This window comes from Alexandromys fortis, unplaced genomic scaffold (genome assembly GCF_014885135.2).
Source record: "Alexandromys fortis isolate MF-2015 unplaced genomic scaffold, M_Fortis_MF-2015_v1.1 scaffold_3, whole genome shotgun sequence".
NCBI lineage: Eukaryota > Metazoa > Chordata > Mammalia > Rodentia > Cricetidae > Alexandromys > Alexandromys fortis.
Window position 1 is genome coordinate 26,315,423 of NW_026067909.1, and position 72,089 is coordinate 26,387,511.

General features: G+C 42.5%; 1 protein-coding gene across 1 annotated transcript; it reads left to right on the top strand.

The window, feature by feature from the left end:
* The first annotated feature begins 10,477 nt into the window (after nucleotides 1-10,477).
* Nucleotides 10,478-52,603, top strand: LOC126498163 (tripartite motif-containing protein 59-like). The gene is made up of 3 exons (XM_050136506.1): nucleotides 10,478-10,631; nucleotides 15,835-15,906; nucleotides 45,370-52,603. Exons 1-3 carry the CDS (start codon nucleotides 10,478-10,480, stop codon nucleotides 46,605-46,607), a joined length of 1,464 nt encoding a protein of 487 aa, XP_049992463.1. The 3' UTR covers nucleotides 46,608-52,603.
* The last annotated feature ends 19,486 nt before the right edge of the window (nucleotides 52,604-72,089 follow it).

A 72,089-nucleotide genomic window follows, 5' to 3' on the forward strand; every position in this document is an offset into this window, starting at 1 on the left:
ATTTTATTCCCATAACAGAGCTAATCCTTCTCAGTTAAAATATGCATTACAGTCGTGGGTCTCAAAAGACACTGTGGAAAGCTCCCATGTTGGACTATATATAGGGTATTCATCAGACCTTGCCTACATTAGCTGGGAAAGAAAAAAAAATCAGGGATTTCAAATCCACTTTGGTATTTTTCCTTTGAATTATGAAAAAAAATTATCAGAAAGAAGTATCTTATTACATGACTTTGAACATAATTTAGGTCAGAGAAGTGGGAAAAGAAGCTAATACATAAGGGTTGCTTTCTAAATCCAAGCACAATCTAATTTAATCCTCTCCTTGGCTCCCTTGGTCTCTGAAGAACCATTAACCTCACTTTGCTGATGAAGGGACAGTCTGAGAGAAGGCATCCAGCAGGGCTGCGTCTGGCTGCCAACAACACCACAATTAGAGCCAGCAGCCTTTCCCATGCTGCACCCCATCCTACTTCTCAGAAAAAAGAAACAAGCAAAAGTTCTGTGTTAGTCTCTTCCCTTCCAGTCTACAGACAGCTTGTTGCCCTTCACAGTGTAACAACTTTGTCACCAACACGATAAAGACCACTTTGTGAATGTCACAGGAAGTCTGAACGTGGAAGACAGAAACATAATGGTTTCATAGACTAACACTGGACTCTGGCATAATAAGATTGCATTCAATAGATTGATGTGGGAATAGTTTCTTATTAATAAAGAAACTGCCTTGGCCCATTTTATTGGATAGAAAATTAGGTAGGCGGAGTATACAGAAGAGAATTCTGGGAGAAAGAAGGTTAGAGGAGGAGTCGCCATGATTCTCCGGCTCCAGACAGACGCAGGTTAAGATCCTCTCTGGTAAGCCAACTCATGGGCTACACAGAATATTAGAAATGGGTTAGAACAATATGTAAGAGCTAGCCAATAAGAAACTGGACCTAGCCGGGCCAGGCAGTGTTTGAAAGAATACGGTTTCCGTGTAATTATTTCTGGGTATAAACTAGCCATGCGGGCGGCCAGGTGCCGGGGACGCAGCCCTGCCGCTCCTATTTCAACAATAGATGTATACAGGATGTTTAAGAAAAAATGCAACATTCCAAGATGAGAAATGACAACATAGTTAGAGAAGATAGAATACCCAGTTTGTCAGACAACATGAAACCGATGTGTATGATGATGTTTTAATTATGTCCATCTTGATATTTCTTGGCATGCTCCCCTAACATGTCCTCCTCTATCCACCCATAGATTCCTGTCTACATCAGATAGAGACATCTGAGAGTCACACAGGAGCCACCTTCATCTGCTTCTCCACTTCAATAAAATATTATCCTTTTTCCCTGTGTTAGTTTATTTTTAAACCATATGTTTATTTTTTTTTGATTTTGAATACCATGTTCACTACAGTTGAAGGTTCAGCAACTGAGCAGTCTGTCTTTGTGGACCTGGAGAAAAACATTTGCAGACTGTACTGACCACGTATACAGGCCTTTGTTCCCAGAACCCAGGCATCCTTCTTCCCCTGGTCTAGAGCACTCTAGTCAGGTCAGCCACACAGAACAATCTCAGCTGCCCTTCAAGGGCCGTGCAATGCAGGACCAAGCAAAGCTTATTCCCCATTGAACCACCACACCAGCATCAGGGGAAACAAGAAACTGTTGAATAATGCTTGAAGGCGCAGACAGGAAACCCACACACTTAAGTGTCTCACATTAAGTCAGTCAGAGAGCCAATGGTCCATTTACATTTTATGGTCAAAGCAGTGACCATGAAGGTTACTGAAAACTATTCCTAAGAAACCAAGCTATAAGAACACGTGCACAGCTCATGCCACAGTCAAATTTCATGTATCCTGTGTCTAAAACCAAAAACAAATCCTACTTTGAATGATTGTTTCGTCACCAGAATAATGTCAATCCTGTGCTGAGGAGGAACTCCATCTTTCAGACACCATGTATGTGAGTGTGTGTGTATGTGTGTGTGATATGCTCTACACATATAAAATTAGATGATTGATAGATAGATAGATAGATAGATAGATACAGAAATATGGATAGACAGATGGAAACAGATAGATGATTGATAGACAGATGAGTGGATAAATAGCCAGCTGGCAGGCTTGAGACATGATCTCACTCTGTAGTCCAGACTGACTTAAAACTCACTACAAAGCCCAGTCTGATCTTGAACTCCTGGAAACCCTCTTGTTTCAGTCTCAAACTGATTACACACATGTGCCACCAAATAAGTAGTATATTTCAAAAGCTATTTCATGAAAGCCATCATTTTGACCAATCAAAAGTGAGCTAAATTGCCACGTTCAGGGATTAAGGGATGATTGTTTAATCCTCAGTTGTTTTGGCAGCTGAAGGCTTTGTGGTCTAAATACAACCTGCGGCCACATGACACTCACCAGAACGTACACGCTCCCCCTTCATGAAGCTCCTGTTCCATTCCATTCTCTCCCCTAACTGCAGTCAGCATCTGATGACAGGGTCTTCCTCACTGATATCAACTTGGGTCTTGACTCTTGCATGTCTGTGAGTGAAGGTGTTCGTAAAGACGGGAATTCCTATGTGCCTGTGCCTAACCAGATGGCCACACAGAGCAGGTTTCAAGAAAAAAAAAATCAAAGACGGAATTTATGAGCAAGGCCTGAAAATATGTGTCAACAAGAATCCCGAGTAATGGAATTCAGACTCAGAAAGAGAAATATTGAGAGTTCTCTCTCATCTGAGGCTTCTAACCCCGGATAATCTTCAGGGATGAGTATATGACCTGGAGTAAGTAGCTACAGAAATCAGGAAAGTAAATCGGGACGCGGTGGGGTGGCTGAAGAATGAGATAATGGACAGAGGTGATAGGAAGAGAAAATGAAAACATCTTTAATTAAAGAGGGAAGATGGTGGTCAGTAGAGAGGAGATGTAGAGATGAGGGAAAAATAACCCTAGGGGTCGTGATAAAGCCTCAAAGCACCATAATATTTTATAGTTACCCAAATTCTATAGAATGCATACAACTGTGTATACGCATACATATACAGGTTGAATCAAGTTATGCCACTTGGGCTGGCAATGCTCCCCACAGCAGCACGAAATAACTAACAAGTCCCCAGTACCAGACATGAGAAACCTCTTTTCCAGTTAGTGGTCAAGGTAGTCCAAGTGACTCCCACAACAATATAGGCATTGTTATTGCCCATAGTTACCTCTTAGAAGTTGAAAGTAAGCCCCTGTTGCTTAAGACTTTGCATATTTCAGACACAGGACTCAGAAGATTCATGTTCCATCTAACCTGGAAGCCTTTCCTGCAGTCTGGCTTTCAAAGTACCAGAAAGTTCTATGCAAGCTGCCAACGGAGGAGAGCAAGCAATATGAAGATATCTCTAAATGTACGAAAGCAGCACTCATACTCTTAGTGGTGACCAACAGTCATCTAATTGGATTAGAAATCATGTCTGGTTCCAGAAACCGAGCCAACTACCGGGAGCAGGTGAAGACATGGATCTTAGAAGAGAACCTACCTCTGCTTCCTTACTGTATCCCATAATTCCTAGCTGCATTCTCAAATATATTCTTGTACTTACAGATATGCCTAGCTCTCACCCCACATCCAAGAAGCTAAGTTTTGCAGCAGAGACCATTATAGGAAATAGCAACTGGTTTTAATGCAGAGATCAACTGATTATAGGGCATGTAGTCTAAAGGATAAATCCATGTGATAGCCTAGCACATAAAGCTCAGAATATCACGGGAGGGGCACAGAAAGATAGTTCAAGCCAGAGGACTAGGAAGTCCTGTGATATTGTGCCTCCTAGAAATGACAGGCATGCTACATCCTTGATACCTTAACAATATGACTGTCTAAATAAGACTTGAACAAGGTCAAAACCGAGAGATCTGCTAATGCAAAAAGTGGGAACCTCAGAAGGGACCCACCTCTAGACAGACAACTGTAGGCAGCTACAGACTGCTGAGGGAGGGAGAATTACTTTTCTCCCAGGAATAAGCCCTCTAGTTGGTTACCCAATGTAAAACAGACAGCTCCAAAATCAGAGACACACTCAGCACTGAACAGATTTAATAGATTGCATTTATAGACTTACACATGTATATGCAACAATAATAAGCAAAGAAAAAGAGGCCATCAATTTGAGGAGTGAGAAGGGGAGGGGAGAGATTAGAAGGGTGAAAGGAGAGGGAATGGGGGTGTGATGTAATTACACTTCAATAAAAGTTATAAAAAATGCTTTTATTTACTTCCCTGAATTTACTTAGAGCTCCAAGCCCCCCTGATGACAGCTGTCATAGTCCAGTGGTATAGAAATTACTGACTAAAGACACAAAATGTAGTAAATATGAAACATTACCAATGAAGCTCATAGACTCCCCTTAGAAAAAACGCTGCACCCAGGCCCAGGCTAGGGCCATGTACCCACTGCTGTCTTTAGTCTGTGACAGACCTCATCTCACTATGGAACCTATGAGGTAATGCAGGGACATAGCATGATCAGGCTGCCATCAGCCAAAATAACACCTCCCCCTGTCTTACCCCGAAAACTCTGGGGCCTCTCCTTGACAATGTCACAGTAATTATGGCTTCATTTTCAAATGTTCACCGAGTGACATTTTAAAAAATTACTTCAGATGGCATCTGAAACCCCCTCTACTGTTTATTGCTTGACGAGAATAGATTTATTTGTCTCCCTAATCACAGAGCAGAGCTGTGTCTCGGACTGATGCAATTATCAGATGGTATAACAGGCAGAATTCTCTTCTGGATTCCTTTCATCTTAAAATGAAGTCTTATTGCACAACAGTGGGAAAATCAAGACTCCTGCTTAAATGATGAAGACAGATTAATGATAACTTCAATGGTCCATTTTCATTGCATGAAAAAATGAGTAAATGGAATTTAACTGACCTCTATTCTAAGCTATTATTTTAAATACTAATTGAGATAGGAATAGGATGATTATCTATTTAATTAATAAGATAACATGGATGACACTTTGAGAGCAGGCTTGAGGACAGAGAAGGGGCCTGAAGATTGTGCACAGAGCATGTGTTTGGGTAGCACGTAAGCTTTACATCTGACTATATTTTATGAGAGATGCCATCACTTTTATTCAACACAAAATAAATGTAATTCTATCAGTGAAAGCATAATTAATCCTACATTTTAATTCTTAAATGCTATCGTTTCTGTAATAAAGAAAGATGTTTCTCTTGGTCATAGTCATTCTGTAAAACCCCACAACAAGCCATGTGTACTTTGGCTCAGTTCCCTGAGCTAGGTTTCATAAGAACGCATGGATAAAGAAGGGACTCTGAGTGTGGCATCTTTACTTCTGGGCCGAGCAAAGGAGCCTGGCATTGTGTTCTCCTCCCCACCACTGCCATTCTCGTCCAGCCCACATTCAGAATTGCAAATGTTAAATCTGTTTTCCTATTTCCTGTCTAGGAATACACTCTTTCCACTGGCTAATCGTTTCTTCAGCTGGTGCGAATGTGGAAATGTAGCAAGCCATGATCAAGGCAGACCAACGAACAGGTGTGGAGAGCTGATACCAATGAGCTGAGACCATTTGTCTCTGTCCATAGGTTTGAGCGAATTTTGCCTAAATGGAGTGGCTTGTTAAAAGACAGTGTGCAAGCCTCATGCTCACAGCTCATAAACTATCAATCCTTTCCATAAACTATGAATCTCCTTATGTCTCATTGAGTCATTTAAACAAAGGGAAGATGTCGTTCCGTTTAAAAGCAGAGACTCGACACTCCGACATACTATCTGAACAACAGAAACCTTTCGCCCTTGTGAGTGAAAATCATCTTCCACAGCAGTCACTGGCCTGGTTTGCTGATCCCTGGTTCGCACAGAGCTCTTCTCCATGATGCATGTTGTTACAAATCAGTTGTGAAACCCTCTACATATTTCTCAGTTCCCTGCAGATCATTAAAGAGAGTCCTCGGGTAAGGCGTTTCAAAGTAGCATGCCTATTCTGCTGTGTTCGTTTGCAGGACGACTCTATGGGATGAAGAACATGGGGACCCAATAACGTTCAGCCCTGTCACCTTAGTGTCTAAGGTAGCAGCTTGACTCGGGTATCACTGCAGTCACCGAAGTAGGCAGGACAGATGCCCCTGCTGCTATTATAAAAATGGTATCATTAGAGTAGAGGGCTGAGCAGAGCAGCCAGGACCTGAGGCACAGAATCTCTGAACAGGCAACTCCCTAAACAGCATAGAGATCATCTATGTAGAAAACAGAGGTTATGAAAATGTCCCTTAAAAATGTAAATGTAACCTCAAGCCATTACCATAATTTGCTGCAAAATGCAGTGGCCTTTCTGTCTTCTTGACTTATCAGATTGTGTCTGCAGTATATATTAAGAGATATATAAATTAATAAAAACTACATTGGCATCCACCCCAGTGAACTTTCCAGTTCTTCTGTGTGTGTGTTCATGTTTGTGTGCCATGGGGCATGTGCTGTTGCACATGTGCACGTCTGCACGTAGAGGCCAAATGTCAACACCAGGCAATCTTCCTCCAGCGTGTTCTACTTTCAATGCTTTTAGCAGGGCCTCTCCCTGGCCTAGAGCTAGCTGGATAGTCTAGACGAGCTGGTCTACAAGTCCTAGGGATCTGGCTGTCTACCTCCTCAGCCCTGGGGTTACACACACAAAACACCACACTCAGCCTTTTAATGCAGGGATCTGTGAATCAAATGCAGGTCCTTATGTTCGTGAGGCAGGCACTTTACTGACCAAGCCATCCTGCCAGGCTCCACGCCCAACCAGAGTCATCCTGTTTCCATACACTGCTCTGCTTCAAGTTTGTAAACAAGGATTTCTGTTCTGCGATACCTTAGCTCTCCTCCTGGTCCTACGCCATGGGCTAAATGGCTGAGAGAAAAGTTCAGGCCATGCCTACCGCAGCTTCGTTTACACAATTCAACAAGCAGGAAAACTTACTTTGCATTCAAGGTGGGCTAGTCGCCATGCACTAATGCACTATTGACCCTGCTCCCTTGACTGATGACCAGAGCACAGGACATAGGGAACTGGGGAGGCGTCTGTATTAGGAAGAGAGTGGGAATGTTGAAGGAGAACACCGTGATTCTGCATGGATCAGCTACAAGGAATTCAGTAGCTGAATTCAGCCAGTGAAGGTCATTACGCAATGACACAGGAAACAAATTGGGAGCAATTCAATAATCTGTAGGTAGAATTTCAGTAATAACAAAATCTATTTTTCTGTGAATGCTAAGTAGGCACCCTCTATAGACTTACTTGGAAACCAAATATGGAAACACAAAAGTAATAAGCCGAGGGACTTAAAACGAGATTTGTTCCACAATATTCCATATTTACCGCACTACGTAAAATCAACAGATGATTTGAAATATCCTCCTCACCGCCATGATCTGAATAATTCATGCATTTAAAGTTTTATGTTAGTTTCTGTGGATATCAGGACTCATATTTCAAACCATTTTATCTCTCAATGAAAATAAAAAACACTGCTTGGAATTCTCCACTGCTCACACTGCTGTGAACACACTGGCTGCTCTTCTTCCCTCTGACCCCATACTGCCTCCTCCCCTGGACCGCTCCTGTCCTACAACCCAAGGATCTGTTCTAGACCCACCCGTTGGCCACTGAGATGCAGCTCTCCATAAGTCAGGAATCATACTAATTATGCAGTATGATAAATCGATGTGCCAAAGCGTAGATGGGCTGGTGAGATGCTTAGAAAGTTATTTATATCCTCCCCTTCCATCACAATTCAAAGGCTTTTCTTTCTCAGCTCTATAAAGATCTCTGAGAGGGAGGAGCACAGCTGTTCCTACTGTAGAGCAGGCATTTGGTGGAAACATGGCGGATCACCTTCTTCAGGGACATGTGGTAGGATGCAGGGCTCGAATCAGAGTCACACGTTTCCTTCAAACCATAAAAACTTAGCACAATAAAAATCACATCCCTCTATGCTATGGCATGAAAATGTGCTGTCACGTGCCACTCTGCTGAGAGCTTGAGATCTGAGGATGCCAGGAGCAGCCATTCTTGGCCCTGACTTGGTTTCACCTTTTCTGAAGCTACTCACAGCTTCAGGTCACTTTTACTACAGATATATGTCTCCTCCACTTAAAATACATTTTCGTGTGTGTGTGTGTGTGTGTGTGTGCATATATGTGTGCATACAAGAGTTCATGTTATCCCTATGTAATAATAACCCATGTTTTGAGGGGTTTCAATGAAATGTCCTCCACAGGATCAGATATTTGGAGACTTGGTTCCCCATTAGTGGTGTTATTTGGAGAGGTTGCACAAATGTGGACTTGCTGGAGAAAGGACGTCACTGTGCGTGGGTTTTGAGTGTTTGCGGTCTCACTTCACTTCCCATGCACTCTCTCATGCTCTGTGCTGTGCTTTCTGTCGAAGAGGCAAGCCCTCTGCTTTCTGCTCCGGCCACCATGCCTGCCACTTGCTGCCTTGCTTCCTGCCATGATGGAATCTTACTTCTCTGGAACCATAAGTCCAAATAGATACTTTTATAAGTTGTTTTAGCCATGGTGTTTTATTACAGTAACAAAAAAACAACTAATACAATGTTCTTGGTCATTTATTTAGATCTGTTGGACTCCGAACCATAGTTTCATGTTTAAACATCTTCTATGCTGGTGTCATTCAAATTGTAAAATTTGAAAAGTTTACTTAATCACTTCTTGGCCCTTTTAGGTAAGATCAAGTGAGAGTATCACATTCATTTGTATTACAAATATAAACAGACCACCCAGAAGGGATCAGAAACCTGTGTTATGATTTTACATATATTACCTGATTAATAGGAGCATAATACTAGTGCACACTGTCCCAGAAATGAATCTGGTAGGATTGCCTTGCCATTAGCCCACCAATTCCACAGCTTGAGAGAAAATGAAGGTGCTAGGGGGAAGCAGATAATTCAGAATGCCCTTTCCATTCAACTGATGTTCTTTTGAGAATCCTCCTGCCAACCTGGACCACCACAGAGCATTTTATCTTCCAATGGTCAAAGTGTAAGAGTGCTTGAGGACCAATTTTAGGGATATGGCATGACTTCACAGTCCAAGATGTAATAATGTCCTTCCATGCTCCAAAGTAAGAGAAGCAGCCATGAAGTAGTGCAGGGGCTGAATAAAGGCAGCATCTGTGGAAATTTACCTTGCATTCTTTGTCAAGAGCAAATGTTGATCCATAAATGCTTTACTGAAACATGGTGCCAATGTTACTTACAAATATGCTAGGACGTTTGCAGCTTCAGTTTGGCTCTCTGAATCTTTGTTTTCTGTTAAACAATGCTACCGTGTCACAGTTGTCCCTCTCACTCACCAAGGTTGCTGGTGAGCACACAAGCAAGGTGATAAATGTAAAGGAATCCTTACCCAGCTGCAGAAAATGTCCCAAATACTAGAAAAAACAGTTTATGGAGCCATTAAGCAAGCCACTTGAACTAGATCATAGTGTAAGGTTAGGTTTTAATCCATGGCTGTTCTTTATCATATTAATTTTTTCTTTACAATTTGACATTAGTTTTTCAGAACATAATAAAGTATTTTATCTTATTATTGTTATTGTTCACCAGAGAGTATTTTATAGATGCTTCAAAAATCAGTTTTTATGTCCAAGGTCTATTTTATGACTATCTAGGTTTAACGTGGATTAATTTAAAAGTCATGAAGTGAGATTAAGGTGAAAGCTGTAATTCATTGAGTCACATATTTCTCTTTGGTTCTTTTATATTTTGAAAGGATTTATTCACCTCAATAAATATACAATGAAGTTGTGCTGTGCAAAACTGTCCTTTAGATCAAGATGGACTCGTGATGAATTCAGGAGAGGAAGGTGTAGCTCTAATGTAAGGTTGAAGATGTTCAGGTCTCATAATTGTAAGGCTGTTTGTTCACCCCTTCAGCCCTGGGGAGACAAACAAGAACTGTCTAAGCTATTCTTGCAAACATAAAACTTACCAGAACTGATAGCCCAAAGAAGGGTTAGAAACTCAGAATCCTTGAGAGGATGGGGAAACTTGGGGCGGGGATGGAAAACTCTGGAGAAGATGGAGAATAGTGTGGAGGAAAAGATGAAGATGCTTGTGAAGATAGAATGCATTGGGGAGGGTAGAGTCCTGGAGGGGATGGAGAGCCTTAGAGAAGATGAAGAGCTTTGGGGAGCATGGGGAGCCTTGGGAAAGATGAAGATCCCTGTGGAGGATAGAGAGCATTGGGGAGGATAAAGAGCCCTGGAGAGGATGGAGAGCCTTGGGGAGGATGGTGAACCTTGGGAAAGATGAAGATACTTGTGAGGATAGAGAACATTGGGGAGGATGGAAAATCTTAAGGCAGATGAAGAGCCTAGGGAAGGCTGGAGCCAGGCATTGTGAGATCAGCATTTGTACCTGCTTTTCACTGGACTCTGAGCTAGTTCCCGAAATGGAAAATGCAAAGGCTGACACTAGTGCATCAGAGATCCAGGGATTCTGTGATCCAGGCCAGGGTAGAGGTGAGCTCTACTCTCCTGAGATTAGACACAGCATCGCTGCCCTTCTGGAATTCATGTGGGCAGGCAAAGAATTCACATTTACAGGTAATGAAGCCCACCACTGGTACATCTCACCTTTTGAAGCTGGACTAGTTAGAGGTCAGACAGCAAGTACTTCCAGAGCCAATCAGAAGGAGGACAAACACGATGACCTTTTAAAGATGCGAACATGTTCATCTTAAACAATTTTAGACTGATCATGCCACACAAACACTAAAAATCATGAGACATGGATATGGAAAGGGATACGAAACAAGATCTAGAAAAAAGCCTGGAGGACAGGAAGCAGTTTGTGTAATTCCATCAGTGTTACAATCAAATACCAAGAAAGATGCAGTGCCCACTATGTGCACTAAGTTCAAAGAGAAAATAAAAATCCACACACACACATCAGACTTTAAAAGGAGAGATAAAGTTAATTAATGAACATAAGTAAGCTTAAATAAAATAAATCACTCTGGTAGAAGATAGTCTTGTTTTACTTGATTTTAACAGTGCACACATAAATAGACAAAAATTTTCATCTAGATGAAAAAAAATCTTGATGTTTCCTCCAAGAGAAAGGTTGGCTATAAAATAATATAAAATATTTAATTTGAAAACATAAAGCATATTAAATCAGACAGTTGCATAACACAGATGTTAGAAGAGATGACCTCATTTAGAATGAATTTAAGTGTACGGAAAAGATTTGGATTTATGAACAAAAAAAGTAAATTTTTAAATTTAGATATAGGCTATTTCTCCCAAGGGCAGGGTTTATAACTCCTCAGTGGATACAGACTATTTCATCCCAAGGCAAGTTTATAACTTCTTTTTAAATTATTTATTTATTTTTATTTTCTGGACATTGGTGTTTTGCCTATATTTATGCCTGTATGGGGATATCAAATCACTTGGCACTGGGTTACAGACAGTTGTGAGCTGCCATGTTGGTGCTAGGAATTGAAGCTGTGTCCTTTGGAAGAGCCCCCAGTGCTCCCAGCAGCTGCGTCATCTTTCCAGGCCCATTTTGTAAAGTCTTAATGGAAATGGTGAGCCTCAGTTCTGAAGACCCAAGGGCAGACAGGCACAAAACACAGCCCCAAAGAACCCTGATATCTCCAGAGTCACATTAAATCAAAGTCTTCCCTGGTGGCACATAGTCAAGCGAGGGTGTGGTCTTACCTCTAGAGTGTGTGGCTAGCTAGGTTTCAGGTGCAGACTGTCAACCCAGCTATAAAAGGCTAGGGAAGGAAGATCTTAAGCCCAGGTTCTATTGAAGACACAGAGAAGATTAAGGCTATTGTGGGCAAACTAAATGAGACTATTTTAAAAAACATATTTTTAAAGGAAAAGATGGACAGATCTCTGTGGGAGAGCACTTGTCCAGCATGCTCAACATTCTGGGTTCTAGCTCTAGCACTATCAGATGAAACACAAAATCAGTAACAAATGGGTAATCATGCCTGCAGCTATAGATGTGACCATCCCACCAATGCCAGCAATGATGTCATCCAGGCTAGAGTCTGAAAGAAGAATCAAGGTGCAGAAGTGACTCAGAACCATGCATACCATGCATTTGGTTGAGAGACATAAAACATGGTAAGTAGGCTGCTTCACGTGTAGCAGCAGCGACCCAGTCACTGAAAAGTTATGTGTTGGGCACATTGTGCCAATATCTATACCCGTCTCTGAGAGCACAGTAAAAAAGTAATAATTCATGGGTGCGCCATTATATATCACCTAGTCTAGCTGCAGAAATAAATATGGAAATGAACAAGCCATTCATTCCGGTTGGATACATGTCATGCAACATTCATAACTTCCATGGATACCCAGACAACAGAGACCCTTTCTGTAGACACCTGTCCTTCAGGGCAAAGCCTGGGTTTTTGGCTATATGAATAAAGAGAGTATCTTAGGAGAAGCTCAAAGGGATGGAAATTAATTTCAGAATAGGAAGACCTTCCCAGGCGAAGCTGCAGCGGAGTCACCTCCATATGTTGCCTTCATGCTCGGCCAGGTCAGCGGAGCTCACACCACCATCAACCCATATCCTTCCTGTCCCCTTAGGCGGTGTAGGCTGAGATCAGCTTGTACTTCTCTCCTAAGTTTGCGCAGATCCACCAGTAACATGGAAAGGTTTCTTCTGCTTCTTTGCGAGATTTCTAATTTTTTCTTTTCATTTATTTATCTTTCTTTAAAACAACCTATGCCTTAAGATTTCCCGTTCTTTTAGTTGTTGGTAGGATTGACATCCCAGGTAGTGGGAGTACAAACATCCATAGTAGCGAACAATGCAAGACTAGGGTCCCCGTGGACGTCATTTCCCTGGGAGGGAGTCATCCCTGTGCTCTAAGGATCCGTCTCTGAACCAATACTTTTGCATTCGTGAACAATTTCTTTGAGTCACCTATATGAGCATTCACGTAACAGTTATATTTCAGATTTCACCACCATTAATAATGCTTATTTCTTAGAAAAATAGTGCATTTGTATTTTATTTTGTTGAGATTCCTGACTTTGTCTTTGCTGCTGAGTTCAGACTCCAGCGGCAAGAAGGGGTTCTGAGACATGAATTTTAATGCCTTCTGTCTTCGCCTTCTCCATGTGATTGTGATCCTTCATACTCTGACCTCAGCTGTCAGAAATACTGAGTCTTCAAAAAGCAAATATCTTCAAGTCACTTTTAAATCTTTGGGACACAATAAATTTATTATTGAGATGCAGCATTTGAGCTGAAACATGATCAAGCCATGTAACTTGATAGTTCCTTCAATGACTCGGTGACATATTCAATACAAAAACTAAATAACTCATTTTAGTGACTGAATGGCAGCCACCCCCAACACATAACAGTTTCAAAATTCTGGCACCTATGACTGTGGCCAGACTTGAAACTGGAATTTTTATAGATCCGCATTCCTTGTGAGTCCCTTAAATTACATTTTATGATGTATATTCAAGGTACATAGCATAATACACAATGCACAAGAATAATAAAAATACTTAGTCTAGTGAAGCAAGTTAACATATCCTTCATTTCATTTTATGTATTTTTTAAAATTTTGTGGGAAGCACAGTTAGACTCTATGAACTTGTTAATAACACCAAATATGGCAGCATTTTGGTAACTATGGCCCTCCTGTTGTACATACCCTGTCTATCTCATCCATCCTACACGAATGTCATGTTCCACTAACTGAGCCACGCTTCAATTGCTCTTCCCAGTACACCCTGGAGACCACTGCTTCTTTCTGCACCTCTATGTATCTGACTTTATTTCATGTATGTTCAATTCCACCCAGAGGCAGGATAGTCATTCGGGATGTGACCTTCCATTCCTTTCTAGTCTCAAGCAGCAAAATGTTCTTAAGGCTGGACCATCCGGCTATAAAAGACAGAAGCTTCTCTTTAGAAGGCTGACTGGTGTTCAATTTCAGTTACGTTATCATGTTTTCTCCATTCATTCATTCATTCATCATTCATTCTTTCACTTGTTACTCGCTTCCCCGGCTTTACTGTTGTAAATAGTAGCGCATTAAACATAAGACTGAAATATCTGTTAGAGATCGGAGATTTCATTTTCTGCAGAAAAGCTATGTCCCATGGTGATTCTGTTTCTAATTCATTTAGAAATGTAGATGCTGTTTCCATAAGGACGACACAAAATTATACTATCTCCAAGAGCACACGGGGCTCTTCTGTGAATGTTTGGCCCCTCTCCCCCCACTATGCTTCATTTTTGCTGTGGACTCCCTCTTGGCTGACGTGAGGGTATCTACGGTGACTCTGAGGTGTATATCTATCTGCCGGCTGTTTGTGTTGTTCAGGAAACATGTATTGTGATGGTTCACCTAACTGTCAACTTGATGACATATAGACTCACCAGGGGTGGGGTGGGGCCATCCTCTGAGCACACCTGTGAGAGATTGCCTTCATTAGGTTACCTGAGATCTGAAAGTGCACTCAATGTGGGCAGTGCCATTCTCCAGGCTAGGATCTTAGGCTGTGTAAAGAGAGCTAAGGTGAGCACAAGTGTGTATTGCTCTCCTTGACCTCCCCTGCTCCCATCCCACTCCCAGGATGGACTGGACCTTGAGACTATTGACCAGAACTCCCGTTATGGAATTGCATGCATTCGTGGTCAGTTATGGACATTAACCCCTGGTTGTTCAGCCTAAGCCAACAATGTTTTTTGGAGACATCATCTACTCTCCCTGTGTTCCCAGTCCAAGCTGCTGTATAGCCAGCCATCCCTTCTGGCTCTGTGCACCCCAGAAGCTGTAACTAAGGACTAAACAGAGACACTAAGACACCACTGCCACTGACTGCTCAGAGTCCATGGCATATTTTTCAGCAAAATAATGTCATATACTTATAATTTCGCTAAATTTGGCTTCTTGGACCTATCTCCTTCCACTTCACAAATAGGTCACATGTATCATGCTTACGACTGAGTCATGGTTCCAAAAATATCCCAGCCCAAACAGTGACACACCAGCCAGACAAGGAAGGACCGTGACAGATGAGCCCAGGCCTCATTATACAAGGTCTGGTTGTCAGCTTAGGGTGAAAGTGAGAACTCTAAAGATGGCTTCATGTACGATATTTGAATATTGCTCTAGTTACTTCTGTCATCTCTTGTGACTGCTCATTTTATTTAGGCTAAGCGGCTTCCTCATATGAGTAAAGGCATAGCAAACCTCTCCGTGCCAAGCAGAAGAGACGGCTCAGTGAGGCACAGAATCCACAACACCCACATACAAAGTCAGGCAGGGCTGTGACTGTGCATGCTTGCAGTCCCAGCATTGGAGGTGAAGACAGGTGACTCTCCAGAGCTTTCTGCTCAACCAACGTATAAATATCTCAGCCCAGAAGTTTCTTGCTGAACTTCTACTTGAGGAATGAGAGAAAAATCTGAGCTACTATTGTGAGAAGCTGCATGAAGGTGTCACTATATTATTGTTACAGAAAAGAGAGGAGAGGTGACTGAAAGGAGAGGGGAGGGGAAGAGAGGAGAGGAAGAGAAAGAGGAGGAGAGAGGGGGAAGGGATGGGAGGGGAGGGGAGGAGAGGAGAGGGGAAGGGAAAAGAGGGGAGAGAATGTTGTAGTCAGTTGCCTCTGTTTACTTCCTTGCACCTAGAACAGCCTTACACATCACTTTTTCTCATAAAAAGTTTAAATTGTTGAAGACTGAAAAGAATTCTTGTTGTAGCTGATCTCCGGGGTTTAAATATTGATTTTTACTCTTTATTGGTTTCAGCAATGTTCATTAAAAATTCAAAGACAACCTCTAATGAACAGCTTTCAAAACACAGAGACTACGATGAAGCAGGTATGGGTACCATGATGTTATACACGTGAGCAAAGAGCCAGAACTAAAGAAGACAGTGAGGGCTGCCCCCCTTGCTTAGTGTTTGCAAATCTAACTAGTCTCAAGGTCACCACACCACAGTCAGCTTAGTGAATGTCAGGCAAATCTCCGTCTCACTGATGACTATGATGTGGGATTCAGAGATGCAGCAGGAGTGACGGGTGACTTTCTTCTGCATCCACCATCTTCCTTTTGCTGCCTGAGTAGGTGTGACATCCCTGTAACATCCCTGTATGGGGTAACCGGAATCATCCTCCCCTGCCTTGCCAGGTGTCTACAGAAAGAAGTCTCCTGCTGCCTACAGATAATAGCCAAATGCATTAAAACTTCTGTGAAGTCATTCTAAGATCTGAAGACCCAGCTTTGTGGTACAGAGCTTAACTTCCAACCTCAGCTAGCATAACAAAAGCTATTGAGTCAGGATAAAAAGGTATTCCAGTTCCCATGGATGTCTGACTACTTCTGGGACCCGATGTTCCCTGTCATTGTTACTGCCCATGTTCTCTCCAGGAGACCTCACAAAAACCAGTTCCTTATACACCAAAGGCCTGAGGAGGACCCTTCCAGAAAAGGCTGTTAAAGACACCTTTGGCCCTACCAAGAAGGGTGTAAACCTCAAGTATAACCATTTCTGCAGTGGAAGAAGGGCTGACGTCATTTTCTCGGAAGACTCTGCTCCTCACGACAGAACACCCCAGCACCCCACTGTTTCAGTACTAAGTTACCAGTGTTCAACGAATAGAGAGCATCCCTCACTGAACAAGTCTCTCCTTCCTGACTCCCTCATCTCAGGCATAACCATCTCCTGCTATCTCTTTAGTTTACCATAAATATTAGAAACAATAGATTCAGTGTATTACTATAAATAAATTGAGGGGGACATAAACTATGTAATCAAATGGCATAACATACACAGTACTGAGTGAATTCCTAAACCTTGAGAAATGAGTAGGCGCCTGCCCTTGGCTTCCATTCCAGGCTTCTTCTTGGGGTCCAGGACCATGGAAGTTTCTGGCATTAGTTCAGGAAGTGATGTGTTTGTCAGAATGACAGCAAGAAAGAAGCTCCAGTGACTGATGTTTAATAAAGGAATGTTTCATTAAGAAATCTGTGGGGTTGAAAGATGTCCTTGCGGTTAAGAGCACTACTCTTATGGAGGACCTGTGCTAGGTTCAGAGGACCCACCTCTGGCCTGTAACTCCAGTTTCAGGGGATTTAATGCTCTCTTGTGGCCTCTGCAGACATCAGGCACACAGGACAACAGGCACACACGTGGTGCACCTACATAAATGTAGGCAATCACACATCCAAATAAATTTTTTTTTAATTCTTAAAGAAATGTTACCTAAGATCTTGTGAAACACCAATGAATATATTATGTATGTATTCATGTATATGTATGCATTTTCTATATACATGTATGTGTGTATATATGTATGTGCAAGTATGTGTGTGTATATATATATATAATCAAAGTCTGATTACTTACAAAATTTACTGTCAACTTATTTACAGTAACATTTAAGTCAACATGTCAGCAACACAGAAAAGCATGAACACATTTACAAGTAAATACTTCCCGTGAGGAAAAAAGAAACAGAAAAAGGTAGAACTGGGTCTCAACAACACCAAATTAGATAAAGCTTATTTCCAAATATGGAGCATCTGTGTCTCTGAATTGTGGACACTTGAGTTGACTTAGAATTTGGGTCCTACTTGGAGCTAATAGTCACTATTGACCCTTGAATTTGTTTTGGGTCTAGAGTACTTTTCTCAGACCGGAGCCTCACAGTACTGGTACACCCCAGGACTTCCTACCACTCAAGAGGTCTCGAGCCTGTAGAGACCTGGCACAGGTGTTGTAGATGTCCTTTCTATCTTCTTTCCTTGGTCTTATTTTAAAAATGCTGGCATAATAGTTAATATTGGCTGTCAACTTGAATGGGTGGAGAACAACCTAGAACATTTAACTACTACAGTATACTGACTAGTGTAGCTAGGAGGGGGTCTCCAGACAGCATTACCTCATAGAACAGACCCTAAATGTGGCCACCATCATCCCATAGGCTGGGTCCTTCAATGGGACAAAAGGATCAACAGGATAGACTAAAACTGTCCGGTGCTGGACACAGAGATGAAAGACAGCAACACAATTATCAACTCTCATTCACTTCGTATTACACAATGTACCATTTTGTGTCTTGTGTAGTCTCGGCCATCCCTCACCACCTGGTTTGTGCGGCTAATACTCCTTCTGTGCCTCTAATCTGCATTGCAAAACATGGCATCTTTTCTCTTGCTACTGTCTGTCCATTCAATGGCTGAGCAAGCCAAGTCTCCATGGAAACTACCCAGAAAGGAATCCACAGCCTGGTTCCAAGCTGGATCTGAGGGTTCGACTTCCTGATTGTGCCCTAGGGAGCACACAGTGTCAACCTCCAGAGGTCAGTGAGAGACACAGGATTCTGAGTGTGGCTTAAGTTTAGGTACCAAATAGCCCATGTAGCCCACAGTGCTTAGAATCAAAACTTCTGAATTTTTCTGAGTTGTCAATCAGGTCCCAGTAAACCTTTGTCCCACATGACATTCCAAACAGGAACAGGCTGCCTGCATCCTTCAGAAGCTGTCCTTTTAATCCTTCAACAAGAATTCAATATACAGTCCTAATACTTGAAGGAATTGTGTGGATCCTTGCAGCATTTTAAAGACCCGGGTAGAAAACTCCGCTTTGACTGATGACTGCCTAGTTTGTTTATTCTCCTTGAGTTTTAGAGAAAGAATAGCTTTCCTTGTATCATTTTAATATTTCTTTATTACCTCTTGGTCTCTTTCTTATCATTCTCATCATTATAAGATGTTTATATAAAACTTTTCCTCAGAGAAACTCAAATCATATCACAAACTGAAATTGCCAAATAGACATTAATCTTCGCAGTGCCTGTGTGAGAGAAGCCGAAGCCCCAGTAATTAAAATATTGAATAGGTGTCTGCGGAGAGCCACACTGGGAAAACAAGACACAAAAGGAGCCGGCAGTTCATTATTTCAATTGTAAAAAGAAATTATGAGATTACAACCAATTCTCTGAGATAAGGACCTCAAAACGGTCATGAAGTGAGCCCAGATGCTTGCAAGATCTATTACTGTGGGCGGAAACTATTTCCAAAGAGAGAGCACACACTACAGTGGCCGTATTTGTGGAGGACTTAGGGCTTTTATCTAGGTGATTACAATCCTCTTTGATATTTCTGCGGCATTATGGAACTTGCAGCCAAGGCCTATCATCCTAGTTTAGTGATGGGACTGCAGATGGCAGGGTGTCACAGCAAGAGACCGGCTTCTTGCTTGCATGTTGTCTTCCACTACCACACAACAAGCCAGAGGATGTCAGGGAAGCCTCTGCTACAGCTAACTTCTATTTTTTGTCAGGGTATTTAATGTGATTTTATACATGTGATAAATATTATATATATAATTTAATATACATATATAACTTAAATGACAGTCCAACAAAATTCAGTGTTTTCCCATTTTGATATTGCAAAATTGAACCTTTGTAATAATCTAACAAAGTCCCCCATTTCCCTCTCTTGCTACTTTGGTACCATCATATCTGTGTCTCCTTTTTGTGTCTATAAATCTGACCTCTCCAGAGACTTCATGTAAGTGACAAGACTTACTGTCTGTCTTGTTGAGACTGGAATGTTTCTCTTAGCAATATGCCCCAAAAGGATCGCTTAGCAGCAGAATAGGACACGGCCCCCTTTAAGGATTAATTAGCAATGTTTCCCGTGAATGCTCAATCATGTTTGTTCCCACAGTCGTTCATTGATACACACTAGTTTTCTACCAAGTTGTATGTGAACAGTTCCATTCTGAACACGACATGCACATATTTCTTTGAGGTCCAGCTTTCAGATATTGTCGGTTATATATCCAATAGCAGGATGGCTGGACCACATGGTAATTTAATTTTTAAACTTTCGAATCTTCATACAATAGCTCTACCAGTTTTCATTCTCATCACTAGTGCAGGAACAACTCTGTGATGGGACTTACCCTGCCAAAGGAAAAAGTAATTCTACAAGAAATAAAACACCAAGGGGAGAGAAACATAGACTAAAACACCATTGACATGGGGAGTTACATACAGCAGAACCTCTGGAAGACCATCAGTGCTCTTAATCACTGAAACATCTCTCCAGCCCATGCCTGAACTTTTTAAAACCAAAATCAAATTAAAACCACAGTATTTCTTACTAAATTTATAGTATTTTACTACCTTAATACAGTGGCATTTCAATTATATTTTAGTAAATAAAGCTTGCCTGAAGATATGAGAATTAGACAGCCTCACTGGTCAGCCTTACAGACCAGGCAATGGTAACACACACCTTTAATCCCAGTAGCCACACTAGTTTGCCCTAGAAACTAGGTGGTGCATGCCTTTAATCCCAATGGTGCACATCTTTAATATCAGTCCTAGAGAATATTATAAAATGGAAGGAAACAGCTCTCGAACACAGACTCATTCTGAGATTCCTGAAGGCAATATTGTCATTTTTGTACTGAGGTTGAGGTCAGAGTCAGTGGCTGGCTGCTTTGCTTTTCAGATCTTCAGGTTGAACCCCAATTTCATTCTCTGAGTTTTTTTTTTTATGAATCATGCTTTATTTGGATCTTCGGGAAAGCTTAATTTATTAAAATACAATTTAAATGCCACTACATTTACACTTTTTTGTCTAAAATTAAAAAGATTAGCTTAATGGTGGTGAATTTTGCAAAAAAAAAAAAAAAAACCCAGCATTGTTTTGAGCTTCTAATGTTTTCAGATAAAATTTGCTAGCCATGTGTTTTAAATTTGGTCATCACAATAGAAGTTTTCCTTTTATAGGGGGCAGAAGAGATTGAAGACATAAAAGAAAGAACTGGAAGAGGTAGATGGCAGGGTGGCCGAGGGAGAAAGGTAACTGGCCCTGTGGTTTCTAGGCGCCGTGTTTGTGCACATGAGCTGAGCTCTGAAAGGATCTCCAGGGGAATTTCAGCAGACTGTATTTCTCTATGTCAGGATGGTAAATACTTCTTCATGTCCAGATTGCCCCTCTGTGTCTCCTAAATGCTCTACAATAAGAAAATCAAAGAATAAATTAATTTGTTGATTCAACTAAGACCATTCTTGCAGGTTTTCTTTAAAGGTATCTTTAACCGAGGTTTCTGATGGTAACACTGGCAGTCGAAGGACCGAGAGGACAGCAGGTGCTGGGGGACATGAGAAGAGCTTCCCGTGCCTGAGTCTACACCCACCCGTTTCCCTGGCTGACAGGAGACATGAACTCAGTGCCTTCCGTGATGCTGCTTTGTGAAGCTCAGCAAGCATTCAGCTTCCACGCTAAGGCAGAGACCTGTAAATGCCCCCCAACACCTCATGCATCCTTTAAAGTAGCCAGTCCTTCATGCTAATCTTCAGAAGCAGCAGGAACTGTTTCTCACCACATCCAAGAGATCACAAAAACTGCACTACCCAGCCCACACAATCCCTTCGCCCGTATCCACCCTGACTGAGCAATGCAAGGAGACTGTGTGGCAAGGCTCTTGCCAGGTCAGTAATATGTATTCTTTTCTCTGTCTCTTACACATTTGGGTGTGTCACTGTCTCATATGCTCCCAGGTCCTGATGGCTTTGTATGTCTTCTGGGTGACATCACTTGTTTATAGTGAAAGAACACACAATCAAGGAGCAATTTGGGGGGGAGATTATATATTTATGCCTATATCTAGAAAACAAAGCTCAGAGTCTGTCAACTCTGCTGCAGGGGCTGGGAGGGAAGGGCCAGGCTTGCACAGGGTTGTTTGAACAAGTTGGATTCATGGTGATTAGCTGGTACATTGTCGGGGAGATAAACCACGCTTAGGTTAACATCTTATGCTTTCTTTGTGACACTGTCGAAAACTACTGTCTCTAGAGAACTAATTACAGGAAATTGTGACTATAACTCCATGGGCACAAAAAAAAAAAAAGAAACTAGATCCAGGATGGAAGGAAAAACAGCCCGGGGCATGTTTATGAAAATAGAAGCAGCGTATTGAAGTTCAGTGCACTTTCCCCAGCCCACTGAGCTGGCTGGGGCTTGCCCAGCATTGGTACACAGAAGCACAGTCATTCATGAACTTGTTGTGCCTTCGTTAGTAAGTAAGTTCATCAATTCATGTGCTCGTCTTTCTTAACTCAATTCTCAAGAAACACTGCTTGATGCATTTATCTAGTAAATATGTACTAAGGATTCCTTTCTGTCACATAGCTCCTAAGTCAGCCAAATTGTTCCATATTTTCTTGTTACAAAGTTATTCATTTACAAAGAGTCAGTAGCAAACATTCCACAATAGATTGTGCTCTGAGGGATAAATATGCACAGCCCAGTCTCTGTTACAAAGCCAGATTAGAGAAATAGTGTTACAAATAATGTTACATTCAGATTAGAGGAATAGTGACTATCAAAATCATGGTGAATATGATAAAAATGTGTTGCATTCATGTATGAGGTTGTTGTCGGCTTTTTTTTTTTTCACTTAAACCAGGGTCTTGAGACACATGACTGCAGAGATTCTCATATGAGAATGGAATCATTAAATTCCACGGTAGAAAGAGCTTTCTTTTCCCACAAAGAGCTGGAGTCATTGGCTGGTTACCTGTATGAGATTCTGGCTGGGAATCCTGTCACAGATGCTCCACTGGAGGTCAAACGTTGAGGACATTCAGGTGTGTGTGGAGTTGTGAGATCTTCAGAAGGGACAGAGAATGTGGAGGATAAAAAGTGGCCCAAAGCCAGGCAGAGGTGCTCACTATCCCTGGCCTGTGGGAGCAGTCTTGCAAACAGCAAGACTCCTAGACATATCACAGACCATTTAGATACTCCACTGCTCTTGATTGAAGCTGACAGGACCCACCAACCTCCCTATCTCTAAATGCCCATCTCAGCATCCTCTCCAGAGGATTCATTCACATGGGCAGGTCCTTTCAACTTCCAGCCACATGGTAGACGCTCTGCTTTACACAAGGTACCATGGGATTTCATTGACCCTGGTGTAACCACAACCCCTCAAGTTCCCACCCCCAACTCCATCCGCATCTCCCAGTCTCTCTCTGCCCCTCCCTGGTGTCTCTCAATCCATTATCACATGACTGGATCAGCGTCATCTTTGAGATGCCATCAAAACCACAATATTGTCAGAAATTGTTATTGGTTTCTATTCCACCCTCCCCTGATTCACAGTCATTGTTATAATTGTCCCTTTGGGAGACTCAAACTGCTGTGAATACCTTCACTGCACACTAATTCCTTGCCATCTTTCTTGTAACTGTCTCACTTGGATGAGAAAACTTCATTTTCCCCCAGTGGGAAAGTTAAAAAAAAAAGAAAAAAAGGAAAAGGAAAAGTTGTTCTCTCAGTCTCTTTGGTAAATTCATTTCCCTTGTGAGTGGATAGCCCCCCAGAGAGGCAATGGGCCTATCTCTTACACTGTCATAATTCTGGGGTAACCGCTTTTGCATCTCAGAATCCAGTTACCAATTAGAAGGTGGAAGACTGAATTTCTCAGAAGATTCTTTCATGGTGAGCGAGCAGCGAAGGAAGCATTGGGGTCAGTGTGGGAGGAGACACCACCACGATTGGGAAGTTAGCTGTGACTTTTAAGAAAGTAGATGAAGAAAAGTGAAGCGATGGCTCAGCAGGTTAAGAGCACTGCTTGCTCTTCCACAGGTCCTAAGTTCAATTCCCAGCAACCACATAATGTCTCACAACCATCTGTAATGAGATCTGGCACCCTCTTGAGGAAGAGACCTGGTCAGTCGTCCTCATCAACTTAGACCGTGGACGCCAAAATGGACAAGTTCATCAGAAGTGTCATATATGGGCGGCCCACGCATGTTTCAGCATTGCCAGGGCTTTAAAAAAGAAAAGATGAAGAACCATGTCTTATGAACAAAGTTTGTGGTCAGCACCAGAGGGACCTCAAGAAGCATCCACTGTATTTTTGGTAGCAAAGGGAGATTTGACAGTGCACAGATCTGCAATGAAGGCTACAATTCTCTGTACAGAGACCTCACTCCCTGATGAAGCCACTGTCCTACCAGGCAGGAGGAAATTTCTGAAGTTTCTGCAGAGTGAGCTCACTGGGGGGAACAGCAGACAAGAGAGAAAGGAAAATGTAATTGACACACAAGAGTAACAAGACAAGTCAGGGTCTTTCGTTCTTCTGAGGGGTGTGGAGTAAACTTAGTGATAACTAACTTGATTTTCTCCTTAGGAATGCCATACAAGTGAAAGCTCCCTGAAAACACTAGGCTTTAGAGGGAAAGACCTTCTAGAAGCCCGGGACTTATAAGACATTCGTCTTTCCTAGGATTCGTGGGAGAGAAGTTAAACACAGCTATGGTGCATTGTCTCATACAGACACCCAAATGAAAACCGGAAGTACTGCGTGTCCGTGTGTTCACCTCCCCAGGGAACTTGTAGAAAGAGTACAATTCATCTTTTACTTATCTTTCTCCTTTACATGGATATAGGAAATGAGTTTTGCAAGTTTTTCAGGTCCAAATCTAATAAGCAAATCTCGGTTGTAAGAAAAGGAAAGAAGAGCGGTTGAGATCTGCTGCATTTTCGAGTTCTTAACAAGAATTAAGGGAAGGTTGCTGTTGCTCTCACTGTAGTGCAGAAGGAAGTCATTCCTTCTGTTGGGGGCACAGTGCACACTGGTGCTGTCCATAAATATCTGTGAGCAGGCAGGGCAGCCTGTCCATTCTCAGTGTGTTTCCACTGGCCATTCTTTCTATTTTTTTTTATTTCAAAGCAAATTATTCCTATACAATACAATACCACATAAAACAGAAGCATTAACAACAGGAGTGAGGGCCACAACTTTCATTACAAATAACATAAAAATATGCATGCCATAGTTACTAACCTCAGGAATAGAACATGAGGGTAAGGCCCGTCCAGAACTTTCCCAACTCCCCTTTCTAAGGTTTGATTCTTTGATAAAATTATCTAAAAAATACCAGTATCTCCTTTCTCTCTATAATAAATATCACTGAAAAAGAAAAGCATTTTCTTGGAAAAATATTTCAATTTAAAAGAGCAAATGGGAGTGCATGAAAAGAAATGCCCATGTTACATTAATGTACTTGTTGTCCAGCATAAGGTGCAGGAGAAGAGCGAAGAGAACGAGAGAAAGGATGCTTTATTCAGTCTTGATGATGCTGGGACCCAAGGCTGGGACCCAGGACATGCTCCAAACTCAGCTGAAAGAGTGCTGCCAAGGTCACGTGTGCCAGGACCAAATGGCACAGACCCCCTTTCCTGACAGTTCCCCCATCATGTGCATGTGGGCCCAACCTGGAGGAGTGGCTACTGCCACAAGGAACCGAAACTGAGTTGCTATGGTCCAAGTGTTTGGGAAATATGAGTTCCAGATTCTAAGTGATAATCCTCAAAAGCAGGGTCTTTGAAAAGTAGTTAGATCAGATGGGGTAGTAGGGTTAGTCCCACAATGGCATTCCCAGCTTTCTAAGGAGGACAAGGAACATCATGCCAGTTCACTCTCTGCCATATCCTGATGTGGCCATAAGTCCCTGCCAGCTAAATGCACCAAGCTCTTAGAATTCTCAAACTCTAAAACAAACACATTTGCTTTCATTGCAAATTACCCAGCCTGGGGTCAGTAAGATGACTCCTACCATAAGCCCAGTAACCTGAGTTTGATCCCTAGGATCCATGTGGGGAGAGGAGGGAACTGACTGCTCCCAGTTGTCCTCTGACTTCCACATGGGAGTTATGGCATGATGGTCACACAGGTGTCCTGTACACACACACAGTGGAGGGGCATGCACACAAAATAAATCAAATGTAATTATTAAAGAATTAAGTTAGTCAGTCTTAGGCATTCTCTTACCACAGAAAACAGTCCTAGATGTTCTCCTGATGTTTCTACCAGAGTCTACCATAGCCAAACCTTGAGAACATAGTGAATAGCAAAGCCTAGTCCCTGGAGTGAAAGTTTACCTCTGATCAAAATTTCCTTCCCTGACTCTCCACTTGCTGTGTCATTTTGCATAACAGAGGAATAGGGATGGCCACAATCTTGTCACAAAGTCAAGCACTTCTGATTGGCTGAGAGGGTCTTGAAGAAGCCAGGATGTGTCTTCTGGGTGGCCCTTCTACTCTTTCCTCATGCAGAACTGTATTGAGAGATGGAGTTGCCACCTTGGCAGGTAACAGAATTCATGCATTCACTGTAGGCCTGAGAAACCTAACAGTGATGAACATGTTTTCAAAAAAAAACAATTAGAATTCTGATAAATACCAAAATAAAACTGTTGCAAACCAATCTTCTATAAGAGAGGTAGTGGACAGAAGTGACCTGAAGTTTTGTTTGGTCACTAACAAAAAAGCTGGATGACTTTCAATGTGGAGAACTCAAGGTGTAGTGGTTTGAAAGAAAATGGCTGTCATAGCCAATGGCACTATTAGGAGGTATGACCTTGTTGGAGGAAGTGTGTCACTATGGGTGTGGTCTTTGAGGTTTCCTATGCTCAAACTATACCCAAGTGACACAGGCCCCTTGCTGCTGTCGGTGGGTCGAGATCTAAGACTCTTAGCTCCTTCTCTAGCACCGTGACTGCCTGCACACCAAAATGTCCTGCCATGATGATAATATGGACTGAATCTCTGAAAGTGTAAACACCCAATTAAATGTTTTCTTTTATTAGAGTTGCCATGATCATGATGTCTCTTCACAGCAATAGAAACCCTGACTAAGACATAAGGCCACCACGTTTTATGGCTAAGTGAGGCTGCCAAGTGATGAGGCTGAAGTCACAGCCTCCTCACAGACCTGGAACAGATGGCAAACCAGGCATCTGGTAAACCAGGTGAGGTTTTCCAGCCTTACCCTGGAAAAACTGAACAGCTACCTCCCTGAGGTTTCAGACCATGAAAATTTGCAAGGACAATTAATTTTGATAACAAGACAAAACATACAATTAAAAGAACGGGCATAATTCTTTGAGATAATTGAAAAATAGATTGAGTTCAAGCTAATTCATGTAAACACAAAATGCTATAAAAGTGGGCCAAGAGGTAAAACTAGGATACAAGCAAGAACTTTTGAATTTTTTTTCTCCCTGAAAGTCCTATTGACAATGGCTTCTTCTAGTCTTCATGAGAAGCACTCTGGCTTTATATCTCAGAGACCCTGGAAGCATGCCATGGGACTAGATCAGCAGTCCTAAGCTTGTGGGCCGTGACCTCCCTAGGGGTAACATATCAGCTATCTTACATATCAAATATTTACATCACAATTCATAACAGTAGCAAAATTACAGTGATGAAGTAGCAATGAGATAATTTTATGGTTGGGGTCAACACACCATGAGGAACTGTATTAAAGGGCTGCAGCTTTAGGATAGTTGAGAACCACTGGACTGGACGGCAGTAGCCCTGACTGTCTTAGTCAATCTTATGGTTGACCAGTCTTATCAGACTGGAAAAGAATATATGTATATACATGGATGTGTATGTGAACATATATCCTTTTAATTTCAAAGTTTAAGAGCTAGGAAGTTGTTTCATAAAGAAATGTGTGATTTGACATATGCTGTGAAGATAAGCCCTATAACAAGTACGACATACCAAGGGCTGGAGAGATGTCTCCGTGGTCAACAGTGCTTGCTGCTCTTGCAGAGAACCTGAGTTTGGCTCCTAGCATCTAACTCAGGCATCTCACAACCAATTGAATCCCAGCTCCAAAGGAACTAACTCTCTCTTCTAGCTGCACAGGTACCCTTCCCACACACCCAATTTAAAAAATAAATCTTCCGCAATAAAAAGTGCAAGAAACATCAAGGATGAGCATTAAAATCTCCACTCTATCTACTAAAGATGATCAAATATCAGATCCTTTATCTCACGTACATTAACACTTCATCTTTTCAGTATTCTATCAAATTGGCTACTATCCCTGCTCCAGACTGCCAGACCAGTGCAGTCTTTGCTTCCCTAATGTCAGTGCTGTTCATGGAACTTTTACTCTCTGTTAACCCTGCTCAAAATGCAGGGGCCAGGGCTGGGGTTGCCTTCTTCTAATCCTGCTCGAAGCACAGCTCTCAGGTCCCCTCTGTCTCCAACCTCTGGACCCCCTTTCTAACCCTCACATTCATCCTTTTGGGACTCTTTGACACCCCATTCTCTCCCGTTCATCATCCAGGCTCCAGACTAACCCGCAATCACCCCTTCATTGCCTATGGTTATTTGGGGTCACTAGCTCAACATAGATCTCTCTTGAAGAAATTAGAGAACCACCAAAGAGATGAACACTGAATTGAGAACTCGAAGGAAACTCCCCCTCCCCACTGTGTAGCAGGAGTAAGGTAGGCATCTTTGACCATTCCTTCAGGAGGTTAAAGATGAAGATGGGGTCATCGGGTCCAGGAGTTGGGAGGAGACTGACTAACAAAGAAGTCCCCAACCAAAGAATGGTGAGAGGACCGTGACTTCTCTCCATAGCTGTCTCCCCTTCGAGGGTCTAGCTGGTCCACCCCTCAGACCGTATTTCTTCATCTGCCTTACTCTGAATATGTACCATATATAGGTGGAGCTGCTTCCAGCTAGTCCTCCACCTTGAAAAATGAATCAAAGGAGACATCACAGAAGCATAAGGATGAAGGGGGAGAATGGGAAGGAATGGGAGGAAAGGAAGGGGAAAGAAGAGAAGAAGAAAGAAGGGAGAAGAAGAGAGAAAGGAGAGCAACTGGAAAGGAAGGGGAGGAGGGAAGGGAAGGGAGGGGAAGGGTAACAGAAAAAGGAGACCTGGAATGAATAGAAGGGGTGAGGAGGGAAAGGGAGGAAGTGCCATCTTTTATTTGTATGCACCACACACCTTTCCTGCTGGAACATAGCTTCAAGGATAAAAGGGATTTCTATTGTGTTTATAGCAAAATGCCCACCATGATAACAGTGCCGGCGCACGATTGCATTTGATGCAATATGTTATCTTGAGCAAGGCATGGTGGGAAATGCCTGCAATTCCAGCGCTTGGAGGTTGGAGTGGGAGGATTCAACTTCAGGACAACAGAGGGATTATGATAGCCTATCTCAAAACAGAAGGAAGAAATAAGAGAGAAGGAGGAAGGATGGAAAAGAAGGAAGGAACAGAAAATATTAGCACAGGAATGGATAAATGCATTTGTGGGTTTTTAATTCTGGCTTCCCTGTAGCTGGGTGACCTGCCCACACTGTTTAGCTTCCTGCGGTCACCTCCTGAGGTCCCAGGGTCTGCTACACTGTAGCAGTGCATGCAAGTCTTTTTCTCAGCTCTCTGGATAACAAAAGGCCAGCATGCTTTCTCTCTCTCCATCCTCCCCCCCCCAGCAGAAAAGAGCAAAATACAGTATGTAGAATTTTTCCATAAAACACGCACATAAACACTCATGGATACATCTCCTGGGACTAGGAAGAACACAAGCTACGTCTCTATGTGGTAGCGTCTTTCTAGAGAAATCATGTAAACTGGCCACCATGATGGCACCTAGCTTCGGAATGTGGGTAGAGCAAAAAGCTCCTTCCTCCTGCAGCATCACACCTGCACTGGTTACCATGACAACGTGGCTTCCTAGAGTCTCAGCACCCTTGGTTTCTGTCAGTTTGTCAACACCTCAGCTGGTAGATCCCTGAAAAGAAGCCACACCTGCCCCATCCATGAAGACCCTCAGTGGTGCCAAAAGCCGGGGTGCACCACCCATGTGCAGCTGCATTGAAGCCTGAGACCAACTCACGCTGACCACAGTCGCTTCCCACATGCCGTGGGTATGCAGTTTCCAGACATGAACACCACGTACCTAGGGCAGATCACATCTTTCCTTAGCACAAGCATTCCTGCACGCTACAGGAACCAAGAGCAGCTATGGAGAGAAGGCTGCCAAGCTATACCTCTTATGCGCTACAGTTTGCATAAAGTTCAATCTAACAAGCCAGTGACAGGAGGCACATAACTAACAGGTGGATTCGATCGTCAAGGGTTGAATAACACCGCATATATAATGTAAAGCACACAAAGTGTGAGTGTGTCTCAGCATGTATCAGTATGCCACCTACGAAGTGTGGGCGTGTGAAGGGATCATACACCCACTGTAGTATGATCCTCAAGAGAGGATGGTCAACTTTCTGGAGTCCAGGCTTTCAACTCAGCAGCCAAATGGGTCAGGAGCAGATGTGTTGGTTTGAGGACTTCGAGCTGAGGTGAGAGCCTTCCTCGGGTCCCACCCCACAAGACCCAGCAGGAGATAATTTTTACCATCCCTTAGCAGCTCTCATCTGTCACTAGAGCATGCATTCTTGTTCTTTTTCTATCTCAATTTAGTAGGTCTCATTTACATCACTTTAGACTTAAATATTTAACATAATACAGCATAAAACACATTTAAAAGAAACTAAGAGATGGGTGTTACATTTTAAGTGGCATTTCTTATTACTCTTTCAAATTTTCATATACTGATACAATGTATTTTGATCATTATTGCTTTCTTATCGTTCTTCCTTCCTGGTGGAAGCCTCTATTTCTTCCCACCCATGACCCCACACTGTGGAATTCTGCCTTTCTTTCTCTTTCCTCTTTGTGGGAGACTTCCCTGGCCATGACACTTGCTTCCGGCACAAAATCAACTCCATAAGTTTCCTTCTATCTAGGGCTCACTACATATACTAACTACTCCCCTAATATTGATACCAGTGTATTTCTATGTAAAGAGAAATTTGTTTAGAAAAAAATCCTCCTTATATCGCATCATGAAAATTTAGAAGCATTAATATTAATAACTAACACATCTGTATCACCTAGCTAAGGACCCTCGCTTACCAGTGGGACACTAAGGACACCCAGGAATGGAACACTGACCTCTTGCTGTCTAGTGCAAGGCACGGCTCCTAACTTGGGTCTTTACAAGAAAATGATGCCACAGTGAGTTCTCTGAGTCCTGGGGGCCTTCTGCTGTAGTGTTAAAACCCCAGTGCTCAGGTTTAGAATCTACACCACAACAGGTACCACAGAACATCAAAGACACAGAGATTTGCCACTAGTGAGACCCTCATAAGCAAATGTTATGTGTATGTGTAATGGAGAGAGTTGGAATCTCAAACTCTGTCAGGAGAGGGAGGAGTGAGAGGCAACACAAAACTAGAGCATTAAAGAAGAGTGACAGAATGCAAACAAGTGGGCCATGGAGGTGGCAGGATCCTAACACTGACACCCAGCAGGCTCTGCTCACCCTTTCTTCTTGACAGTCTACAGATGGCCTGGTCGCCATTAGTCAGTGTGCCTTTCCTTTTAATGTGAGAGTACCCTCGATGTAAGCAGAGACTGCTCATTCATTTCCTGGCAGCCCAGACCCGAAACAATCACACTGAAATTGTATTAATTAAAACACTGCTTGGCCAATCACTTAGGCATATTGCTAGCTAGTTCTTGTATCTTAAATTAACCCATCTCTATTGATCTGGCCATTACCATGAGGTCATGGCCTACCGGTAAGGTTCTCATGAGCACTCATGAGCATCTTTCTCTTTCTCCTTCGGTGGCTATAAGGCATCTCTCTGACTCTGCCTACTTTCTCCCAGCATTCAGTTTAGTTTTCCTGCCTAGCTCTATTCTGTCTTTCCATAGGCCTAAACTGCTTCTTTTATTAACCAATGGTAATAAAATATATTCACAGCAAACAGAGGGGAATCATATATCACCTCTATAACTTGATTCATGCCTGGAAGGCTGCACTCCTCTACCTGTTGAGAAAAGTGCCCAAGTGGGAACTGAGCTTAACTTAACCCAGGAAACAGCCCAAATCCACCCAGAGGGGCTACAGCCCAAATCCATCCTGAGGTTCTCCCAAAGATTTTTATAAACTTTTACTTGCAATTATTTTTGTAACTGCAGTTGACTAGACCTTTACTTGAAATGAATCAATAAATAAGATTATGAAATAGCACCCAGAAGATGAAGTGCAAATGGCCAATAAGTACATTAAAAATGTTCTACATGCTAGGGAAATGCAAACTCATCCAGGTTCCAAGTCTCCCCCACCCTCATCAGAACTATCAAGAAAGCTAACAAATGCTGGAGAGGATTTGGGAAAGAAGAGTCCTTTTGTGTTGCTAATGGGAGCACAAACTAGTGCACCAGCCACTGTGGAAATCAGTATGGCAGTTCCTTACCTAAAGTAAGAACCACCATATGACCCAGATAAACCACTCCTAAGAATTTACCAAAGGACTCTAAGTGATTTGACACACCACAGACACACCAGTACATCCATGTATATTACTGTAAGCAGAGACTGCTTGTTAATTTCCTGGAGCCCAGACCCAAATAATAACACAAAAACTATATTAATTACAACACTGATTGGCCAGTAGCTTAAGCAGATTGCTAGCTAACTCTTACATCTTAAATTAACCCATTTCTACTAATCTGTGTATTGTCACTAGGCTGTGGCTTACCAGTGCTGGCATGTTACTCCTTTAGCAGCTACCTGGCATCTCCTTGACTCTGCCTACTCTCTCTATATATCCCTGTTCAGATTTCCCACTTGGCTTTATTCTACTAAACCACTGGCCAAAACAGCTTCTTTAATAACCAATGATAGTGAGACATATTCATATTATACAGAGGGGCATCCCACATCATACTACAGTGCTGTTCACAATAGTTAAATATTGTTATTTGCCTAAATGTCTCTCAAAGGATGAAGAGATGTAGAAAGCATTACACACACACACACACACACACACACACACACACCACAATGGCGTTTTATTCAACCATCAAAAAGTACAAAATGATATCAATTGTGGAAGACTAGAAGCAACTGAAGATTATCAAAGTGAGGTAAACGAGATGCAGAAATATATTTCCTTCATTTATGGACCCACTTTTTTTTTTATGAAAAGCAGAAGCAAGAGTACGTTAAGACTGGAGAAAGGGAGGGTGGGTAGATCGAGTTAAAGTACATGGTGTGCCAGCATAAAAACAGCCAGATGAAGCCCGTCACTGTGCACGATGAACACACACAAAACCCACAATTATTTTACCGTATCAAACATTTCTACCGTGGTTTTGAAGTGTGACTCACCCTGCCACTTCAATTGGATTAGAAACAACTCAGCCAACAAACCCCATAAGGCTGCTGTCAGAAACTCTTACAGGCAGCCTGGAAAGTCATTCTGACACTCAGGGCTCTTGATGGGTCCTTTCTATTAACCTCACTGACACAGCCTTGCCCCTTTCTGGAAGGGGAGTAGAAGCCTCTGAGGATGCTATAAAGCTAAGGGTAGCCGGCAGTCTCCTCTGCCCATGTGACCAGAGCCTGGGAGGTCCCAGCTGTAGACCAGGCTGGCATCTGTGTGCCAGCCTTCATCTCTGTGTGCTCAGTGACTGTGACGAGTTGACAGTGTTAACCACTACAGTGAGCATGGTGACATCAGGAGCTTGATACCGCTGCTTCACATGCTCCCTCCTCAGCCTCCCTCCCTCCCCCATGCTTCCTCCACGCATCTCACACAGCTTCAGAACACGGTCTCTGATGCACAGGTTCTGTCTGCCTCTGCACCCTCCATTCACACTGATTCCTCTTATCCCTTCTCTCTCAGTCATTGTAACCAGTGTTCCTGCCCCCACTGAAGCCTTGTCCAGCCTTAAGGCAGGCAGGTTAGGTGAACCCTCCTCACTGCCGCTGCCATGAGATTTTAATTGGACTTTTGCCTGTTCCCGAACGTGGCTGTCTCTTGTCTCAAGCCTGATGTGTGGACCCGCCTCTGTAGACTGAGGTGCAACAGTAGGTAGGGCGTTCAAGTACAAGGTCCACCTCAGACAGTCAGTGATTCTCCAGGTCCCCATGGGAGACTCTTGTAGCCATACAAGCAGCTGCTGCCAAGGAAAAGTGTTGACAGGACATACCCCCTTTGCTTTCTGTGATGGGATAGATGTGTTGCTACTGAGGCGTCTCTGCTCTTACTCCAAGCGGGAGAGATGGAAATTTACAAGCTCTGTGGTGAACAAGGGGGAACCTTTGACCTCCAGGAGGTAAACTGAGTCACCCTGCTACAAGGACCATGGGGCTTCCTGCTCTGTGTGTACTCAAAGGGACACCCCAGACTCCAGAACTGTCTACATGTGAGTTAGGGTCTTTGTGCTGAATCACTGAGTTTTATGGTAGACGGTTACTGATCCTTCCAAAAATGTTAGATCTCTTTGTGTAACTGGTATACACTAAAAATTTTGTGGACCATTATAAATATTTTCTTTCATCTTTATGGAATTCCCAATTCTGCGTGTCCTTGGAGGGGTTGATGCACACTCAGGTTCTGAGGTCTTTGCATTACGTATAGGAAGTGCATATTATAAAGAGGATTTGGTGTGAAAGGGGGTTAGAACTGATCATGCAGCAGGTTCTTTTGGGTCCAAAGGTTCTGTGGTTCCAGTTCTGGAATTGCTGGCTGGGAGAATGGAACAAAGGATGTAGGATACAGCAGACAGAGTCATGGGAAGCTTTTTCTGTGACATTCCTGCCATACAGTCATTTATATGCTGTCAGAGTCACTTTGTCCAGAGAACGGTCGAGTTGATGCCATGAATCACCCTTAGAGACATCCCCACCTTTATCATAAGTCTCCAGGAACTACCTTAATTGGCAGCTATTAGAGATGCATTATTCATGGAAGCTGTCAGACCACAGGGAAACGCTTTATTTCACTAAATTATACTTAAATTGATTTGACCAATTTTGATTTAGAGCTACTAAAACCCAGGAAAATAACCATTCCATCAAATTTTAAGATGCAAAAGTTAAAAGTGCTTAATTTTAACAAACGAAATGGACATAACTAACATCGACCATTCGGTTTCTGCTGTCCGAAAAGTCCAGAGCTTAAAAGTTAAGGTGCATGTTTTGCAAATAGTGATTTTTTTTTAAAGAACAAAAGTCCTATTTTCATAAATCATACTCAAACCCTCTGTTGTGGAACCTCCCCCAGCTCCTCCTCTAACATAAGATTATGGGACACAGGCCAACCTTGTTTGTCCCGTTCAGTGCTGCGTCTGAGACAGACACACGTCCCCAATTGTTCTGCGTTCTGTGCCCAGACAGCAAAACACCTGAGAGTATTCTGCAGAAATCACTTCTTTTTCCTCCTAAAGTTCAGAGGAAACTTTCACGTGCCTTCATTTGCCAGTCTGACACCTCAGCACAAAAGCCCTTGGTTATTTCTTATTAAGCCGCTTAAGCCCCACTGCAGGTGTTCTGCATACAAATGTCCCTCCGTCCCCCGCGGAACACAATCTCCCACTAAGAAAGAGAAGGAATGTCAGAGAATCTTTCCGGAGGAGGCCCCGGCTGGAGAAACTTCAGAAACAAAAATTTTTTGTAATTTTGATTTACTGCCATGGGAAATTTTTAGTTTAGAGTATTGTAAGAATGGACACCGGCAGCCCTCCGCACTAGAGTTTCCCGCCTACAGATTCAACCAAGTATGGATCGAAAAGATAGGACTCAAAAGAAATTGAGGGTGGTCAGGAAACACCTGGGCAATTTGGTGAGACAGGATGGCAATAAATGTTTTAAAAAGATCAGGCCTAAGACTCAGCGTAAGTGGCTCAAGGTTTAATGAGTACTGAAGCAAGCGTATCTGAAGAGAACAGGCACTGCTTTTTCTGTTTTCCCACGTGACCGGATTCCTGAGAAGGTGCAAACAAACAACTAGGCACCAACAACGGACTAAAGACACCATCTAAACCCACCTTGGTGAACCAATGCGTTTGTATCAGCGCTACTAACAGGAGTAAAGGTGAGAGGTTTCCTGTGGGAACAGATGTGACTCAAAGGCAGCAGCTGCATGACCAAGGCCCACCCCGGCGTGGAAAGCTGGCAGCGGAGCACACTGCACAGCCTGCAGCCCCCTCACAAGCGTCTTCCAGGCTCGCTTACTCGGTTGCGCTTACTGCCTTTTTAAGCATAAGAAGGGAAAGAACTGGAAGGTTTTCGTCTTCCAGCAGCTTCACAGAGTCTGGGACTGTGGGCCTGGGGTGAAGTGAGACGCAGGACAAGCCTGTGTTGATGGTGGCACGTGCTCTAAGTGAGAGGCCTGCAGCTAAATTCAGGTGGTAAGTGGGAATAAAAGCGGTCAAGAGATAAAAGCTCATCAACTAGTGTGTTCAAAATTTACAGAAGTGAAGGGAACTTAATTAAAACGGATACTAGACAGTAATTAGGTAAGGGAATAGAGCAGAATGAATATTAAAATAGGATAAACCTGAATTGACTACTTGGACAAAACATAATTCTCCAAAATACCAGAATACATTTTAAAAAGATAGTCAAAGATTAACACATTAAAGAAACATATAATAAACTTTTAAATGCTGACAATAACTATAATACAAATCATGAAAGTGATCCAAACAAACAAATCTATATTTGGAGACTCTTCAAATATGTATCAACAAATATGTGTGAGGCTACCATCCACATTGAGATAAAAACTTTTAATTTACCTAAAAAGTATGATAAAATTATATTATAGTTAGGAGACAAACTTAACTTACAAAGATTTGTAAAAGTAAATAAAGTACAACAAATATGCAAGTTAACTGAAAGAAATTCTACTAAGAATCCAGACTCAAGATTTAGTGACTGCACTTCATTATACATATATAAATTATTATATATTAGTTATACTGTATTATATAAGAATACACAATATATTATTATACATAGTATATATTATATTTTTATATATTATAATTCTCAAAAAATAAAGTTAAAAATAAGTAAATAAATATTTAAAAGTAAAATCAAATAAGAACACCAGATTGTATTATCAAAGCTGCAACTTAGAATGGAGCTATAGCAATAAAGCTCCATGTACACTAATAGAGCACCCAGTGTCACTGAAAAACTTTGTCATGCAAGGATGTGTAGACACACATTAACTATAGTGTACTCATTGTAGTTCGTTTTATTTTTTTACTCTTTGAGGGTCTGCCACCCAGTTCCCAAACAAATACACAGTTATTTATTCTTACTTATGAATGCCCAGCCTTAGCATGATTTTATTGCCAGCTTTTCTAACTCAAATTCTCCCGTTTCTCTTTAACTACATTTTGCCTCTAGATTTTTTTTTTACCTTCCTTTCTTCTATATAAGTATGTTTCTTTCCTTCTTACACTGTGACTGGCTGTGTGGCTGTGTGGCTGGCCCCTGATGTCCTCCTCTTCTCCTTTTGTTCTTCTCTCAAGCCTAGAATTCTCCTATTTAGTCTTTCTGCCTGGCAGAGCCACCTATTTCTCTCCTGCCTAGCTATTGGCCCATTCAGCTCTTTATTGGACCAATCAGGTGTTTTAGGCAGGCAAGGTAACATAGGTTCACAGAGTTAAACAAATGCCACATGAAAGAATGCAACATATCTTTGCTTCATTAAACAAGTATTTCACAGCATAAAAGAATGTAACACATCTTAAAGTAATATTCCACAACAGCTCATGCGTAGTTTTAAGTTCAAATAAATCATACTCACAGAAATAATGAGAATGCATTATATGTAATACAGTATGTCTGAATAATACAGATCATAGAGCTAGTGGCATCCTGGCTGAGAGGCTCCAATAGCTTGCCTGCTCATGTACTTGTGTGCAAGTGATGGGCTTCTGCCCAGTTCCATGTATCAGAAGGTGCCATATCATGTTAAGCCACCGTTGCCAGTCTTGGTGTGTCTCTGGGTACTTATATGCCTTAGAGCCTCTTGTCAGTTCACCCTGTGCCTGTTTCCTTTGTAAACCTTTGCCACATAAGAGAAGAATACTAACTGCCAGATGGGCGGAGGAGCTGGGGGCTTTCAATCAGACAAAACTTGAACCTAAGATATTATGTATTTCTTTTATTTTGGTGACTTTCCAACTGTCTAAGAAGGTCAGTAATGCATGTTCTTCATAAGTCTCTTTATTCCCTAACACAAGTTGAAATAAGCATCCCACAACTTACAAATGTGGAGTGGGTGGAAGCTTACTGACCACTGTCCCCAAAGCCTTACTGACCAGAAGACTTCCAAAATCAAAAAAAAATATCTCCATATGATCTCCAACTTTGATTCTCAGATTCATCAAATTCACAGGAGTGCTTTTGTGTTTGTCTCTGGGAGATATACACTTTCAGATCATTCAACCCCATTGAAAGGTTTCCAGCCCCTGGGTTAAGGCACCTTCAGGTTAAGAGAGTTTAAATCTCTAAGAGGAAGTGTTGATATCTGTCATGCATCAAAACGGGTCCAGGTCTCAGTGCAGACAAAGCATCACTCTCATCTCCCTGAATGTGACGTTCTTCTCAGCCCCACCTCCCCATTTCTGAGAGGTTCTCTTCACACTCTCCGTTTAACCCACATGGCCATCCACACTGACTCCTCCTCTCCTAGGCCTCCTTCCATACCCAGGACCACTGCCTGCCATCTGCAGCGCACAGGAACAGGCACACTGCTCCAGAGATGCTATGCCAACAATACTGTTCATGACTGCAAGCCTCTCTGCCTGGCCTGCGACTGGGCACCTTTTTATTCCAGGGCCTTGTATATTTGTCGCTCGAGTTTCCTGAGAATTTGGGAGGACCATGTGAGTTGCACACTGCAGAAAAGTAAAGAGATTCTCATTCAAAAAGTGCTACGAAGATTTTCTGGCCCACCTTTCATCACGGCAATAGTAATTAAAGTCCCGTTGAGGTTAATGGAATCAGCTATTGTTAGAAGCTCCAGTGACAGCTCTCCAGGTTCTGATTAATTGTTATTGTAAAAGTTAGTCTGGCTTCCTGGCAACTTTGGCCTCAACCTTCCTTTAAATAACTCTGTGGTTCTCTCTCGGCTTACTTTCCCAGTATGGTCTGTACTTATGTGTAGAAAATGTAAGTCATCCTGAGGGTCAAGTAGACAGTGGTTTAACAGTTATCTGTGAGTAGGTAGAGAAGATCTCTCGGGTTGTTGATTGAGTTGGGTGGGTTAATCAGTCTAGGGGTTGTAACCCACCCTGCAATCAGTTATTCCAGGGTCTCGGAGGGGCACTACCTGGAAGGGAATGAGCTAGGACAGAAGAATGAGGCCAAGCAGATTTGTCAAAGCCCCCTTTATTAGGATCATGGTTGCTGTTTATATAGCCCCTGTGTTCAGGTTCATCACGTAGGCCAAGAAGTCACGAGTTGCCACACCTAGTTCCCTGGATAGCTGGAATGTGAGGCGCATTCCGCTAACAGATAATTGGGTATGGGGCAGGTTCTGTCAATAGAACATAATTATGGATGTGAGGTTCCCTGCAGACTCCCCAGGGTGATGGTTCCTGTAATGATTTTTAGGGGGGAAGTGGCTCGTGACATCAGGTGACTTGTCAAGTCAACTGGGCTTGGAATCACCTAGGAGACACACTTCTGGGTTTGTCCATCAAGGTGTTTCCAGAGCAGTTTAAATAAGGAAGGAAGGCAAACCATGCATGCTGTGGAATATTAGCTTAGGATATGTTACATCCGTTTGTGCTTTCGAATATTTGTTTAATGATGCAAAGATGTGCTCCATTCTGTTATGTTGCACATAAAACTCTGTAAAGCTGTGTTTCTTTGCCAGCCTAATACACCTTGGCCTAACAAAGAGTTGACTGGCCAATAGCTAGCCAGGAGAGAGAAATAGGTGGGACTGCCAGGCAGAGAGAATAAATAGGAAAAAAAATCTAGGCTCAAGGGAAGAACTAGGAGCAAGAGGAAAAAAGGAAGATGCCAGGGGCCAGCCACCCAGTCACACAACTAGCCACAGAGTAAGACAGGAAGAAAGACAAATACGATAAATAAAGGTAGGTGTCATTTCCAACAGAGCTTAAACATGATCCGCACAACAGCCTCAAGATAAGGCAAACACGGAGACTCACACACTTGACAGGCAGGTGGCAAAGAAGGAAATGGCACTGAGGACCTGTTCACCAGTTTCCTTTGGTGAAAAAGACTCAGAGAACAAACCTCTTGCCAGTTGTATCCACCAAGCAGGCCAAATGGGGTGTGTGGTTCTATGGCTTGTTTGAAATTTAAAGAGCCAGACAAAGAGTTGAACATATAGAAACTGGAATACAGACTCAGTGAGTGGTACGTTCTCTGAAAGGTGAAACTAGGGAAGACTGTACGTCAGATACGCCTGTGAAGGTTGCAGTGGTTTGTCCCTGAGAACACGGCTTCACAGACTTCATCCGTAGATGAAGTCAGCAGCTGGAGAACTTGGCACAGAAGGCCAAGGCACACAGCCCTTAAGGACCTCATGCCGTTGCATTTAATTTCTGGGCCATTGGAAAGTGGAAGGAGATGCTGTCGTTCCCACAGAGAAGCTCAAAGAGCTCCTTGTTAAAATAACATTACTGTTCCTTGTGACCTCAACCAAGACAGGTTTTAACACATCTGTTAGCCAATGGTCTCAAAGTCGTTGACTACAGGACATCCTTTCTCTTTCCTAGACTGTCAACTGGATTTTTAAACTTCTTATCATCTCTCGTGATTCAACTACACAACTCCATACCCAACCGCCTAAACTTTAATATCTACTCTCTGTCTAAGTTGCATCTAATTTTTGTCATTGTTGTTGTTTGTTCATTTGACTTTTTTTTCAAGACAGGGCTCCGCTGTAGCTTTGTAGCCTGTCCTAGAACTTGATCTGTAGACCAGGTTGGCCTCGAACTCACAGAGATCCTCCTGCCTCTGCCTCCCCAGTGCTGGGATTAAAAGTGTACACCACCACATTCAACTCAGTTGCATCTGTTTAAGCTGATCTGTTGCCCCGTGCTCATTGTTTTATGGAGAACATTCAGCAGTGACCCATCTACAACCCAATGTGAGTTTTCAAATGTAAAAAGTTTTTACCCACTACAAAACTGTCTTTGCAAACTTAGAATACAAACTACTTAACATTAAAGAATTTTAAAATCTCATGGCTATTGTTCTATTTATTTTTTTTTGAAAAAATCACTCCTATTTGAAATTCAAACACTGGGTTGTTCATTGGGCTTTCTGTTTGCTGGAACAAATGCTCAATCACTTTTCCCTGAGCCTCGGAGGACAGCTAAAACTCAGCAATAGATGAGAACAACAAGAACCTTGAGAACTTCATAGAAAATGAGAGATAAAGCAGAAACAGTACAGTTATGTTTCTGAAAACAGGGAGTTAACCACCTGGGTAAGTTCCAAAACTTCCCAAATAAAAGCAAAAGCAATTCCCTGTCTCATTCTTAAGAAAGAAAAGAAAACGCGGCCCAAGCTTTGTTCTAATTCCCAACATTCTCCCGCTTGTAACTTAGAAAATACACAACAGATTTAATATATTTAGGTTTCATTGCAAAGATCTTTCTTTGTTTGGTCCCCGGTGCAAGTTTTATAAAAACAGGATTGAGACATAAAAACTGCAAAAGACCCCCATTATACAATATTTGACAAAAATACTTAGCTTGATTCCATTCAACATAGAGTGGGAGCCTAAGAGTTTTTTGTTTGCTTTGTTTTGGGTTTTGTGTTTTTGTCTTTGCATGTCAAGGAATAGATCGGACTAGTGGTTTTGGTGGAACTAAACTCATTATCTCCCTCAAAAAAGTCAAAGTAGGAGTGTTGGGTGAGGAATCTCTGACCTTCCTGACACCCTCAGCCTTGGCAGTCTCAAACCATGGTGGCTGAAAAAAGTCCCTGAGGTGCCCTTCTTCCTTAGCAGACAGATGGCGCACCCACTTGCTCCGTTTCATCCAAACAGTTGCCTTCAATGTAAGCCAAAGCCAATTTAATGGTTTTCATTTGAAAAATTTGTTTGTTTGTTTGTTTTTCTTTCAAAGAAACAAGAATCCTTATAAAGATTAAAAAAGTGGCATTGCAGCTGACTGGATCTGTGAGCAGCATCATGCTGACCTAGGCACTCACAGAGAGGCCGATACTGCCAGGACTTAGAGCTGTGACCAAGACATAATGGAGAATGGGGGAAACTGGCGTGTTCTTTAGCAGGCGATCATCAGTACAAGCTGCCTCCGCTAGCGTTATTATTAAAAATGAGTGCCTTGGCTCCTGGAGCTGAGTGAAATTTCTTTCGTGTGTTTCTTTTTACCCCACCCCCAGTGTTAGAGATGAAACCTCATGAATGCTAGGCAACTGCTCTCCGTTTGAGCTACATTCCCAACCTTCTCCCCGTTCTCAGTTTAAGTATGACTAGCGTTGTTCAGGCTCAAAGCCGTGAGTGTAGACTAGAATAAACCTTTGGATATGGTTCTTCTATGGCACTAAGATAAAGAGCATTTTCAGAATACCCAAAGTGCTGCCAAAATTCATATCCCTACAAACACTCCTGATGTCATCTATCTATTAATTTATCTTCATTAATATATATTTCCCCTCAATGTATTTCTTATAAATACATTTTCACTTGGTGTCTTTAGGTTGTTACAATGTCTGAGGCTCTGTACGGTCAAAAGTATTTATTACATACTTAAACATATGATGGGAAAAACTAAGCCTTCCAGTCTACTCTTCAATGCCCTCACCTACCCAGTGCTGCTAAGAATCTGCTGTTAACCCAAGCCTAATCATTCTAGTCTACCCACATCTACTTGCAGCTGGATATCACATCATCCAGGTCCTCTTACAGTTGGATACTTGAATACCCATTGTTCTAGAAGGGAACTGCTGACTTGAGCAGAGGGATAGCAGAACAATTGTCACTTTGCATTCCAGAATGGCATACACATTACCTTCCTACCTTGTCAAGGAAAATTACTGACTTGTAGCCAATTAAAACCTGCAATAATGTCAATCAAGATATCCCAATAGGCCTTCAGGTGAATCCAGAAAAAAAAAATGTGTTTCTAAAAGTTCCAGTTAAGCTAATAAGATATTTGTTATCCAAATCTATGCATTGAGGAACTTGGCAGTTTTATCTAATGTTTCGCTGGGAATTGGCTTAGAAGTTTTCAAAACTAGGACCTGTCTAACTATGGGGCAAAGGTAAGGTTTTAGGACAGATATAGTCTAGCAGCAAATTAACTTAAGCATCCACTCTATTCAATGGTCCTCTCTTCTAGATTAAATTATTTATGTGGCTCTTCTGTAAACGGCTGTCAGTAAAAAATACAATTTGTTTTAATGTAACTTAATATTAGACACTGACTGATTTATCTTGCAGTAATAATCCACCAAATTTGCATTGTTCTTCTTAATTCAGTTCTAAATAATCAAAGCAAAAAATCTCCATCTTCACATGACTTTATTCATTTATATTTTCCTCAACCACAGGAACCAGAGAAAAACAGTTTCTTCGCCCTGGCCAATCTGAAGACAGACTGAGTACTCCCAAAGCTGCACTGGGTTCTATTCACTGTGTTCCAAGTTCCCAGGCCCTGTATAAGAGCCACTACATACCCCAGGGACTAGGAGAAAATAAACACAGGCAAGTTTTTTCCTTCAGGGACCTATGGAGTACACATAATAATAACTTGGAGAAACTCCCATCAAAGTCATCTCGGAAGCCTCCATCTCTGGAGGAAAACTCCGTTGGACTTTGAAGCTTAGTTTGTTAGGTAGTTAGCTCGACGCTGGCACAACCAGGGCTCACAGTTGGCAGGAAGGACTGTGAGTGTTACTCAAAGGAATGGGATATGAATCGCATCTTGGAGTGGAGACAGGATCTTCTGAGCTTCCTAGAAGATCATTAGATTAGTAACTAGCCAGCCAGAGACTCTGCTTTAGATCAAGGGCTTCCATCCCACCAGGTCCCACAGCCATTTAGTCCCAAATAAACACACAGAGGTCTACATTAATCATAAACTGGCTGGCCTAGTAGCTCAGGCTTCTTATTAATTCTTATAAGTTATATAAGCCCATAATACTTATCTGTGTTAGCCACGTGGATTGGTACATTTTTTGGCAGGGCAGTCACATCTTGCTTGCTCTGTTTGGCTTCCTCTGTGTCTGGGGTGATGACTGAAGACTGACCGTTTCATCTCCCAGAATTCTCCTGTTCTCATTACCCTGCCTCTACTTCCTGAATGGTTGCCCCTCCTATACTTCCTGCCTGGCTACTGGCCAACCAGCATTTTATTAAAATGCAATTGACAGGGTACAGACCATTGTCCCACAGCAGTGCTTTCCCAATGCAAACAGGCCTAGTAAACACCTGGACAGGACAATCCCTTCAGGGGATGCTGTCTGTTCTAGAGAATTTAGACATGGTATAAAACCTGCCTAACATGTAGGCTGGTGTGACCATCTCATCCCATTGTGCGTCTCTTTCTTGCTCCCTTTGGCTGCTCTTCACGCTCACCCCTTGTGAGTGCCCCTCCCTCCTCCACCCTGAATTCTACCTGTTTTCTATGCATCCCATCAGAATTCTTTCAACAAAGATCAGAAGGACTGGGGAGATGAGGAATACAGAAGAGGAGGTCCAGAAAGGAGACCACAGCAATGAGATGGATCACTGGACACCACATGACCCAGGCCCAATGGGAGAGTAGACAATGAAGCAAGCTCACAGAGAGGGCCATTGGGCATCCAAAGGCTGCACAGTTCCCAAGCACAGTGAACCATCCAATCAATGTGATCCCAGGAGCTGCAGGGAGCTGGCAGGAGTCTGACTTAAAATGAGTGAAGACTGCTGACCAGTCTTTTGCCAATTTGACACAAGCTGAAGCTATCTGAAAGGAGGGGAACTTGATTAAGATGCCCCCATAAGATCTAGCTGTAAGGCATTTTCTTAATTAGTAATTGATGGGGTAGGGCCCAGCCCACTGTGGGAGCTACTGTCTCTGGGCTGGTGGTCCTGGGTTCCATAGGAAAACAGGCAGAGCAAGCCATGGGGAGCAAGCCAGGAAGCAGCACCCCTCCATGTCCTTTGCATCAGCTCCTGCCTCCAGGATCCTGCCCTACTTGAGTTCCTGTCCTGAGAACAGGAATATGAAAGTGTAAGCTGAAATAAACCCCTTCCTCCCTAGTTTGCTTTTTGCTAATGGTACTTCATCACAGCAACCCTATGACAATTACTACAAGGACTCAGATGGAATCCCTAAAAAGCTAAGGCCCAGGAGACAAAATAATAGGGGGGACTGTCTGTCCAACATTAGCTCTCTAAAGTTCCTACAGGAGCCATGAGTATAATCCCCTCATGGGATCAGAAAAGCCACTATAAATCTACCATCTGACACATAGCTACTTACTATGTAAGAAAGACGGTTTAGGAGGCCATAGATCATAGACTTCCCTTTAGCAAAGAGAATGTACATTTACCACGGCAAACCCCAGTCATGAAGGTAATCTTTCTTCCTTCCCCTACCAAACACAGAGTAGCCTTGTATTTGAGATGGCTCCAACTTTGTGCAAACACTTGTTTTTTCCCATCCACAGCTTTACCCAAAATGCTCTCATACGTTTTGTAGAAATTGTCTGGAAAATGTTCTTCAGGCAACTAGAAACTCTTTGTTATGGAGACCTTTGCGAATTCCATTCAAGTGTCCTAACTGCAGAAGGATTATTGAAATTTCTTTAACTGGTATAGAATCCTTACCTGTAAATTTTGCATTGAGAGCAATTATTGAAAAGTACCTGCAAGAAGACCACCCAGATGTTGTCACCTGCCCTGAACACTACAGGCAGCTATTAAATGTTTATTGCCTACTAGATAAAAAATTAGTTGGTGGCCATTGTCTTACTATAGGCCAACATCATGGTCATCCTATAGATGACCTTCAGAATCTCTATCTGAAAGAAAAGGATACACCTCAGAAGCTGTTTAAACAGTTAACCGACACACACTGGACAGACATCACCCGTCTTACTGAAAAGCTTGAAGAACAGAAGTGTCATTCTGAAAAAATGATTCAAGGTGATAAGGAATTTGTTCTTCAGTATTTCAAGGAGCTTAGTGATGCATTAGAACAGAAAAAGAAATTGTTTTTGGCAGCTCTCCGTGACGTTGGCCAGCTGATCAATCGAGAATACACTCCGCAGATTGAAAAGGCGAAGGAGATCAGAGAACAGCAGCTGGAGTTAATAGCAGTGACCACATCTTTACAAGACGAGGCTCCACTTAAATTCCTGGAAAAAATTGATGATGTCCGCCAGAGTGTGCACATGTTGAAACGGAGACCACTCCCCGAGGTCCAGCCTGTTGAGATGTGTCCCCAAGGAAGGAGAGTATTAAAGGAAGAGCGGAGCAGAACAGAAATTAGACATATCAAGAAGGCTGCCACTCCTGAAATGAGAATTTCTTCAAAACGGATGCCAAGTTCCTGGCCTGACAAGCATAAAAAAGAACTTGAATTCTTTAACATTTTAAATATTGCTGTGGTTTCACTGACTTCAGTGATATTAATGTTGATACTCTTTTTTAACCAACACATAATCACCTTCCTAAATGAAATCACTTTAAAATGTTTCTCTGAAGTCTCTTTGTCTGCTTACCAAAGTTTATCTAATAACTTAAATGACTTAAAAAATATGGCATGCTACATTTTATATTTGTTAAAGGAAATCATGTGGAAAAATAGTTTCTCGCTGAAAACCCGAATGAACAGTTTTAAGTGGGCTTCTCCTGTTTAGCAGAAGCTAACCATTGCTAGATGGAAGTTGGGTAGCAAAAGTACCAAACTTACATAGAAATATGGTAAACCTTCCATGGTTGGATAGAAATGGTGCCAGAAATGATACATTATCTGAAAGATGATTCAAATCAAATTAGAAAATTATAATTTTTGATTTGAATATTTTATTTGCTTGATAGTCAAAGTTTTAAATAATCTAACAAGCATTTCTTTCTTTTACTATAACATGCTACAGTAGTTTTGCAGTTCTTAGTATATGTAGATATTAGATTAGAAAAAAATGACAAGATTCGTGATCCACATATCTATTTTGATGTGATTTGAAGTTTTTCAGTGTGTAGATGGAGGTGGGAAAAGCTTAAAAATGCAAGCTAGGATTGCTTAAACATCTTTTTGGTCAAACGTAAATAAAGAACATTCATTCCAAATAGAGCTTGAGCTTTTGGATAAAGCAAGCGTCTAGTACTTATGTTATATAAACTTTGTGTTTAGGATCTGAGCTTAATGGCTAGAGAATTTCTTAAGTCAGGGTCAGTCTGGATGGATATCTTATTGACATTCCTAAAAACCAAACAAAAAGGTCAAAAAAGGCAGAGCTCTTGCCTTGTCTCCAGCACCAGAAAGCAAAACAAGTATATATTTTGCTTTTGTAGTGTTTTAGTCGTGTTCTTACATAAAAACCATACGAAACATGTATATTATGACAATCATGTTGATGGGATTCATTTAATAGAATTCATGTAAACTGTATCTTAAAATGGTCTCACTCTACAGCCCAAGTACTGGGAATTATGAGTATGAGCTTCCATAATTAGATAATCTTAAAAGAACTCATTAAGGCAACTTTTAATTTCCTTAACAAGGACTAGCATGATGTCTGCAGCAAACTTTGGTTCACTGTCATTAAAACACCCAAATGGGCTATTCTTGAATCTCTAGCTCTGGGAATCTTATTTCAAAGGTCAGATTACAAAATACTTTAGGTCCTAGATCCATTATAAAGCTGTGTTAACGTCAAGGTTAAAATGCTTAGAAGTTTATCATTAGGGCTTGGAGAGAGAGAGCTCAGAGAGAGCACTGACTGCTCTTCCAGAGGTTCTGCGTTCAATTCAAGACAATATATGACATCTGGTGCCCTCTTCTGGCATGTAGGCATACATGCCAGCAGGATACTGTATGCAAAGCAAAACAAAACAAGTTTACCACTAAGATTAAATCATTAGGTCCACTTAACAGATCAGATTTTATCCGGCATTAACTGTTGCCTACTGAGGCCATTTGGAAGACAGTGGAGGTGAAGGGATACAGTGTTCAGTTTTTAACAGACACATAGGTCACACAAAGTCCTATTTTAAAATGTAAATACTAGCAAAGAATATTTGTTAAGACATTTTTCAAGGGGCTACTAACGTCTTTGTACAGATGAGCAGGAAACCACAGTAATGCAGTGTCCCATAAGGAGGGAGGACATCTCATCAGTGTTTATCATGCTTTAAGAACTGGGGCAGGCCAAGACTGGTGTTAGTAACCGAAACTTGCGTTCCAACCCAAACAAGCAGATGCTGAGAATCACCTTAAAGGATTGACAATTTTTAGTGCGCAACCATGTTTTCTATATACTTATACTTATAAGTTACTATATACTATATACTTACTGTTTTATATCTTTACCATGAGGTTGAGATTGTACAATTTAAAAAACACATTTGGAAATTCTGGATTAAGTATAACAATATATTTGAATAAACTTGGTATTTTATTGAAAAAAATGATATAGTTTCTGTGTGGTTATTTTCGTTCTGGACGGGCGGGACAAACAAGCAGCCTCCTCCTAAACACAACCCTGAATTCTAGTGGCCTGCATTTCTCTGCCAAACCCCATGTGGATAGATGTAATGAGATCTGCTTTGGTCTCTTGGTAATCTCCAGACACTGACCCTTGAGCCTAGTGGTGAAAAGTTGTTTGTGTTTTATTTTCCATTGAACCTTGAGTTCCAAACAATAGAGTGAGGAGCACTATGTGGTATGGATGTCTGAGTGGCCCCAGACTGACAGACAGTAACAAAAATGAGAACTAAGCTGTTATATATACTTTTTAAAAACGTATTTCCCTGTAGAGATGAAAATTTTGAAAAATAATACTTCACTTATTCCTTTAGACTGGAGAGCCAGCCAACTACAGAGGTAGCAGGAGGGGAGCCCACTGCTCCCTCTCTTGGTAGGTGGGAGACATCAAAAACCTAAATCCATCCTCAGCTCTTCCAGATGAAATGTTGGTCAGGTTTGGTTCTTTCTAAACAAAAATGTTCCACGCTACTATTAACCCAAACCACTCAGAGGAGTTTGTTTTCAGCATCTACAGACGTAAACTATGAGGTCAGGAGATTAGATTTACTGCAGATGTGATTCAGTGTGAGTGGAGTGGAGTGTCTTGTACAATCAGAAGCACTCTGGAGAAAGAGGAGCTGGTTAAGAAAGGGCGGTCCCTGGGAGAACTAAGTCCTGGTGTAAAATATACCCTCCCATGCCCTTTGTTCAGTGGTAACTATTGGAATGGGGTGTCTAGAGTAGGAGTGACTTCATAGTTCCTTTATCACTTGTTCACACAATTGCCTGTTCATCATCAGCTTGATAAGAAACTCCATGAGAGCAAGAGGGGACATGGTGAGCAGAGGCAGATAAACCCCTGGCCACATAGAACCTAAAGGCCTTTACATATAGGAAGCAAGTGTATACACACACACACATTCTCATATGCACAGAGACACACATGTATGCATACACACTCATATGCATACACACAGATACTTGTGCAAAATACATACAAACACGCACATATATGCACAAACACATTCATACACGCACTCATACACACACATACATACACACACTCATATATACACAGGCAATCTCTCTAAAGTCACATGACTATGATGAGTACCTATTTCAATAGTACTTCAGACAAGCATTCTGTAACAGTCAGCCCATCAAGGTATTTCCCACTGAGATCCACTCCCAGTCTCAATGGAAAAGAGCTAAAGAGAACAAACAGTTCTCTTAGGTTCACAAAAAGAAAAAAGAATTGGAGAGATAGTTCTTACATGTAAAGTTTTATGGAAACTCCAGGTCCTTCAACAAGCACTTTCAGCATGGACCCAAAGCTGATGACTCTTCAAAGGCTCCAGGACCACCCACCTCATCAGCCACCAAGTCCTTGCCTATACCAGCCTCTTCTCTCCAACCATGTCAGAAGTCCACTCTGGGACCCTTTGCTCTAGCAACCAGAGCAGATGTCTCCACATAACTTCTGCTGCTCAAAACCCTTCTATGACAGCCCATCACAGTGAGAACTCCAGAGAATGAAAAGAATCTCTCAACTGGTTACAAAGTCCAGAACAGCACCGGCAATGGAAATAGGGGCAGAGAAAGGTCTTTAGTTAACAATGGTCCAGGAGACGCATCAAGAAAGAACACAGAAGCCGACAGAATTAATGACATATTTTGTCTAAGCCAGTGTATCTAAAGCATAATCATATGTAAAATATATTGAGATTATTTTACATTTTACTGTGCACTCAATCCCCCTGGTCCTCATACATTCCCCCAAAAGAGCACCATCTCCATGTTGCATGTAAATTGTCTCTTAATTATGCATCCACAGTGTAGAAGAAAGTCATGGGTCACAATGCTTAAAATAAAGTACTCTGCCATAGCCACCAACCTGCACAATTAAAATTCTCAGAAATCCTGTACCGGCACAAAGCATGGCTTGCTTTGACCAGTTCATACCCTTGAGTTGCAGACAAAACTATGAAAGAAGAGGCTTAATTGTGTGCAGTAGGAAAAGTGTAGATCCTTACTATAAGACAATAAATAATAAATAAATGCAAATTAGAAAACAGGACTTTCGAAAAAGTTTTCTTTGCCTAAAAGGGCAGCTCAAAGTCAGAAGATAAAGTAAAGGAAGAAGGAGGCACAAAAAATCAGCTTCTAAATTTGAGAGAAACACTTAAGCCAATCGCAGATGATAAATAGGAATAGAATCCACATCGTGGTAAATAAATATGTCTACATAGTCATGTATCTACTTATCATCTAGATTTTCTGGATACTAGAGACAGATATGGAAATAGATGCTGATGTATAGACATGAATGACACCAGTAAAGAGACACAAGTCAGCATGCTTGAACAAGCTTCCAGAGGCCCTGATAATCAACACCATTGCCTAGAGGATTGAAACGAGTTTCCTAAACAGTAGCCTTATCAAAATAAAAGCTCAATTCCATATACAAGGAAGTCTGAAAAGTCTCCTGGGAAATTTTAAGAAAAGGCAGAGAAGAAACTCTAGTGGTGGTTGTGGACATCAGGGCATGAAGGATTGTTGCGGGAGGTCCTTCTGCTCCTCCAGCCAATAGCCACTGAGATACCAGTCCATAGGGGCATGGTCTCTCTCCCTTTAAAACAGCGGCTACTTCCCTTCTGCTTTCTTTGCTTCCTGCTCCAGTTCGAGCTACTAGACTTCTTCCTGATTGCGAGCAGAGGGCTGTTGTCTGGGACGGTTATCTGTAAGTTTTTTTCCCCTTTAAATAAATACCACCCTATTAATCATAATTCCAAACTGGTGTGGCATTATTTATGACTTACGCCTTCAAAGGATGGCCTTGGTCAATCCTAATCTGAGAATATGAAGTGCCTCCAGGAGAAAAGAAAAATGTATAATTAAAGAGAAATTGAAACTGTAGTTAAAATAGCTACAAACACCTTTTAAATGTTTTACAATGGATTTAACATGTTAGGCACTCAAACACACCGTCAAATAACCATGAGGTCATGGTAACATGGAAGCATGAGCAATGTCCACCATGAAGCTTTGATGTGTGCATACTGTCGTGATTGGATCTGTGTGTTCAAGGCTTGGTTTCCAGGTAAAGGATTAAGATATGAGCTGGAATAACTTTGGTGTTGTGACTTCTATGACCAATTAAACCCACAATAATCTGATGGCATTATTGGAAGGTGGTAGATGCATAGGACATGGTGCTTACTTGGATAAAATAGGTCACCAAATGAAGTCTGAATATTTTGTACTTCCTGGCTGCCATGTAAGTGAGTGACTTCTGCTGTCAATCTCCAGATACCATCATGTTCTACATGACCACAGACACAAAGCAGTCGAATCCACCAACCTCAGGCTTAAACTTCTAAACCTGTAAACCAAAATAAATCTCCCCCTAAATTGTCTCTTGACATTTGTCACAGAGGCAAAAGCTGGCTAACACAAGCACTTTATAAAACTACTACCAATCACCTCACAGGGTTAGCTTTGCTGAGTGTATAGTGAGAACCCATAAAAACTAGCAATGCCATGTGTAGATCATCAGTGATAGTTATAAGAACCGTGGTCTACATTGGTGGTCAGAACTTATAACAGAAAGTCTGTGCCCTTTGATAAAAATTCTCCACACCTGTCCCAGCCTCTAGCAACCATAGCTCTACACTCTGTCTCTATGGAACTGATGTTTTTAGAGTTCATATTGTTACATGATATTGGAGGAAAGATGTAAAATTAATATCACCTCTGAAGTGGAAACAAAGCAACAGCCCAAACAGTGATGATTCCGAGACCATCCTGATGAGTGAAATACATTTCTTTAGATACTTTCCTGGTGGTAGAAGAAACCAAAAATGGCTGTTTTATCCTGAGGTTGCCAGTCGCTCTGCTAATCAAAGTCTTATTTCATCTGACTCTAAATGTACAGAAGAACTGATACACACTGGGTTCAAGGTGTCACCCAGGGTTAAGACAGTGGAGGTAAAAAGCTCCACACACACATTAGCAAGGCCATGTAGGATCTGTCCTCTGAGCTTTAACACATTTCCAAATGCCAAGATTCACTTCTATTTTAAGAATAAATCATATTATAACCTATTATGTATGTATAGATAGATAGGTAGGTAGGTAGGTAGGTAGGTAGGTAGATAGATAGATAGATAGATAGATAAGATAGATAGATAGATAGATAGATAGATAGATAGATAGATAGATAGATAGATAGATAGATAGATAGATAGATAGATTGATTTTTATTCCGTCCTGGGGAATCAAGCTTTTCACACTGGGTCTGCTATCACAAAGCCAGATCACCAAGATATTCCTGGAGACTCAGTATATTTCTTCTTCATCCATCTACTGATGGGCACTGAGGCTAACCCCAGTCTTGGTTTCTGTGACTAATGCTGCAAGAACATGGAATACAGACATCTCTTTAGCAAATTGATTTCATTTCCATTGGGTATATTCCCAGAAGTTGGGAAATTATGTTACATGGTAACTCTATTTTTAATTTGCTGTGTAAGCTTTATGCTGCTTTCCACAATGGCCACACTGATGTATAGTCCCGCCAAGAGTGCAAGAGAACTCCCTGTCTGCCACATGCTAGATACCCAGTTATCTCTTATGTTTTTAAGAGCACTCCCCTAAGATGTAAGAATGGGCATTAGCTCCATGTAGGGGTGTGAGAGGCCTTAGAACCCCTCAGGGGACAGGGTCTCACTCACAGCACTCCGACAAGCTGATGACAGTATAGTGGTCAGCATCCATCTCCTACTGCACAGCACCCCAGCTTCGCCAGCAGAATCTCTGCACAGTTGCTGGATGGGAGCACAAGACTGTTGCTCCTACAGCTACAGAAGTGGCTTCATCTCCAGTCTAACTGCAGCACAGTAAGACCGTGCACTCTGCCTGTGGAGTCTGGAGCAGTCTCTTTCGACCTTCTTTACATAGAAGACAGAACACAAGTGCGCGCACGCGCACATATACACACATACACACACACACACACACACACACACACACATCACAAATAGGCTGACAGAGTTTTGTGTTATTGGCTGATAGCTTGAAGGAGACCATTTGGGGGAAAGTGATCAAGGGACTTTGGGGGTGGGGACAGACCTCCTGGTAGTGACTGATTCTGCAGCAGCAACTCTGTCAATAGGAGCATTTAAAAGTATCAGGAACTCACCAAGGCCAGCTGGCCTGGGTCTGAAAAAACCTGGGTTAAAACCGGTCTCGCTGAACATAGCAGACAATGAGGACTACTGAGACCCCAAGAACAATGGCAATGGGTTTTTGATCCTACTGCACGTATTGGCTTTGTGGGAGCCTAGGCAGTTTGGATGCTCACCTTACTAGACCTGGATGGAGGTGGGTGGTCCTTGGACTTCCCACAGGGCAGGGAACCCTGATTGCTCTTTGGGCTGATGAGAGAGGGGGACTTGATTGGGGAAGGGGGAGGGAAAGGGGAGGCGGCGGTGGGGAAGAGACAGAAATCTTTAATTAATTAATAAAGAAATAAATAAATTAAAAAAAGTGGGCTCTAACTTAATGGTAGTTTCCTGAACAGTTTCTGTGAGTTTAGCACAGTTCTGGTCAGAAGATGCACGCACGCACACACACACACACACACACACACACACACACACACAAGCAACTTACAGCCAATATTTGAGTCAGTGTAAATGTGATAAAAATCTGAGCTGACGAGAGCATAGCAGCTTTGGTAGGAAGGAGGGTTCATGCTAGATATCAAACACAGAGACCTAGAACTGGGTCAAAGCAGTGGGAGCAGTTGGTACCTCCGGAAAGGTTTAGTGACAGAGTTGTGTCCAGACCTGGGGAAGAGAAGGTGATGGTTCACATGGCAGGGCTCCCCAACTCGCCACAACCTTTCCTAAATTGAACTTACAGCTTCCTTACTTCTCCATGAGATAAAATATATCCCAAAAGGTTTTCCTATGTGCCAAGATATTTGCCTCTAATTGTCTCCACCTGTGGTCCAGTTTAATGATTGCCTCTACTTTGGTTCTTATGTAGGTAGGGAAGCAGGGTCTTAAGAATACAAAGCCAGCGTTTGAGTTCCCCCTCAACAAAATGGAAGCCATACAGTGTGAGAGACCCTTCATAGACTGAGGGGTCCCTTTTGTAAGTTAATGCGCTTCCAGATGTTTTCAATATAAAAGGATTCCCAGAGAATGAGAACTGTTGAGTTGCATGATGTTGCAAGGAAAATCAAAGGGGCGAATATCTATGCATTATGAGAGCAATGGCTAAATGTAGTAGTCTGTCTGACTACATAGGAATCAACTAAAACCCAAGCTGCTGGGTGCCCCTGTGAGGGGTTTTCTTAATCAGACTGAAGCAGGAAGATCCACCCTGAATCTGGACCACAACTTCTGCTGGCAGCTCACATAGAGACATAGAAGGAAGCTTTTGTTTTTTGCCTGCTTATCCTCACTCTCTCTGGCAAGTTCATCTTCCCTGCTACTGGAGATGGTATTAAATCTGTCTTCTTCAGGATTCCAACATCGACTATAAACCAGCAGCTCTCCAGGACTCATCTAGACTCAAGCACCAGACTGGAACTTCAGAGACATCCAGCCTCATTGATGGAATGAGATTCTCAGCCTTTCCACTGTGATACATTCATTGTTGGATTACCCAGACCACATCCTGTAAGTCAATCTAACAGATCTCATATACTTATAATGTACATTATATATGTTGTATATGAATAATCATCATATGCACATACATATATGTGTATGTATGCATATACATATGTATATGTGTGTGTGCATGTGTGTATGTTCTGTAAGTTCTGATCCCTTCAGAGAATCCTACTACAGAGACTAATTCAGGAAAATGCAAACTTAATTATAAGAGATGCATGAGTAATAATCAAATGAGTTCTGAACATAGCCAAAGGGATGTGGAGGAGACTTGTAAGAGAAGTGTTGAGATGGTGAGCCATTTGATCCAGAAAAGCTGCTTGGTGAAAATCACAACCAAACAGAAAGATACAATTACTACTGTCTAGGAAGCAGGTTTGCCATGGTCATGATGACTTGGACGGGGTACAGATAGTGTAACAGCTATGCCTAGCTCATGAGCAGCTCACATCCCAGACCCGACTTTGCACAGGAGCCCTGCACGCAATCCCCTCTTCAGCAGGTGTGAACGCAGGGAGTGAGCAGCATCGTCAAGAAGCTGAAGGCTCGTGCTCCACTTTGCTGTTCAGATCAACCACAGATCCAAGAAGCGACTACAGCCAAAGGCTTCTTGGTGATTTATGTGCTTAATTAAAGGCTCGTAAGAACTCATTAAGGAGTTACATAAATCGTCTTTATTCCCTACATCTGGATTATTTACACATACAGACTCGTATTTATGGAACAAAATAGAAACATTCCATCACATTTTCAAACGACAGTCAAAACACGTGTTTGGGAGCTGCTGATGCAAGTATCACATTAACTCCTAAGCAAAACTTGACCAACACCATCTATGTCCTATATGTATATCACAGTCATTGTAGGATGCCATAGAGGTGCTCTGTCCCAGTTCATTTTGTGAGGTGGTGAGCCTGGCATTGAGCTGAAAAGGCCCATGGTGACTGACATGTTATCAATACAAAAGCATGACGCCTGCTTAAAATATTTCCTTTCTTAGTTAGAAATGGAAGACATACTCAGGTCTTGCCGCCAGTTTTAAGATCATCCCTGAGAAGTCTCCACGTAAACTGTACTTGTACCAAACCACATGCCACTTGATTTCCGTGTTTCAGGACTCTCCCTATGCATGGAAGGTGCTTACCTTCAAAACTGTAATAAATACATGTATGAGCTCCCCCCCCACCACCAAAACCAGTTAATATCCCTGTATTGTCAGGGACTGTTAACCACAGCTTCAGTCCACACCCATGAGCAAGGCCCAGTGCCAAGGCCCTGTGCTACACGTCTGTCTGCAGTCCTGGGGCAGGATGGGAGTGGCTGAAGGCATCTCCGCTCTGGAGTCTACAGAAACGGGTTTGAAAACTTCTGAGTGACACAGCCTCTTCTTACCCTAATCTTTATTCCCTACATCTGGATTATTTACACATACAGACTCGTATTTATGGAACAAAATAGAACCATTCCATCACATTTTCAAACGACAGTCAAAACACGTGTTTGGGAGCTGCTGTATCAAAGTGTATTGTTTAATGCAATAGGCCTCAACCCCAGCCTCCTACACAAGGATCCAATGACTGAAGAATCTTAACACTGATAGTGAAGACCTGCAGGTACTGGTGCTGGGTCAGCGGAAGATTGGTAAAATAAACGAGGATCTCCCAGGCATAAATAAGGTGGGAAAAGAGAAAAGATACAAGTGCTACTATTATAGATGAAAGAGGGACCATCCTATTGAAATAAAGAGCATTAAAGGGATAATAAAGGAGTAGTATGACAGCAATAACTAAATGCCCACAATTATGGCACCAGGAAGAAATGAAAAATTCCTCCAAAGGTTGTTTTAGAACTCACAGAGATACACCTGCCTCTGCCTCAGCCTCTGCTGGGTGTGTGTCACCACACCCAGAAAAATACTGCTAATGAAACCCACATAAAGAAAAGTGAATTGCCTAAACAGGCAGGCCTTTATCAAATAAAAGTTTGAAAAGTTGGTAACTTTTCAAAATCAGACAGTATCTGGCCCAGTCAGGGTACCTATGCAGTATACAATACATTTAAGGAGCCGCCAGGTGGTGGTGGCGCAGGCCTTTAATCCCAGCATTCAGGAGGCAGAGGCAGGCCGATCTCTGTGAGTTCGAGGCCAGCCTGGTCTACAAGACCTAGTTCCAGGACAGGAAACCTGTCTTAAAAACAAAAACAACAACAAAAATACATTAATACATTTAAGAAAGATGAATGATGGCAACTCTACAGTGTTCCTGGTAACAGAAGTCAGGAACGCTTCACTTCTTTCTGACATCAGGACCCCTCCAACAAAGTCAAACAGAGAGAAGACAACAGCAGACTCACTCACACAAAAGCCCAATAAACGCTCACACATCAAACCCAGCCTAGTATAAAGAGAATTTAGCACAACCAACTGGGACAGATTCCAGGGAGACAACACAAATGTGTATGTGTAAATAATCTGGATGTAGAAATAAAGACAACTTATGTAACTCCTTAATGAGTTCTTATGAGCCCTTAATTAGGCACATAAATCACACACAACAGCACAGGAGAAAAGTCATGCAACCTAGAGTTTGGCAATGACTTTTACATACAGAATAAAAAGTCTGATCCACACAAGAAAATATGAAAAATGAGACACTATCAAAATGAGTAACTCCTCCTCTGCCACAGGCAGTGTTCATAGAAAAACAAAAGCCACAGATTAGGGACAAAAGAAAAAAAAGAATCATACATTGCTAAGTTTCAAACCTGGGACAAAAGGCTACCCTGAGCTCTCCAGCCTGGACTGGGCTGCCCTTCCCCCAGAGGCTCTTCCCTATATAATCCAGATATTATGGTTACTCACCCCTTATGTACCTTTGGCCTCCTGGCTGCTGCACCTGGTTCATCTCTCCCATTCCCTTCCCCTCTTCCTGTCCTCACTTGGCCCAGCTCAGCCTGGTCATGTCCACTCTGGACTCTCCCAGAAGTCCCTGTCCTTGCCTCCGACTGAGTCTCCCTCTTATCTGCAATCAACTTTCTCCTCCACCACACCTAGGAACAGTCATGGCCTTTCCACCCATGTCTATTTCATTCATAAATGACAAAGACTAGTAACCAATTTCTGCAAAGAACTTCAACACTCAAAAATAAAGGAACGAAATGGTTAAAAACTACGTGAGACTAGACGCCTCAGCAGTTCACAGCTGGCCAACGAGTTGACCACTCTATGTCTCTAAGGCAACTCCAAACCAAAGTAGGAAGATGCCAGTGGAATGGCTGTAACCCTGCACCATGACAACACCAAAAGCACAAAAAGAAAAAGCATCATAGGGATCCCTTCCCTGCGGAGGGACTCCCACATGCTGGGCAGTTTTGACTAAACCGAATAGGCCTTCCTTATATAACCCAATGTATGCATTTGCCCAGAAAGACCCTGGAAGTTTATGTGCACACAAAGATGCTTACTACAGCTCTGTTCATAATTGGTGAAGGGTAGAAAGAATCAAAATAACTTTATTTTTGTTTTATTTGTGTGTGTGTGTATGCATATGTGTGTGTGAGCAACCAACAATTTCCACATGCACAATTGTACGTGTGGAAACCAGAGGGCTACAACCACCTTTCTTGGTCACTGCCCGCTGTGTTCTTTGAGGCAGGGTCTCTCACCCAACCTGAAGCTCACCAATTCTACTAGGCTAGCTAGACAGAAATACCCAGGGACCTCCCTGCCTCCAGTCCCCCAGTGCTGGGGCACTACACTCATCTTTTTATGTGGGTGCTGGAGTTCCAAACTCACTTCCTCATACTCACACAGCAGGGTCTCTCACTCTTGAGCCCAAGATGCTTTTAATGGATGAATGGATAAACAATTTTTCTTCAGTGACAGAAAGAAATAAGAGAGTAAGCCACGACAATGACAGGGTGGGAATTTACCTTGACTACAAAGACTTGATGCCTCAGGGGAGTAAAAGTACACCGATGGTGACGCTGAAAAACTAGTGGTGCCAGAGCTGGTGGGAGGAAAGAGCAGGTGATGCACAGAGGACACTTAAAGAGGTGTTGATACAATGCTGCAGCAATGCATGAATATCTCCACACACTAAGGAAGACAAGAGAAGCTTGTTCACCTAATGAGAATGCACTGGTTGAATTTTTGTCAGTTTGACACAAACCTGGATACCTGGAAGGCGGGAATCTTAATTGAGAATAACCTGAAGTCTATAGGGCACTTTCTGGATTTATGGGTGATATGGAGGAGCCAAGCTCACTGTAGGTAGGGTGACCCCAGAGCACAGGGACTGGATACTATAAGTAAGCAGGCTGAGCAAGTCATGAGGAGGAGGCACTCCTCCTTGGCCTCTGCATCAGCTTCTACCTGCAGGTTCTTGCCTCCAAGTTCCTGCCCAGATATTCCTTCTGTGATAAGACATGACCTGAGAGCTGTAAGAGTAAGCCTGCTCCTCCCTGGTTGCTTTTGGTCACAGTCTTCTCTCTCTCTCTTTTCCCTCCTGCCCCATCTCTCTCTCTCTCACACACACACACACATACACACACACATACATATACACATAGAGACACACACTCATACACACAAAAAAACACACACATAGACACACATACATATACACACAGAGACACACACACACTCACACTCACACACACACACATACACACAGACATACACTCACACCCCACTTTTACTGTTAGCTTACAAACTGTGACAACAATATTCCGAACAACCCTGGAGCTTTTCCTCTTTTTCTGGTTTTCTGAGATAGACAGGTAACACTTCTATATCCAGTTTGGTCTTGAAATCAACACAATCCCTTTGCCTCAGAACCTCAGCCCTAGGAATACAGGCCCGGAACATCACACCTGAAGAAATGAAGAAATTACAGAAAATTGGAGTGGAGGTCAGTGTGTGTAAAGACTCTCTGGATCTTCTTTTTAACGTGCTATAAACAAAACCTGCCTAAGAAATGAAAGTTTATTGATTAAAAAAATGAAATCCCCTTCTATATCTTCCAAAGGATATTTTTTTCCTTAAATAACTACTTTAAACTCCTGTGACTAAGTCTCTTTTTAAATAGTAATGAACTAATATCTTAAGTACATTTTTTTCTTTCTAAAACCGTTTAAGATTTGGTAGATCTTAAATTAAACTCATCAGTAACTCTCAATTTATGAAACTATACAGGAAATCACCCCCAGATAGAACACGAAATGATCAGGGGTTGATTTCCAAGCCGGAAGGTAATTCTGGGGTACGTGACAAGCCAGCCCAGTAATACGGGCATCTGCAATGCAAAAGATTTCAAAGGCCGCCCTCCCCTAAGCATGGCAGGCCAGGAAGACTGACTTGTAATTGAGAAGCTGGAACTATAGCATTATCATCAAGCTTATAAATCAAATAGCATACATTAAGTGAGTGAAAATCAGTACTCACAGTAAATCCACAAAGGAAGCCAATTTCAGATGGAATATTCAAAAATCTGCCTTGACTACCGTACCCACATTACTGTGCCATCCACAGATATACAGGAAGTAAGTGACTAAGACATGGGGGACACTGACATTCCCGGGCTCTGTGTGTGTGTGTGTCTGTCTGTGTCTGTCTGTGTGTCTGTCTGTGTGTGTCTGTGCATGTGAGTGTGTGTGTGTGTCTTTAGGTCTTCTAGACTACAAGAGCACAAATGTAAGGTGAAAGCCAGACCCTAGCTCTGCTTCCATAGTTCTTGGTTTCCGTTCTGACTTTGCTTGCTGACTCCTCACACATGTTAAGATATGTACCTTACAGTGGTTGGGCATCATGGGAGCCTCGGGCCCTGGAGCATCCTCTCTGCCCTCAGGTTAAACATACTGAGAACAGGCTTCTCCCTACACCTAGGGTAAATCAGATAGAAACACGCTTGGCCTTGCAGGGACAGAGTCAGCACTGCAGGGAGGCCAAAAACCAAGGGTGCAATTGAAATACTGTGAAAGACTGACCCACTAGGATTTAAAAGCCCAAGTGGCCCATCGGCAACAGTGCAGCCTGACCACCAAAGCAAAAATTTGGGGATGTCTCCAGGCACCCCACAGAGGCAGACCCTCTGCAGATGACCCTGGAGACACTGGCCCTCTTCTTAAACCTGGGAAAATTCTCACTAGTAAAACTGCAAAGTAACATGCTGTTCTTAGCCAAATACAGAAAAAAATGATGGCAAATAGAGGAAAACTGAGAATGAGGTTTAACTGACAACACCATGCCATCCAAAGGTCCTGAACCAATTGTCAATAACGGGAGTGTAGTTCCCAAGCACTCCTCCAGGGAGCGCTGTCCTCCCTCAATGCTCACAGCCAGAGCCCTATGCTCACTTCTCTCTCCCCAGTCTTGTATGTATATATCACTTAGCCCTTTCCCTCCATAAGTAGTGAATGTCCATGTCAGCAACCATCTTAGCTTCCAGCAACCCCTGTGCCTCTGCACACACATGTGACCCGGCTGCTGCCTGTTTAAGAGTCCCCGTCTGGGCGCCTCAGCAGTCAGCAAGGCCTCCTCTGTGTAGTTTAAGCCAGACACAATGCATCCTTCTTGATGAGTCATTGAGTGGAAAAAGCATTCATTTCCATGCTTGCTGAACAAAGCTTAATGTAGATTGCTTACTAATCCTTTCTGGTATTAACTTCATTTTCTCCATTGTAAGGCTCACAGTGGCAGGCATCCCTCAGAAGTACAAACCGGGATACATTATTAACTGCGTGATGGAGTGGACTAGTCTGAACTATCCTCAGAGTCAAGGTCCCCAGGAAACTGCTGCTTAAAGTATGTGATACTCAGACGTGCATTGAAGGGTGCTCTCCAAATTACCCTAAATATAGTTTAGCAACGCAAAACAAACAAACAAACAAATAAATAAATGATGACGATGAAAGAAAGAAAAGAAAAGAAAAAATTAAAACTATGTGTATTTAACATTTTAGGAAGAAACACACTTGCCAGTGTGTTGTATCAATATGGCAGGAGCTGGGAGCAGAGATGACAGTTTTGTGGAAGAGGAAGAAGGGGCTGTGGGCTGCAATGCTGCACAGCACAGAGGGATAGTGGTATACTATTTGTATTTTAATAAATAAATCTTGCCTGAAGACCAGAGGCAAAGCTAAAGTCACTAGAAGTTAGGCAGTGATGACACACACCTTTAATCCCAGGATTTGGGAGGCAGAGGCAGATGGATCTCTGTGAGTTCAAGGCTACCTTGGGCTACACAAGATCAATGCAGAAACAAATCCAGGTGGTGGTGCCTCACCTTTAACCCTGGTGCTAGGGAGTCACGCCTTTAATCCCAGCACTAGAGGGAATATAAAATGAGAAGAGAAAGAGACTTATTCTAGTTAATTTGCAGTCACCCAGCCTTGGTAGAGGTAAGACTTCTCTAGTGACTTGGCTGCCTTGGTTTTCAGGTTGAACCCCAATTCCTATCTCTGGGTTTTTATTATTCATGCTACATGGAGGCAGGCAGTTGCCCTCACACCAGGGTGGTATTTAGAGACTGGAGGTAATTAGGTAAGATGACGTCACGGGGAGTGAGACCCTCCACACCGTGGGGTCTATAACTCCACAAACTCTGCATGGCTTGAGGCTGTCCAATCCCAGGTAAGTAGGCAGGTGGACCAAATGAACAAGTGTCTACGGCATGAGAGTGGATTTCCACTAGCCGCTCTTTGACCTAAGCTGTGTCCCACTAGAGGTACTGCGGGCTGGTTATGGTCTTTTACATTCCCGAGCTTTGGGGTTTCTACGCAAAACACTTTTTGTGTTTAACCACATCTGAGACGCTTACATTCTCGTTCATCGTTGTAATGGCATTGAGTGGCTAAAGGTGGCTTTCAAATAGGTTTGGCTTCTATACACCATAAAACGAACAAGTTTCCCGAGTCAACATTGCCAAAGAGACCAGGCTAAACTAACTAGTAACTTTCCTGCCTCGAGCTCCCAAGTGTTGGGATGACTGCCCTATAACAGCACATCTAGTCTGACGTGCAGGGAGACTTAATTGTGCTTTTCTAATGCCTGCGTTCTTTAGGATGATTTCCCATCCAGTGATAGGTAACTGGTTAAAAAAAAAAAAGGGGGGGATACTTCTGAAGAATAAACTTGGTGTACAGCCCATGGGAGCAGTCATCGCTCCAACCAGAGAAGGTCTTGGATTAAATCAGAGCATTGGGTAAATTATTCAGGAGGGGCATCACAGGACTGCCGAGGTTGAATCCTGGATAATGGCAAGATCAATGGGCTGTCACCAACACAGTCAGGGGCTTGGCAGCGATGCTCATGTCTAAGTGAGTTACCACGGACCAGAACTCACAGAAGGCCGTGAAGTATTCATTTAGTAACAAACTGAGCACTTAAAGAACAACGCGGATATATAACATGCTAACTGAAGGAGAACCACTCCAGCTTTCGAGAGGGCAAGTGTTTTCCATACTTACTGAGTACTAAGTCCTCAAAGAAAACAGCACCACCTGGACTAGCCCCGTGCAAAACAGGACAAGAGGTGTCTGTGTCTCGGAACCAAGGCAGGCCCAGGTGTTCTTTAGGGCTCTACCCAAAGCTTATGCTTTAAAGACAGACTTTACATTAAGACTTACTTCTACTTTAATTTGTTCTAAAGTCATTTGCCAAATGTAGATTCCTGAAGAGACATTTCATACGGCCAAGAATACACTGTAGTGACTTGTACATTCGTGACAGTGAGCTGCTGTCAAATCCTCTCTCAGAGCCACGGGTCCTGTGGATACGGTATGGAAAGACCTCCACCTGTTGGGTACCAGTGCATGACAAGATCATGTTGAGGTACAAAACTGTCTTTCCTGAGAAGGAAGTCTGCTGCAAACCCATGGGAAAGCCTGGGAGGTGTAGGGGATGCTCATCTCTATAGAGACTCCATGACAGCTCACCCAAGCAAGCGCTGGAAATGAACACAGGCTCTGACTGAAGAAGCCCACAGCCAGCACCTGTCGTAGGCTCTGCTCCTAACATCGTCATTATTTATCAGGGGCAGGGCAGAGAAACAGCTGGAGGCAGATGAAGGTTAGGTAACGGGGGCGGGGGGCGGTGGGACTGGCCCAACTAACAGAGTCCATGCTCACAGTGAACAAGGAAGGCAGATCAAATAGAATCTACTCTTCAATGAGATGAGCTCCCACAATAATAACAAAAAATAGTGAACAGATTTCTTGGCAAACATTGACTTTGAAAAGGCAGTATTAAGGGGGGGGGGACGAATTGGATTTTTCTGCTTTATATGGAAATTTGCTTCATTTATATGAATATTTCAGTAGGTACCTTCTGAAAATGTCAAATCTCACTTCACAAGGTAAGAAGGAAATAGAAAAGGACCACAAAGTCATCGAGCCTAGTTCTCTACACCAGTTCCTAAGTGAATCACATAAAACATTCTTTCTAGAAAAATCATTGTCAAATTTATTCTGATTAACCTGTTTCAGAACTGGGTCAGCCAGCTCCACGGTTCCATCCACTTGATGCACAATGGTCAGGACTGGGGCAGCTGTAATGGACCAAGAGAAACACTCCAGGCAAGGAGGCCGTGTACGATGATGCTGAGGAATGCAGAGTTCAGACCTGTACTTAGGGGCTGCAGGAGAGAAAGGGCTCACAAGAAAGTCCCGCATTCTCCCACACGTGACAGCATGGCTCACCACTCCCTCTGTACTGTGAAAAGCACACGCAGGAGCTACAGCACACATGGCCAGACAATGCAGTCCAGGAGTTAAGTATTTTCAGAGCCCATATTCCAGTAAGCGTGTTCAGATGACATAGCCCAGGAGAAAAGGGCTTAGAAAACAGTACAATGTGGTCAATCCAATCTTCTAGTATATGCATTCATTGTCAACATACGATTGCAGTCAGTGCCCAGGTTGCAAAGAGTTGCTGCAGAGAGTGTGTTCAACGTGGGGAGACGTGCAAACCTAAGACTCAAGTGAGTCCATGGAATTCCCTTTGCCTCATCAATAATGCAATCCTGAGAACACCATTATTCCCTAGCGTTGTCTACTTGCGGTGTGTATGACCTCTCCACTTCTCCCATGTTCTGCCAGCCTCCCAAGGACTGTATATGACTGGTAAGTCTTCTCTGTGGAGTTCAGCTCAGGATAGAGAAACCTATCTACCAGTAGTAGACTGGTGGGGAGGCTGTGGTCATCCACTTTTGTCTCTGACCCCCCTCCTTCCACAGGATTTCAGGACTGTTTTCTACCTCTGTCTCCTCATCTTACTCCCAAAGTATAGACTTTGAAGCTCACTTTATTTTGGTTCTCCATTAACAAAGAAAGAGAAAGCAAAACTATTTAAAAGTCTAATTAGTAAAAGTAAAACAGTGTCAGAAGCAAAAGTGTAAATAAAGCAAAGACAGTGGCGAAGTGAAACACCTGCATCAGACAGAGGGCGAAGAAGGTGGTGATGGCCTGGGCCATGGATGGGACTCTAGAAAGCAACCCTAGCAAAGGAACCTACTACCTCACATAAGCACTGTGCGCTAGTTTCATTTCTGTTGGCTTTATTTTGCTGACAGTTAACTCCAAGTTAAGAGTCCATCGTTTCTGGGAAGTCAGGGCAGGAACAAAAGCCGCTAGTTATGCTACGTTCACAGCTAAGACCAGGGAAAGAATGAGTGCACCCCTGCATGCTTGCTTCCTGCATTGTTAGATTTCATACGCTTTCCTCCTTTCACCTGTCTCGAGACTCCCTACTAGGGAATGGTGCTGCCCAGAGTGGTCTGGGTTTTCCTATGTTGATTAATAAGCAAGACAATCCCCCACAAGTTACCTTTCGCCAATGTCTTCATTGAAACTCTCTCCCAAGATGACTCTGGGTTGTGGTGAATTGACATTTAAAGCTAGCCAGCCCAAATAGTAACTAATTAACTCTAGGACTTGAAATTTTGGTCAAAACACCGCTCCGTAGTATACATCCTGAGTCCCAATTTCTCAGGAGCTGACACTCCCTGCTAGGTCTTCATTCCCACACGCATGCCAGCCAGCAGAGTCTATTTTAATGTTTTGTTTGCATTTTCACAATCCCGTCCCTCCTTTCAGAGCACATTTCCTATTGATTAAAGCTAGTTTGTAAACAACACATCATTGGAACAGACTCTCCTGGCATCACCAATTAACATCACACAGCGATGTCTGCCGCAGATACGAAGCTTGTACAAGGTTTATGAAAATCCATTTATCATTGGTCTCCTGGCACTCATACTACACAAAATACATAAGACACAGGACCCATCAGTATCAGGACAATCACTCTAGTTTATAGGATGTAAATGGATGATTTGAAATGGGAAGTTGAATCCTGGTGGAGAAGGTAGTTCTCAAAGTCCCTGAAAAACCTGAACGTGGTGCTCACAGTGGCCAGGAAATGAAGCAAGCAAGGAAAACAGCTGTTTGGTTGGACCTGCTGCAGCTACAGGCTAAGGACTCAGAGGTGTTTTCTACACCTGCACACAGTATTAATTTACTAGATGCCAGCATGGCACTCCTTCCTAATTTTGGACAGGATCTGCTATCCCTTCCAGCAGAGGCCCATGTAGCATTACCTCTGAAGAAACAGACATTTAAACTTTCTTTGGGGCTGGAGAGATGGCTCAGCGAGGTTCAGCTCCCAGCAGGCACCGATGTGGTGATCCCCAGCACCTCCACAGCAACTCACCACAGTCTGTAAAATCCAGTACCAGGAGACCTGATGCCCTCTTCTGGCTTCCCCAGTCGCTGGGTGTATATAGTTTGCATGCACACACAGAGACAAAACACGCGTACACAGGAAATGAAAATAAACAAATAAATCTTTAAACTCACCATCTAGTTTTCACACAACCCTTACAACAACACAAACTTTCCCAGTATTTCTTTCCTTTATGCCTTATGTCACGTTGTTCCTCTAGTCCAGATTTTTGAACTAGCTTCATTCCTACTACATTGAGCTTGTACAAATATTTTACTTTATCTAGACTGTTAGTAAAATAATTTCAGTCCACAGTGTTTTTGGATTAGATGACACCACAGACAACTTCTGTTATTACTTTTCTTGAAGCCATACCCTAATGTCAGGCTGTGAGTTGCTGACTGTTCAGGGGACAGGGTGCTCTGCAGAGTAGCTACCACCCCCTGGGGCTGCTTAACTCACTCACTCTACCAAAATCGCTGCCTGCTGACTGTGGAATTTACACAGCACTGTGCCCATGTTTGTCACCTGTGTATACTGTCTGTTCTTTGTATTGCTGCTGCTTGTTCCATTAACTTTTAACCCAATGAACACTCAGTGTATAAATGAGAAAGACAGCAGCGACTTCAGACCCAAGTAAAACACAGCCCTTCCAAGGGAGTAAAGAGTCAGGCCTGGGGACTAGTGTGTAACCTGAGTGTAAACCCATCAGGCCTAGGGACTAGTGTGTAGCCCGAGTGTAAACAGTCAGGCCTGGGGACTAGTGTGTAACCTGAGTGTAAACCATCAGGCCTAGGGACTAGTGTGTAACCCGAGTGTAAACAGTCAGGCCTGGGGACTAGTGTATAACCCGAATGGAAAAGATCCCTTCTTCCCAACTTGTAGCCAAAGAGTGAGCCACTACGCATCCCTCCTCCTGAAAGTGTCATGTATGAATTTCAACCAAAGGAATTAGAGTGCATTTACTTACACAAACATAACTTCATTGACCCAAAGATCTCCATTACTCTGAAAGCTGGTTTGATGAAATAGGGGCTTAGTTACTGAGAGGAGAGGCATCTACAAGATTAACTCAAAAATAAAGAAAAAGTAACCCTCCTATATACAAACAAAAAACGGGCTGAGAAAGAAATCAGGGAATCAACATCCTTTACAATAGTCTCAAATAATACAAAATATCTTGTAACTCTAACCAAGCAAGTGAAAGAACTGTATGACAAGAATTTCAAGTCTTTGATGAAAGAAACTAAGAAGATATCAAAAGATGAAAAGATCTCTCTCATGCTCATATATCAATAGAATTAACATAAAAATGGCCATCTTACCTAAAGCAATCTACAGATTCAATGCATTCCTCATCAAAATCCCAACACAATTCCTTACAGACTTTAAAACACAGGACTCAACTTCATATGGAAAACCAAAAAAACTTAGTGTTGGGGGGACTACAGACCACCAGACCCTGAATTTCCTGTAAACAAGTTGTTTTCCTCTGCTCAGAGCCTGCATCTCCGAGCAGGAGATGCTGATGGCAGGGTAATCCTTTCTGATGGGTCACCAGCTGAAAGATCCTGAGAGCTGGGACGTGGTCAGAGCCCTCTATAAGCTTCTCTGGAGCACAGGAAAGTTGGCATTCTTGTATCAAGGATGACCCATGTTCTTGTGTGTCTGTCTGTGTGTCTTTGTGTGTTTAAATCTCCAGCCTAGTTTCCATAGTACAGGCGGTACAACTTAGGATAGCTAAAATAATCCTGTATAATCAAAGAATTTCAGGAGGTATCATCATCCCTGATTTCAAGCTCTACAACATAGCTATAGTAATGAAAATCACACGGTATTGGCATAAAAACAGACAGGTGGATCAATGGCATTGAACCAAAGACCCAGACATAAATCCACACACCTATAGACAACTTATTTTTGGCAAAGAAGCCAAAATTATACAATATCAAAAAGAAAGCATCTTCAATAAAGGATGCTGGTCTAACTTGATGTTGGCCCGTAGAAAAATACAAATGAATCCATACCTATCACCCTGGACAAAACTCAAGGATCAAAGTTCTCAACATAAATCCAGATACACTGAACCTGATAGAAAAAGAAGTGGGAAATAGCCTTAATACATAGCCCTGGCACAGGAGACAGCTTTCTGAATAGAACACCAATAACACAAGCACTAAGATCAACAATTAATAACAGGACCTCATGAAATTGAGAAGTTCAATAGGACAAAAATTTTGCCTCTGTTATGAATCATAATATAAATATCTGTGTTTTCTGATGGTCTTAGGTGATCCCTGTGAAAGGGTCATTTTACCCCCAAAGGAGTCACCACCCACAGGTTGAGAACCTCTGACCTACAGGAACAGCACAGAATGAGAAGGGCAGAGGGCAAGGGACAGAATCCGGAAGAGCCCCTGTACTCTGGAAGGCTATGAGAAGAGGTGTCCTCAGAGGGAAGGGCTAGATCAGGAGATATGCATCTTAGAAGTCACAGGATACTTAGAAGGGGACGGCCACCCCTGTACACATCTGTCTTTGCTGCTTGGGTGGCTCGTGAGTGTCTCATCACTAATAAGTCTGAGAATGTGCTCACTGTGTCTCCTTTAAATCTTCTGTCATGGCAAGGCTGTACCTGCCTATACGGTGGACCCAAGGGTTTCTCTGGGAAAGGAAAAAGATCTTCACCAATCCCACATCTGACAGAGGGTTGATTTCCAAAATATATAATGAATTTATAAAACTAGATATCAACAGACAACATAATCCAATTTTTTTTTAAAATGGGGTACAGATCTAAACAGAGAACTCTCAACAGAAGAATGTCAAATGACAGAAAAGTACCTAAGGAGATGTTCAACATTCTTTGTCATCAGGGAAATGCAAATCAAAACCACTCTGAGGTTTCATTTTACACCTGTCAGAATGACTAAGAACAAAAACGCATTGTACCAGCTCGTGATGAAGAGGAGGTGGAGCAAGAGGAACACTCCTCCATTGCTGGTGGGAGTGCAAACTTGCACAGCCAGTTTAGAAGTCAGTGTGGCAATTTCTCAGAAAACTGGGTACCAATCTACCACAACACCCAGTTATACCACTCCTGGACATACACCCAAGGGATGCACAATAATACTGCAAAGATACTTGCTTGACTATGTTCATATCAGCTTTATTTGTCATTCCAGAAACTGGAAACAACCTAGATGCCCCTCCACTGAGAAATAGATAAAGAAAATGTGATATGTTTACACAATGGAGTATTACTCAGCTGTTAAAAACAAGGACACCAGGAAATTTGAAGGCAGTGAAATAACCCAGACTGAGAAAGACAAACATCCATAAATGGATATGAGCTGTAAGATAAAGAACAGCTCTGCTGCAGTCCACAGACCCAGAGAGACTGGGTACCAAGGAAGGCTCATGTGAGGGGCACCCAGATCTCCCTGGGAAGGGGAAATAAGAAGATTTCGTGAGAAGACAGAGGGCAGGTGGGAATGGGGACCTGAATGATCAAAGACACTACTGGAAATGGGGTCAGGTAAAACCTAGTACAAGGGACTATCCCAGAAATCTACAAGCATGACCCCAGCTATGACTCCTAGTGGGTGAAGGTGTAGCCTGAATGGTCATCTCCTCTGGCCACATCAGTGCCTAGCCCAATTGTCATCAGAGAGGCATCATCCAGCAACTGATGGAAGCAGATGCAGATCGACAGCCACACATTAAGTGGAGTTTGGGGAATCCTACAGAAGAGGAGAAGAAAAGATTATACGAGGCCAGAAACTGTCAAGGACACCACAAGAAAACGCACAGAATCAACTAACCTGAGCTCATAAGGGCTCACAGAGACTGAACAGATAATCAGGGAGCCTGCAGGGCATTGAGCTAGGGAGGAATTCTACATGCATTTTACAGTTGTGTAGCTTAGTCCTCTGTGGGCTGGCTCTGACTCTTTTATTGGCTTTTGGGAGCCTACCTCTCATACTTGGTTGCCTCGATACATGGGGAGGTGCTTAGGCTTACTGCAACCTGATGATGCCATGTTTCGTTGATAGCCAGGGGAGACCTGACCTTTCCTTAACATAAAGGAAGGGAAAGTAGATTGGGGAATGGGAACAGAGGTGGGATTAGGGGGAGGGGCTGGGAGGAGAAGAGGGAATGGAAACCTTGGCTGGGATGTAAAATAAACAAATTATTTTTTTTTAAAGAATGACACCTGCAAGGTCACTTGCTACTGTTTTTCTGCCAGCGTCAGAAAGCAGCCACTTTGACATTTGTTCCCTGCTTATCAAAGAATCTCTCTTTGAAAACAGGTGTATGAGTGTGGTTTGTGCCTAATCTGGGGTCTGGGAGGGAGCCGCCACTGTGTGGTGAGGCTTCTTCATTTCCAATCTAGTCATTCCAGCAGTTGCCCACAGGTAAAGAGTGAGTATCTAGTTCTTAAGGACTTATTTTCTATTTATTATAATACTTTATGGGGATTATGATGTGGGATGCCTCTGTGTATGTTATGAATATGTCTTATTACCATTGGTTAATAAAGAAGCTGTTTTGACCTTTGGCATGGGAGAATAGAGCTAGGCAGGAAAGCCAAATTGAATATAGGGAGAAAGAAGGTACAGTCAAGAGAGACACTGCCTGAGAAGCAAGATGTGAAGTAGCAAGCCATGAGCATCATGGTAAAATATAGAATAATAGAAATGGATTAACTTAAGTTGTAAGAGCTAGTTAGTAATAAGCCTGAGCTAATAGGCCAAACAGCTTGTTTATAATTAATATGAAGCCTCAGAGTGGTTATTCAGTAACTGGCAGGTGGTAGAGAAACCTCCAGTTACAGATTACAAGGATAACTGAGGACTTAGACTTTAAAGGGGGCCACTGTCACTCATAATTTCAGAAAATACCACATAATCTAGTGGCTGACTTGGGATTACTGTGGTACCTCTGATCTTAATAATATTCTCAGAAAAATTATAATCAGCTTGAAAGAGATGCTTCAAGAAGAAACAGGTTATTTAAGAGAACAATATGTCATTTCCTGTCTGTGTTTGTTGAATGGGAAGGCCGATTTCTGCCTGTGTATGCACAGGGAAACATAGGGAAATGGTTTGATCTTGCAAAATTAACTAAAGGGTTCAGGATGGGGCTCAGCTGGCAGAGAGCTTGCATTGTGCTATCCCTAAGTGGAGCAGGTGTGGACACTGAACATTTGGTTCTTCTGCACTTGTCTGCAACTGGAAAATCTTCT

Coding starts and splice junctions, on each gene's coding strand:
- LOC126498163 (XM_050136506.1), top strand. CDS start 10,478: ATGGAAAATGCAAAGGCTGACACTAGTGCATCAGAGATCCAGGGATTC. Junction 10,632..15,834: donor CAAAGAATTCACATTTACAG/GTAATGAAGCCC, acceptor TATTGGTTTCAG/CAATGTTCATTAAAAATTCA. Junction 15,907..45,369: donor CAGAGACTACGATGAAGCAG/GTATGGGTACCA, acceptor CTTGTATTTGAG/ATGGCTCCAACTTTGTGCAA.